Source organism: Peromyscus maniculatus, chromosome 5 (assembly GCF_049852395.1).
Source record: "Peromyscus maniculatus bairdii isolate BWxNUB_F1_BW_parent chromosome 5, HU_Pman_BW_mat_3.1, whole genome shotgun sequence".
In the NCBI taxonomy this organism is placed as follows: domain Eukaryota; kingdom Metazoa; phylum Chordata; class Mammalia; order Rodentia; family Cricetidae; genus Peromyscus; species Peromyscus maniculatus.
Window position 1 is genome coordinate 13,519,482 of NC_134856.1, and position 71,784 is coordinate 13,591,265.

Genomic DNA, 71,784 nt, shown 5'->3' on the forward strand with positions numbered 1-71,784 from the left:
ATTTGATATCTAGACCCCATAGGGCAGGAGGAGGAAGAGACTCCTGCAAGCTGTCCTCTGACAATCACAAATGCACCCCGGCATGTGCATATCCCCAAATTTAAAAAAAAAATGTTTAAAAAGAACGAGAGAAGAAGAAACACAAACTCCCATTGACCTATGGGATCCAGAACTTAGGAGCTGAGCCCAGAAATTGGTCTTTCTACAAAGCCTGCAGGTAATTTTGAAATAATTCAGAAAGTCATGCTTTGAAAACCACTGTTCCTTACATACTACAAATTCTTCAGGGACCTCCAACAACCGAAGTGCCTTGCCCTGGACCTTATCCTGCAATCAAAGTACCTTGCACCCAAACACAGAATGAATAGGCTTCATACAGCATGGTGTGCCTGCTGTGTCCACCAGAGGAGGAAAACTTAAACACCTGGGCACACAGCTCCTACTTTTCAAACACAGGGATTTGATGGGATATTTGATTGGCGAGGTCAAAGTTTTTGCAGGTCAAGTATTAATCTATTTATGCCCCACCCCCGACAGGCTGCAGAGATGACATCAACGCCAATTACAGCCATAATAGCTGGTCAGGCCTCTGCTGTTATCCGTTCCCGGGGTGCAGGCAGGTACCTACTATGCAAGGCTGTTGGATTTTCTGCCCCTCCAGGCCAGAGATTTGAGGGTGGCCAGTTTTAATAAGCACAGGAGAATTTTCCTAAGAAGCAAGTCAATCCTGCATCCAGCTGCCCCGCCCAACCCCCAGCCAGGACTGTGGCTTCATCAAAGAGAATTAACAGTCCTCGAAGCACTACTCAGCAGAAGGCAGAAATGTGTCTGTGTCTGCCCAGCTTCCTCACAGTTCCCTTCCTACATGCTGACCATGGGTTTTGAAAAATGGCTTGGAATCACAACAGCCATGCAAGTGAGCAATGATTAAATTTGTCTCTACACTTAATGTGTCTGTGACTGGAGCGGGGAGGGGATCATGGAGCGATCAACAATCAATGGAGAGAAGGTGACCTGACACCTCAATCCTGTGTGGTCATGATCAATAACACTCTGGCTTCCTTCTCAGCCTGCTCTTCTCCACAGCGTGTTCTTGTAGAAACACCTTAAATAAATAGGCAAGGAGAACAGGCAGGGATACTTTAAATTACATCCATATCATGCAGAGGCAAAAGCGAGTTCCGCTGGGAAGAACTTGGCTCTCACAACCAAACAAGCTTTTCTTTTTAAAACCATAATTGGTTATTTACACACTCTGCAACCTCACATGGAAGCTGCCTCCTGATTACCATATGCAGTTCCGATCCGACAGAGCCTCGCTGTAAGTGCTCCAGCTCTCCTAATTTCCAATTCGACTAACGGGAGATAGCAAAGGCCAACGATTTATTTGTTTGTGATTTGAATAGATGATGCCTGCGCTGGCTCCAAGCCGGGGCTCTGTGATGTGGACACGTGTTGTCCTGAGAACGCTGCCTGACGCCCTTTCGGTTGAGGCATGGTAAACATTATAGGAGCCAAGACTTTTGTTGCTGTTACTGGGCGGTGGCATCGGTGGTGGTTTTAACTGTCTGGGTTGGGGAGGGCAGGCCCGTGCTGGAGCAAACTACACAGCAGCCATGGATGTCATGGATGCAGGTCCAGTCTGCAGCCTGGTAAGAAGCAACATCAATTATAGGCAAAGCAATTTAATCACAGACATCAGAGTGGGTTGGAGACAAAGCCTGGATGCAGGTTCCTTGTTGTCCTGGGCCTGCAGGGCACTGAAAGGAAGAGGTGCTGACTTCTCTTAGGGCCTGGGAGAAATGCCCTCGTTGATCAGAGACACTGCCCTTCCTAGTCCAGGAAAGGGTCCTAGCACATTCGGCTACCCCACCACTCTGGGGATCTCTCTGCACACTGCCACCAAACCTGGGTGATCAGCTCAACCACCCTGGCCATGACACTGTGGGTCACTCTTCCCTATCCCGATCCATGCTCAACCAGACAACCAAGCAATCTTTTCAGAATGAGCAGTAGTCTTCCTGAGCCTGTTGAAAGCTTACATTCCCTTGTGGAGTCACAAGGCCGTACAGTAGGTGGCCCATGGGGCCGCTCTCACAACTGCCCCCACCCCAACACCCCCCTCTGGTTTTTTGAGACAGTCTGTCTACATAGCCCTGGCTATCCTGGAACTCACTATATAGACCAGCAGGCTCCAGCTCACAGAAATCTGCCTACCTCTGCCTCCTGAATGCTTGGATTAAAAGCATGTTCCAACACACCTGGCCTTCTTCCCCGGCTCTTCACTATATTGTAATATGATATAATTATATATTAATATACCAATTAAATTATTATAACTCATATGTTATATTACATATTATAGAGTACTATAACATATAATGTATATGCAATATGTATCTGAGTTCCACAAAGCTTCCCATAATAAATACATTATGAATATATTACAAAATATTATGTTGTAATATACTCATGATATAGTAACATGACATATTAAATATCACATATATATATTTACCTCTCTCTGTATAGACATCTTGCACCTGCCTTAGCTTAGAAGCTACCTTTTCAGAGAAGCCCTCCCTGACTGTCTGCCCACCCAATGTTATCCACAGCCCTTCTTCCACTTCTTCTGCCATCACTATGGCTTATTTCCTCCCAGCACATATCCTTTGTGTGTACGTGTGTGTGTGTGTGTGTGTGTGTGTGTGTGTGTGTGTGTGTGTGTTCCCTCCCTGCTGTGACTGGCAACATGGCCTTCAGTGTCAACTTGGCTGAATTTAGAGTTCCCATGTGATTAATAGGTACATCTTTCTCAGTGTCTGTCAGTGCATTCCTAGAGAGGACTGGGGGGAAGGACATTCCCTGTGTGTGGACAGTGCCACCTCATGGGCTGGAGGCCATGGGGAAGGAATAAAGCGGGGAAGAGGGCAGCAGCTCGGCACGTCCCTTGCTTCTGCTTCCTGGAGGGAGATAGGAACTCCCGACAACAGGAAGGTTTGCCCTCCCACACGGGACCAATTGGCCATGGACTGATCTTTCTTCCTTTAAGTTGTTCTTGTGGTGATAGTTGAGTATGCTCTAACAAATAAAGCTTGCCTGAAGATCAGAGGGCAAAGCCAGCCACTAGTTAGCTACAGAGGCCAGGGAGTGGAGGCGCACACCTTTAATCCCACTCGGGAGGCAGAGGCAAACGGATCTCTGTGAGTTCAAGGCCACCCTGGGCTACATGAGATTAATATAGTCTAAAAGAGAAACTGAGCCAGGTGATGATGACTCACACCTTTAATCCTAGTACTTGGGAGTCACACACTTAATTCCAGCACTAGGAAGGTGGAGACAGGAAGGGATATGGCTGGGCAGAGAAAGGAATATAAGGCGGGAGGAGAGAGGGTCTCAGGGCTCTTTCAGGCTGAGGATTTCGTAGAGGTAAGAACTAGTAGCTGGCTGATGTGCGTCTCTGATCTTTTCAGCTTTCACTCCAATAACTGGCTCCGGGTTTTTATTATTAAGACCAGTTAGCATTCGTACCACGTGTCCTCTTGGGCATTTTGGTCGCAGTGACGAGAAAGCTAGTGATGACCATGGTGGCTGTGGTGAACACCTGACATCCAGGCCTCTGTTGCTGCTGTCCTGCCTGCCTCCTTGCAGCTCTGGTCTGCTGGCTTCAGTCCCATCCATGGTGGAGGCACAAGGTGGCTCGCTATGTCCCTTCTTCCTTAGGTCCTGGTCCTTTAAGGAGGCCTGGCTCTCCAGCTTCAGAGCTCTGCCACAGGGTAGCCCACAGACCTTTGTGCTCTCTCTGTCCTCTTCTGGCTCCTTCTTTCTCTTTCTGCCCATTTACTCTGCTTGGACTTGGCAGCTTCTCTGGACTCCTTTAGGTCTCGCTAGGCGGACAGTCCCACACACTCAGCATCTCTGGCTGCCCACTCATCAGAACAACTAAGAGTGGCCGTTAGGAGCGAGCGCCACTCACTTCTCTGGGGCCATCGATCGAGGCATGGCTGCTAAATCGTGATCCAGTTAAGGGGGAAGACTCGGGTCAGCAGGCCTGCAGAATTCAAACAGTTGACCTGTTTAGTGCCTCCACGGCCCCTACCAAGCGGTTTACCAAATCTGGGTCTCCGTTTCCTCATTTCCAAAATGGTGATAACAATATTTAAAAGAGGCGGACTTTGGCATTTATAAAAGGCGGCCTCTACCGTGTCGGATGAAAAGGCAAGCACACAATAGGTTTCTGCTATTCTCTCCCACTAGCAGTTATCATGTTTAGTGTCCTGTGTTTAGCTCTCTGTTTCTGACTTCTAGGCTTTATAGTCTTCTCACTTTTCTTGAGCGATCTCAACCACTTATTCATGTATCAGCAATTATCACCTGCGCATCTAGTTACACACAGGCCATGTGCAAGGAAGGAGGGGCGCAAGTGTGCCCGCCCCAGTGTGCCCCTGTGGGGATGGCAGTCCTGTGTGAAGCACACCTGGGAAAACAAACGAGTGAATCTTGAATGGTGAAATACAGGCACAGAGGGGAAGTCCCTCAGCGGCCGCTTATAAGCCCAGGGCCGCCTCCTTCCCCACAGTGACCACCCAGTGCTAGCTGGCACTGCTTCCTGCCTCAGAGAAACTGGTTTTTGTGTTCTGTGTTCTCCTTCACGGAGCTGGGGATCAAACCAAGTGCCTGGAGCATGCCACTAGAGAAGGAGACAGACGGGCACATGTGTACATAAAAACAGGACACGTGTCACGAAGGGAACGCACAGAGCAGAGACAGAAGACGGTGGGAAACAGGCAGGAGGGGGCACACTGAGGTGAGCCACCACAGATGGACCTGTGAGAGGCGGCAGCTAGCCAAGGCGAGAAAGCGGAAGGAGCTTTAGACAGGCCGGTCAAGTAAGAGGTGCCTAAGGGGTATCACGGGGTGCACCTGGCTCTCGTTCAGGGCCTCTCTGTCCAGAAAAAAAAAAAAAAGGAAAAGATGGTTTCAGTCCCTATTGGGGTGCCCCTCTAAGGAAAAACAGCCACACAAATTGTGGCTTTGTCTGTCCAGGTGCCGGGGAATCTAGAGCATCTGGGGGTAGAAACACCAGCACCCCTCTGTCACCAACACTTCAACTTGCTTGTGTCATCCTCAGGGGCCCACACCTTTGTTTTCCAAGGGCAGTATTTAAAAACAGCTGTCGTGAGGGAGTTTGAGATGTCCTGAATGCACTCACTCGAAGGCAGGAGGCCACAGAACAATGCTCTCAGCCCAGCTGAGTACCAGGTCCCCCCGAGACAGTTTTTAAACCACCCAGTTGCCACCCACCGTCTAGAATAGCGGGGACTAAGTCACCTGTGCGGATTGACTGCCTGCTCCCGGGGGCTTCCCATGCAATGTCACAGCCAAGAATTCCTATGGGGCAAACCCACCTTCACTAGCTCCAGGGCTGTTCCCGGGGCATCATCAATGCCGGTCACATGGACCTACCAAGGTCCTGCAGAGAAGCCAGCTGCTGTTCGGAGCTGTGCTGTGTCCTGCATGCTGCATTCTGGACCAAGAGTGGGATGGAGCTCCGAAACAACCTGCTCCTGGCAGAGGGTCTGGGACCGCGTGCCTGAGGCTCCAAGGGGAAGAGGAACAGTGGCCGAGCATGGGCGAGGACATGTGGCCAGAGCACCAAACAGAGAAACACCTGTTCTGGAGCTGACATCAATCCGAAATCAGAAGTGAGTGGCCTGGGGCACCTCACTGTGGCTGGCATACAGAATTCAGTCCCCACAGCCTTGGCCTACTGCCTGCCACAGAGGATTCTGGAGAAAATGAAAATTAATGGGGTGGGAAAGGAATCAGCAGTGAGTCCTACTTTTATTAATAACTGTCCTCCATCACAGGCAGGCTGAGACAGAGTGTCCACTCAAGGCCAGGGTCACCTTGGGGAAGGAGGCCGGAGCCTTTGAAGGGTCTCTGTGGGAGCCCACCCGGGGGACTAGACATAGTCTCAAACAAAAGGACTGTTGCTTTTGAGCTTCAGTGGGGGCTTTTAATTTGTGCAGTCCAGACTGGCCTTGAACTCATGATCCTCCTATTCCAGGCTCCGCACTGCTGGGGTAACAAGTATTCATCCTCAAAGACCAGCTCTGTGAGCTGAGCAAGAAGCATTCATCCCAGGGAATGGGGAGCTCCCATCCCGTCCATGCTGAGGGGCCAGTCCTGCCCTCCATGCTTTGGTTTTGCTCATCGCCTTCAGTCTCACCCCCTGCTTCCTCGTCACCAGTCACAAAGTTGCCAGAAGAGGAAAGCCACATTAGGGTTGAAGCTGCTGGAAGCCTGTGGGCAGCCATCAGCTCTGACCCCCCAGACTGACTCCAAGGCCCCAACACTCATCAAATGTTAACTCTCCACAACCACCTGCTGCCGCCATGCTCAACACCTACAAGGCAAACAACGCAGCCATATAGGCAAACACCTCTCCGAGTGCCTCTTGGCCGCCCAGGCCACTCTGCCTTCCTGTTAGCCAGCACAGCCGCCTTCCGCCTCTGCGTCGCTGGGAGATGGATAACGTGGGCAAACAGACTCTGAAGTAGCAAGCCCTGATATGCCCTACCGGGGAGCTGGGAGCTGTGGGTAGCTCAGCACAGCCTGCCACGGAAACCCTGAAACTCAGCCCATCTGGCTTAGCAGGCATGCGCAGGATGCCAGCCCCGCCGGAAGTCAGCAGGGAGATGGAGGCTTCAGGTGTTTGCTGGGCCTTTCCCATACAGCAGGGGCCAGGATGGCACTTCCATACAGGATCTCACTTACTCTGTGCGCTAAGCCTGTCTAGTGGGCATAACTCTGTGGTTAAGCCTTGGATTCCAGAGCTGGTATCGGAGTTAAAATCTTAACTCTGGCCGGGCGGCGGCGGCGGCGGCGGCGGCGGCGGCGGCGGCGGCGGCGCACGCCTTTAATCCCAGCGCTTGGGAGACAGAGGCAGGTAGATCTCTGTGAGTTTGAGGCCAGCCTGGGTCATTTGGATACCATGAGAACAGAGCCAAGGAGGCTAAGAGGCCATAAGACACAGTCCTAATGGATGTTATGCCCAAAGCCAGAATTCCAACATATTTCTCAGCCCAAACCTGACTTTCCTTGCTAGCTTGACTTGGGCTTGCTGACTTGCAAAATGGTTTGAAGAAAGAGGGAAGGGGATGAAGGGCATAAACTCTCAAGTGGGGTTGGAGGAGCACAGGAGCCCAGCCTGCGCCCCATGTGCTATAGACAGGAGCCCAGCCCCACCCCCCGTGTGCTGTAGACAGGAGCCCTATCTCCCTATCTCTCATGGGCCACTCAAGCTATAATCCAGAAACAGCAGAGCATCCTCCCAACAGATGGGGACAGATGTGATATGTGGACCACAAAGGGGAGGTTCAGCTCCAGTGTGGAGATACTAGCTTCCCCCTGGCCTAGAAGTCTATATGCCTCAAAGAAAACCTCCACTTAAAAGGACCATGGCATTGAGCTGGGTGAGCCAGACACAGATATACCAAGCTGGCTTGACTGGCACTATTGTGTGCCTAGCCAAAACTGGCTGGTTGGAAACATTTGGTCTTAACCTGCTCAGGAATCAGGGGTCTTAGGAAATCAGAACCGAGACAGTGGTGTCCTAGAGCAGCTGTCCACACTTAGTCTGGGTGCCATGGAAGGTCGGGATGCCTCCACATACATAAGAAAAAAGAATCCAAAGCTGAGAGGCAGTGTGTCGTGCAGAGCTGGGGAAATGCCTCCCCCATAGCATACTCCTCTTGTCTCCCAGGACTTCAGGGAAGAGGGAAGCACAGAAGTCCTCTATTTGTGGTGGTCCCCTTCCCTTATTAGGGGGATGCATCCCTCTCATGACTGGATCAGGTGAGTCTTGGGAGTAGATGCTAAGCAGAGGCAGAATTAGCATCAACACAAGCAGAGGTGGATTGGGTGGGATTCTTTACCAGGGACACACTAAGTAAGCCTCTCCAAAGAGACGCTCTAGGGTCGGGGTCAGACAGACCGATGATGCTCATACAGTTTCTTCACTCTCTCCTTCTAATGACTGCATGGGAGTCAGTCCAACCCTCTAGGGGAGAATAAGGTAGCTGAGGAGAGAGAGAGATGATGGTGATGGTGAGCCATGAACTTTGTGCCCTGGGTAGAGCTGTTCTGTGTGAGTTCTCCGTCTGGTCAACACCTGAGGAAGACTGCTTGACTCTCAAAGTATTTTTGGAGACAAGCCGCAGAAACCAAGCCTGGCTGGTAAAGGTTCAAAGGAGGCTGTGAGGAAAGACTACAGCAGCTCTTAGAATTTGAGAAGCCACAAGCAAAGAAAGCGAAAAGGGAAGGCCCGCCCATTTGGAAGCAAAGACTCCTCAGATTGAAAGAGAGCTGCAGCTGTCTTTCATCTTGAGAGAGTGAGCCTCATTGGCTGATCTCTGCTCACATGCCCAGCCCCTGGACAGAGGTTCAAACAGTAGGAGCATCATATTGGCCAAGATGGACACACTCTCAGGTCCTGGGATAGCACTTCATTGACAGTCCTACCCAGAGAAAGGAGTGGGCAGGTCATTGGGTGAAAACACCACTCGTGGAACACTAGAGATAGAGGAAGGACAGCACCCAGTAACCCCCATGAGAAAGGTCATCCACATTCTGCCTCAGGAAAGACAACTTTACCAAAAACAAACAAACGATTTTTGCAGGATTTTATTTTTGCAAAAGGCCAAGCAATTACCCAGTGTCCCTCTGAGTCTTGACTCAAGCAGGAAGAGCAAGGCAGGAGCCCTGCTGCTGCATGTTTGTGAAACTCTTGCCTGGGCAGTGAGCGGGGCATTTTGTGCCTAAGAGCTAAAATCAGCCTTGTAACAACCGCACCTTGTAGGTGAGGCTCAACCTTGCCGGGAGCACATGGCTCCTAGAGCCAGAATTTGCAAATTCAGGTATTACTCCACTGTGCCTCAAGGAATGTCAGGAGACAGAGGAGGGAGAAAGTCAGGAAGATGACAAGGAGGAAGAGGAGAAGGAAATGTCACCTGAAGGCTCAGAGTCCCCAGAATCATGCTTGAGAATGGGACTTTGGAGCAGAGATTGGCTCATGAAGGCTCAGACCTAACCAATGGATTAATGCACAGATTGATTCATCATGTGGTGGCATTGTGGAGAAATGGTGGACACATGGAGGCAGAACCTAATAAGGAGAGTTGGTCACTGGAGGCATGCCTCTGCAGGGCCCTTCTTGTCTCCAGGCTCTTCCTTTCTCTCTCTGTCTCGGCTTCCCAGACACAGAAGGTGAGCTCTCCTCTCTGCCGCCATCATTTCTGTCTCATCGTGGACACTGTGCAATGAGCTAGCCATTGTGGGCTGCCCTGGTTTGTCCATCTGTTTATTTATTTTGTCAACTTGACACCTGGCAGAGTTATTTGGGAAGAGGCGCCTCAGTGGAGAAAGTGCCTCCATTACATGGCCTGTAGGCAAGCCTATGGGGCATTCTCTTGATTAACGGTTGATGTTGGAGGGCCCGGCTCCCTGTGGGCAGTGCCACCCTGGGCAGGTGGTCCTGGATTGGTTAAGAAAGCAAGCTGAGCAAGCCACGGGGAAAAAGCCAGTAAGCAGTGGGTCCCCATGACTTCTGCTTCAGTTCCTACCCTGAGCTCCTGTCCTGACTCCCTCAGGGATAGGGTGTGTTAAGATGAGACAACCCGTTCTTCCCTAAGTTGTTGCTGGTCACGGTATTTTCACGGCCATAGATAGAAGAAGCCTAATTCAGACCCTGGCTGAGAGCTCTGAAGCCATGAGCCAAAAGGAATCACTCCTTCCCTTCCTGCTGGTTCACTTCTGTCACATGGTGAGAGGTGACTATCGTGAAGAGGCAGAAAATCAGGAAGGAAGCTGGGAGAGAGCACAAGGGACCGCTTGGGAAAAGAGGAAATGCAACATGGAGTGTGGACTGAACCACAGGCCTGTCCTCCTGCTACCCCCCACCACCACTACCACCACCACCACCACCACCACCACCACCACCACCACCACCACCACACTGTTAGACTCCACTCGGTCTCTATTTCCTTTCTGTATAAGATGGCAGGAACAACATCGTATAGAGGCCAAACCACAGAGATCCCTTGTCCTTGGAAATCACTATATCCCAGGTGGCTGCCCCCAGGACGCTTAGAGCAGGAAAGGGGTGGTGGGTTCACAGCTCTCTAAGTCTCTGAGAAGACAGAGTACAGTGGAACTGTCGGCTGCCTTGATTCTCCGTGAGACCTCTTCAAACTCAAGGGAGCGGCTGGGGGGTGGGTTAAGTGCTTGCTCAGCAGACACGAGGACCTTAATTCAGATCCCCAGAACCCATGCAAAAAACAGGTACAATGGTGTGTGACTGTAACCCCGGTCTGGAGTTGGAGGGGACGCCGGTAGATGGGGGGGGGAGTAGGTGGGGGGGGTAGAGGAGGCTGGCCGGCCAGCTAGTCTAGCTGAATCATGAAACCCCAGGTTCAGTGATAGACCGTGTCTCAAACATTAGGATAGAGAGCGATAGATGGAGACACCCGAATCAACCTCTGGCCTACACACACACACACACACACACACACACACACACACACACGTACATGTACACATATACACACGGGCACATACCACCCAACCACACTCAAAAAAACCCACACACAACCAAGGGACAGAGTCAGAGCACAGTGACCTTCCCATTGATTGAGTGCCTACTAAGTGCCAGGTGCAGGCAATCTTCCTGTGTCGTGTGTAACCTCAGGGTAATCCAGAGCTCTGCTCCCCACACAGCTGGCATGTGTGTGTACACACATGTGCACATGCAGGCCAGGGACACCCACTTTAGACCTCGTCTTCCCAGAGGGCACTTACATCAGGATAGACCGTGCTGGGTGGCCTGTCCCCTGCCCTGTCTGCTGGGCTCACGGTCCCTGACACCTGCAAAGCCTCCCTCGCTAAGTTGCGGCCTTGCTTAACCAAAGTTTGTAAAAGGGCACCCTGGGAGAAGAAACAGTCTTATCCAGGCAGAGCTCTGCTAAAATCCCAATAAGCCCATTGCGAGCTGGAGATTGAAGTGCGATTTTGGCATCTCTCCTCTGGTGTGGAAAGAGATTACAGAGTCATATTTCAAAAAGGCCCCACTGACACAGTATAATCTCTGGTCTTAACTTCCCCTGACCTTGAGAGAGCAGCAATAATGCAGAGGGGCTGTGGTGGCTGGGAACACAGACTTAGCTGATCACCAAGAAGCTTGGCGACCAGGAGATTCTCATCAGCCCCTGTCTGAGGTCTCATGGAGATGTTGCTGAAGACACAGCCTCATTTCCCTAAGACCTAGAGCCAGCCAGCCACAACCCTATTGCCCAGCCTGGCATTGACCTTCCCCCAGCCCCTGCCTGCTTTCAAGCCCCAAAGGACCCAGCAGGACCTCCTCTCCTCTGCACTCCATCCCTGTCTCTTTCCCAGTGACAATAATGAAGCTGAAATGTTGCCAGAAAAGGCATCGATCTGTTTATCTATCACTCGCTAATCAAAAGTTTCCTGCCTCCTGTTAGAACACCAATGATTTCCTTTGCGGAATCAAACAGGTCTGTTCCCAGACACCGCCTGTCAGCAGAGACACTTTAATTACCGTCTTTGATGCTACTTCCCTGAATACCAATCTTTCCAGAGCTACATGATGAACACACATTAGGGGAAGAATTAAATCAAAAAGCAGGGCCTGGCTAATTGCAGAGCGCCTCTGGTGGATCAGGCTTCCCTGTCCGGGGCTGGATTCTCCCTGGGTCCCAGCCTTCCAGAAGAATGGCCCCAGGAATGCCATGCAGTAGGCTGAAACTCGCTCAGCATTGTCCTCTGCATCTCTTCTAACACATTACATAATATTACATACAAAATAAACATGATAGCTACATAATAGACATGATAGCTGCATTGAGGGCTGCAAACTCAAAGTCTGGACCCTTTATCCCACTCCCAGCCAGTTAATTTGGAAAAGCCTCAACTTCCTTCCATGTAAAATGGGGGCACTAAATAGTCACATAAGGGCTGTTGTGAAAATCACATCAAATGGCATAGGCAAACTGTTATTAATAAGAATAACAAGAATAGCATGACATCTAAAAACATGTAGGTGTGTCGAGCCGTGGTAGCTCACACCTTTTATCCCAGCGCTTGGGAGGCAGAAGCAGGTAGATCTCTGAGTTTGAGACCAGCCTGGTCTACAGAGTAGGAAGTTCTAGGACAGCCAAGACTACACAGAGAAATCCTGTCTTGAAAAACCAAAAAGAAAAAGAAAAGCAAACAAAATGAAAAACAAACAAAAGTAGGTGTTATAACACCACATTCCATGATAAATATGCCAAGCATGTAACGGCTACAATTGTAAACTTCTTATAGAATAAGTAAGCAGACAGGAGCCGTGCCATCTGTGGAGAGAAGCATGAATTTCTAGGCCAGGTAGAGGAGACAACTCGGAGTCCCAGGCTGGAATCCCGTTCCCTCCCTCAGTGGACCCTGTGAGGAAAAGAAGAAAGAAACAGGGTCACTGCACACAGGCTCAGTCCCCTCCCTCACCCTCTCAGTCACAGTTGATGACCTTCACTGGGCTTTGAACTCTCAGGCTATGTGAGAAAGTCTGGGAGCCTCCCACCTTCCTGCACCTGCCTCCCGAACTTACCAGTGCTGGGGATCTGTCCTTCCCCGCTGCTAAGCTGATTGACAGGAACAAATGACTGTCAGGTGATACCGTCATGGAAAAGGATGCACGCAGAACAGTTTTTAGATTCTGTCTTTTCTAAGAAGAAAAATGATGAAATTATTTCTGTATATATTCTATAACTATGTAAGCATTCGGGCCAGTGAAACTCATATTCCTCCACCAGCATCCCCAGGTCTCCATTTTCCATGTACACACCACACACTCATTCCCATGCACACACGTGTACACAAATATATAATTCATAAATACTCATATACATACATGCATGCATGGAGACATGGAGACTCATACACACACGCACACACGCACACATAATGTTCTCCTCCCGCACTCGTTTCTTACTGTGTGGGTGAAAAGCTGTGTTTCCTCTGCTACTAGCCTTTCCTCAGCTATTGATGTGGTGTGGGGCTCCTAGCTCAAGGATGAGCTGGAAGCAAATGCCCACAAATTGCTGGTCATCCTGTCCTCAGTGCATTGAGAAGTGCCACACTGAAGGTTAAACACATCCAGCTTCATGAAATGCCTAGGTTAGCCTCACCAGTGGGTCATCTAAAGGCCCTGCAGACAGGCTCCTCTTACACATACATGGCTCCTGCCCTTCCCTCCTGTCTAGTCTACGGACCATGGCAGCCACCACTCTGGGGCAGAGGAACTCTCTCCTGTGGATGCTCTTTGCTTTCCCATCCAATAACACAGCCAGAGAGAATCTCCCCCGGGGCTGACTGGTTCACTCACCCTGCTGAAACCTCAACAATCCTGAGTGCTCTGCTCCTTCCGGTCAGAGAACGGAGTTCGACATCCTTGAATAAGAAACCTGGAAGACCCTTCTCTGGCACACTGCCAGAAGAATTAAGGCGGTTCACACAATTCAACAAATATACATACAAAAGTGATCGTGTGTGTGCCATGATGACCCAGACAAGTTCCTAACCCCAGGGAGCATGGGAGTGCCCTGTAAGGACAGACAGCTGCACAGGCAATCACAACACGGGCACCACATCTGGTAAGTGGGGCTGTGGGTCAGCTGGTAGAGTGCCAGCGGAGGATGGGTAAGGCTGTGCGTTCAATCCCCCGTACCACACAAACTAGGCTTGGTTTGAACACCTGTAATCCCAGCACTTGGGAAGTGTAGGCAGGAGGACCAACGCCTGGCTTGGGACACAGAGATGCCAAGGCAGAGATACCCGTATCAGAGCCCATGAACCACGAGGAGGAGCCATGGTTATAGATTGGGGGTCGGTGGCCAGCCCCTGCCAGCTCCGAGCAAGAGACCAACTCAATCCCACTTACATGTCACTTTGGCCACATGTGGATATTGAGAAACGACCCACAGGATGACAGTAAGGCGTCTACTACTGATGGATACACGCCTTGACGGACAACCAGCACAAAAGACAGTCTAGCCCAGTGTCTGTGCTTGGTGCCTCCTACTGGCCACAGGATGCCTTCTGCTCTCCATCTCCTGGTGTTCCCAATCCTCTCCTGTGCTCCCAATCCTCTCCTGTCCTCCCAATCCTCTCCTGTCCTCCCAATCCTCTCCCGGTGCTCCCAATCCTCTCCTGTCCTCCCAATCCTCTCCTGTCCTCCCAATCCTCTCCCAGTGCTCCCAATCCTCTCCCAGTGCTCCCAATCCTCTCCCAGTGCTCCCAATCCTCTCCCAGTGCTCCCAATCCTCTCCCAGTGCTCCCAGTCCTCTCCCAGTGCTCCCAATCCTCTCCCAATACTCCCAATCCTCTCCTGTCCTCCCAATCCTCTCCTGTGCTCCCAGTCCTCTCCTGTGCTCCCAATCCTCTCCCAGTGCTCCCAATCCTCTCCTGTCCTCCCAATCCTCTCCTGTGCTCCCAGTCCTCTCCTGTCCTCCCAATCCTCTCCTGTCCTCCCAATCCTCTCCTGTGCTCCCAATCCTCTCCTGTCCTCCCAATCCTCTCCTGTCCTCCCAATCCTCTCCTGTCCTCCCAATCCTATCCTGTCCTCCCAATCCTCTCCAAGTGCTCCCAGTCCTCTCCAGTGCTCCCAATCCTCTCCTGTGCTCCCAATCCTCTCCTGTGCTCCCAATTCTCTCCTGGTGCTCCCAGTTCTCTCCTGTGCTCCCAATCCTCTCCTGTGCTCCCAATCCTCTCCTGTCCTCCCAGTCCTCTCCCAGTGCTCCCAATCCTCTCCTGTGCTCCCAATCCTGTCCTGTGCTCCCAATCCTCTCCAGTACTCCCAATCCTCTCCTGTGCTCCCAATCCTCTCCTGTCCTCCCAATCCTCTCCTGTGCTCCCAGTCCTCTCCTGGGCTCCCAATCCTCTCCAGTGCTCCCAATCCTCTCCTGTCCTCCCAATCCTCTCCCAGTGCTCCCAATCCTCTCCTGTGCTCCCAATCCTCTCCTGTCCTCCCAATCCTCTCCTGTCCTCCCAATCCTCTCCTGGTGCTCCTAATCCTCTCCTGTCCTCCCAATCCTCTCCTGGTGCTCCCAATCCTGTCCTGTGCTCCCAATCCTCTCTTATCCTCCCAATCCTCTCCTGTCCTCCCAATCCTCTCCTGTGCTCCCAATCCTCTCCTGCGCTCCCAATCCTCTCCTGTGCTCCCAATCCTCTCCTGGTGCTCCCAATCCTGTCCTGTGCTCCCAATCCTCTCCTGTCCTCCCAGTCCTCTCCCGGTGCTCCCAATCCTCTCCTGTGCTCCCAATCCTCTCCTGTCCTCCCAATCCTCTCCTGCGCTCCCAATCCTCTCCTGTCCTCCCAATCCTCTCCTGTCCTCCCAATCCTCTCCTGTCCTCCCAATCCTCTCCTATCCTCCCAATCCTCTCCTGCGCTCCCAATCCTCTCCTGTCCTCCCAATCCTCTCCTGGTGCTCCCAATCCTCTCCTGGTGCTCCCAATCCTCTCCTGTGCTCCCAATCCTCTCCTGATGCTCCCAATCCTCTCCTGTCCTCCCAATCCTCTCCTGTCCTCCCAATCCTCTCCTGTCCTCCCAATCCTCTCCTGTCCTCCCAATCCTCTCCCAGTGCTCCCAATCCTCTCCTGGGTTCCCAATCCTCTCCTGGGTTCCCAATCCTCTCCAGTGCTCCCAATCCTCTCCTGTGCTCCCAATCCTCTCCTGGTGCTCCCAATCCTGTCCTGTGCTCCCAATCCTCTCCTGTCCTCCCAGTCCTCTCCCGGTGCTCCCAATCCTCTCCTGTGCTCCCAATCCTCTCCTGTCCTCTCAATCCTCTCCTGCGCTCCCAATCCTCTCCTGTCCTCCCAATCCTCTCCTGTCCTCCCAATCCTCTCCTGTCCTCCCAATCCTCTCCTATCCTCCCAATCCTCTCCTGTGCTCCCAATCCTCTCCTGATGCTCCCAATCCTCTCCTGTCCTCCCAATCCTCTCCTGTCCTCCCAATCCTCTCCTGTCCTCCCAATCCTCTCCTGTCCTCCCAATCCTCTCCCAGTGCTCCCAATCCTCTCCTGGGTTCCCAATCCTCTCCTGGGTTCCCAATCCTCTCCAGTGCTCCCAGTCCTCTCCAGTGCTCCCAATCCTCTCCTCATCCTCTGTGCCTTCCCCTCTCTCTGCCACTTACTCCAGGTCTGTCTTTTCTCCTTCTTTACCCCCACCTCCTCCTGCTCTTCCTCTTTCGCCCCCGCCCCAACGTCCTTTTCCTCATATCTGCCATTTCTCACTTCCACCATCACCTTCTCCTACACAAACACAGAGAGCTGGATTCCATATTCTTGTGGCTTTCTTCACTATTGCTTACCCAATTCTACCCCACTCACAGTGTGAATATGACCTTTCTGATTTCATGATCAATTAAAGCAGTAGTTCTCCCTTCCTGATGCTGCGACCCTTCAATACAGCTCTTCACGTTGTGGTGACCCCCAAGCATAAAATTATTTCATTTCTATTTCATGACTATAATTTCACTACTATTATGAATCAAAGTGTAAATATCCGATAAGCAACCCCCAAAGGGGCCATGACCCACAGGTTGAGAACTGCTGAGTTAAAAGAATAAATTTCTTTCTCTAAGCTTCACAGGAGGCTTTTCCATCCAAAGAGCCTCTCGTCCTGGCCACCATGTTGTAGGTCACTAGAGGCCCCTGTGTGTGGTGAGGAGGCTGGCCTAGACAGGGCACCTGGAGGAGAGTTGGAAGTTATCAGATCACTTTGAACACGGACCGCACTGCGATGCTGTGAATTCATAGCCCGTTCTAACACTCTGGGAGTCGAATGGCCCACAGGCCCTTGGGCCTCTCTTCCTTCTCTCTGGGGGCACGCTGTTGTCCCCCAGGCACAGGTTAGGGACCGTCTGGCCGAGGTCCCTTTGGCCTTCTCGCCGCCGCAGCCGTTTGGTCTGCCCCCAGGAGCCATGCATTGGTAGTTTGCAGTTTAGGGCGACTGTACATGTCACTGCACCAAGAACTGCACTTCCTCTGTGTTGACTCATTACCCAGGCCCTCCTTTTGGGCTTCCATCCTCTCCCTCCCCTCCTACCCTTCTTCCCCTCCCTGTCACTGAGTTTGAAAACACACTCTCAACTCTCCAGGGAGCCTATTTCCCCTGAGGAAGGCACAAAAGCATGGGAAGGAGGCCAGAGACAGTGCTGAGCTTGGATTAGGGCTCTGCCTGGATTCAGCTCACCCAACTGGAGAAGGCCTTTCTCTCCTGGGGCTATGGTCACAGGTGAGTTCATCTCCAGGTCTGCTAGAGACAACACCCTGACCCTCTACACCAGGAGGAGGTAGGCCACCCTGCCTGGGAACAAGCTGGCTTTTTAAAGAACATAGTCTCTGGCTGGGAAGACAGCTCAGTCAATAAAATGTTTGTGAGCCTAAGAACCCAAGTTTCATCCCTAGATCTCAGATTTAAAAAAAAAAAAATGGGTATGTGGCACATGCTTGTGATTCCAGTGCAAAGATGAGTAGATCCCGCAGCTTGCCAGCCAGCCAGCTTAGCCTATTTGGCAAGTTCAAGGCCAATGAGAGACCCTGCCTAAAAGAAAAAATAGATAATAACAAGGTAGACAGTACCTAAGGATGATGCCTGAAGTTGTCCTGAACATACACCTCCATCCATGCACAAACATCCGCGCACACACAAAGGAACGCAGTCTTACAGGTAGGCACATGCTGCTGAGCCTGATGACCCGAGTTCAGCCCCTGGTAACCATTTAGTGGAAGGAGGGGAGCAACCCCCACAAATTGTCTTCTGACCTCTACCTGCACATGCATTTGTACACACACACACACACACACACACACACACACACACACACACATAAACACACACACACAAATACTTTGTGAATGCGAATGGCCTCTTAGAGAAGTGGCCTAGTCTGTGTCTTTTGGCTCTCCCTCACAGCAGTAGCCCCAGGACACACAACCCACGCAGGAAGAGAACCCCTGGACAACATTCATCCCCAGGATAGTCATACCCATGGCTTCATTGCTGGTTACAGGTTGGCAGTGGTCACACTGGGAGGACGTGGCCCCGTGGACAGGGTGTCTGTCCATAGCCACACCTGTCTGGGTATGGTTTACAGGGGTGGGAGGCAAGCTGTACACATTACAGTCTCTGGTTCTCACAGGCTACGTTGGGCATGGCAGTTTTATGGCTGTTTCTCATTCTGAAGAATGGCACCCAGGGTGAGGCCCTCAAGGCCTGAGTAGATGCTGGAGGGTGGAGAAGGAGGATCATAAACAGAAGAGGATGAAGAGAGGTGTCTCAGTGCTCAAGATGCCAAGGTTCAGCTACAGGGTCTACGGTACAGCCTTCGTGAGCCGCCTGAGGCAGCCAATGCTGCTCACTGCTGCCTGCAAATGCCCCCGCTAGACAGCCCTAACCCTGAGCCAACACCTCCTCCTGTATCCTGGGATTCATAATGGGCCCTGCCATTCCTTTCTGGGTGATGAGGGAGCTCTGTCCACCTAGGCCTTCAATCGCAGCTCTCCAGAAAGACTCACAGGTCCCTGTGGAAGCCAAGGCCTCTTCATCCCTTCCTTACCCCTTCCTTTCTTCCATTCCTCTCTTCCTCTCTTTCTCTCTCTCTCCTTCCCTCCTTCCTCTCAAAGATCCCAAGACCTGTGTGCAGGAGATGCTGCATGGGCTGACTCCATCCTCACCCTTTAAGGATGCCATGAGGTTACCTTCTTCATTTGGTTTACCTGAGATGGCTCTGGCTAGAGACTCATTGTTGTGGCTTCAGCAAAGCCCCTTCAAGAGCATCAGTGGAAATGGGACACAAATGCTCTGAGCCCCGTCATACCGGATCCACTTTTCCTACTGGTGCCAGGAAATAAAGCAGACGGAAGCAGGACGTGAAAGTCAGGGCTTTCAGAGAGAGGGCTGTGGGGGCAACCATGTTCAGCTGGAACTTATGGCATAGCTTGGTTTCTTATGGGTGTACACAAACAGAGAGAGAGAGAGAGAGAGAGAGAGAGAGAGAGAGAGAGAGAGAGAGAGAGAGAGAGAGAGAGAGAGAGAGAGAGAGAGAGAACACACTGGGGATTTGAACCTAGGGCCTCATGCATGTAAGACAAGTTCCTCAGCCAATGTTCACATTATTTCTTTACTTACTGGGGCTCTGAGACCAAACCTTGCACCTTGCATATTTCATTTAAGCAAGTACCTTTTACATACAGCAAAGGGTACTACCTTTGTATTTTTAGAATTGATATGATGTTCCCTCTAAAACAATTTGTCAAAATAAAAGAGCAGGACTGAAGGAATGACTCAGTGGTTAGGAGCACCAAATGTTCTTCTGGGGGACCTGAGTTTGATTCTTACCATTCACATGGTGGTACACATCCATGTCTGTAACTTAAATTCCAGGGGATCTGATTCCCTCTTCTGGCCTCCAAGGGCACCAGAATCACACATGGTCCACAGAGATGTACAGTCAAAACACTCATACACATAAAATAAAAATGAAAAGTAAATAAAAGAAATCAGGTATGGTGGCACATACCTTTAATCCCAGTGAGGTAGAGACAGGAAGATCTCTGATTTCTAAGCCAACCTGGTCTACATAGGGAGTTTCAGGCCATCATAGGCTACCTAGTGAGACCCTGTCTCAAAAAACAAACAACTAAATTAATTAATTAATATGCCAAGTCCCACAGTAACCTAAAGTGAGAAGGATCATTAGTACCTGGCAGATGTTGGAGATATTGAGGCCTGCATAGGAGACTTGAAATGACCCAAGCAATATGATTTATGAAGTGCTTCCAAAAACTCAGAAACACTTTTTTCTGATGTCATAAATAACAGTCAATGAGAAAAAATGGTTCAATATTTTCAGACAAGACTGAAAATCCAGAGATCTCATCTTTGGAATGATTCTTCCATATTCCAGCAGAGGCCAATGATATAAATGTGGTCTATCTAATCTTGACTGCTCTGAAATATCTTCTATTCTTGGAGACTGAGTTTGAAGCTTCTAGAAGCAGCCATATGAACAGAACAGAACTGTAACTTGTCTTCCAGGTTTTAGACCTAGGTTTGCTGTGGTTCCTCAACTAGTTCTGAAGTCTTACTCGGTTACTTGCAAAGCAGGAACCCCAGTGAGCCTTCAGTAAGCTCAAATAACAGTTCCCACACTTTGTTCAGAAATGTGAATTTTAGAGATTGATGTTTTTATTATTATCCTTTTTCAATTTGTATGCATATGTGTGTGGAATGCGTGTGTGTGTGTGTGTGTGTGTGTGTGTGTGTGTGTGTGTGTGTATATGCATGTTTTCGTGTGTGTGTGTGTGTGTGTGTGTGTGTGTACATTCGTGAATGAGCATGCTTGCACACAGGTGTGCCCATGTGGGAGGCCTAAGGCTGATGTCTAGAATCATTCTTATTTGTTGAGGCAGGGTCCCTTAATCCCACCTGGAGTGGAGTACGTCATTATGGCCAGTCTTACTAGCCGCTTGCTGTGAGGATCCCGCTGTCTCCTCTTCCCCACGCTGGAATCACAGGCAGGCCACCATGCCTAAGAGGCATTGTATCAGTTTCTGGGAATGTTATTTCCTGTACAGGGGCAAGTGCTTTAACAAACCGCTGAACCATTCATTTTCCTAGCCCTAGAGAATGATCCTTTAAATAAATTATATTATATATACTAATATACATAAAACCATATATTATATATAGTAATACATACTAATCTATAATTATATCTGTTATATATAGCCGATTCACTAGAACAAATTCATATTAATATATAATAAACCAATATTGCATACTCTACATTAAATATTCATTTTATATTTGATTTATAGATATACAATAATTATATTATACATTTAGATATGAATATAAAATATAGCTATTTTATATTTTAAAATCAATAATATTTAAATAATTAAATATACAACCATCATATAATACATGTATTATATATTATAATATGTACATATGTTCTATGGTCCATTAAGTCTGGAAAACACTGGCTTTAAATACTAGCCTTCTGTCTTCTAAAGCATCTTGAGAAATTCAATGCCATCTCACAGGATGCAAGATTTTAGAGTTGTTGAAATACCTTAGTCCACAATAACCTTAAACAGAGATAAACCTGGGCAGGAGTGGCAGGAACAAGACGGAAGATTCTCACTACCACCCATGGAAACATGAAACACACAGCTAGAAACTGGGTGAAATAACTTTGCATGTGCTCTGGAGATCAGCCAAAAGCCTAGAGCAAGCCGGGCGGTGGTGGCGCACGCCTTTAATCCCAGCACTTGGGAGGCAGAGCCAGGTGAATCTCTGTGAGTTCGAGGCCAGCCTGGGCTACCAAGTGAGTCCCAGGAAAGGCGCAAAGCTACACAGAGAAACCCTGTCTCGAAAAACCAAAAAAAAAAAAAAAAAAAAAGCCTAGAGCAACCAGGCCAATGCCCAAGCAAACACAATCCGCACTAAGTGCCGGGAAATGCCATGCTGTTCTTCCTCAGCCTTGTTTTCTCCTCCTCACTGTGACATGGCATGGCGTGAGGGAAGAGGCATCTCAACTTCAGATTACCTTTCTTGAACCAAAGAAGATCCAGTGGACCTAATTTGTAATAGGTAACCGTGTCCAGGCACTTCCTGAGAGACCAGGCTCTGCCACTTCACTTGGAGCTCAGAGAGCCAAAAGTGTCACAGCTAACTAATCTGGGTCTCACTGGAGCTCAGCAAGCAGTGGTTGTGGCCACGGACATTGAAGAAGAACTCGGAGACAGAAATTACTGATGGAAGAGAACATGCTAGAAGAGCGAAGGTCCCAAGAAGAAATAGAGACGGCACAGCCGGGAACATAAAACATGTAAAAGCAGCTCCATGTATGGGATTTAGAAGAGTCAGGTAAGACACATACCCAGAATCAATGACTGTCTTATCTGCCAACCTGCTAAGCTGGTAGATTTCAAACGCCCAGTTTTCAGAAGATATACAAAACAAACAGGAAAACATGGCCCATTCACTAGAACAAAATGAATCTTTAGACTCTGCCTCTGAAGAAACAAACATCAGAGTGACTAAATGAAGATAAAGCAGCCCTTAACTATGCTCAAAATGCTGAAGGAAAATACAGACATGAGGCAAATAAAATTAGGAAAATAACATGCAAATACATGTTAATGTTAACAAAGAGATACAGATTATTTTTAAACAAAGTGACAATTTAAAAAAATATTTTATTATTTTTTTATTTGTATGGGTGTTTTGCTACATGTGTGTAGCTACATGTTTTGCTACATGTATGTGCACCACTTGCCTGTGAAGGCCAGAAGAAGGTGTTGGATCCCCTGGAAGCGGAGTTACAGATGATTATGAGCCACTATGTGGGTGCTGGAAATTGGGCCTGGGTCCTCTGGAAGAGCAGCCAGTGCCCTAGATAACTACTCATCTATCTCTCCAGCTCACAAATAATTTTTAAATGAACAAAAATTGCAGCCAAAAAGTAAAGTGAATTGAAACATTCACTGGAAGAATTCAACAGCTGACTCAGGCAGAAGAAATAACAGAACTGGAGAGAAAACATTTAAATTATCAGGTTTGAGGGGGGAAATAAGGTAAACAGAATCCAGTGGACTTACAGATAATAGTGAACAAACTATGCGTCATGAGGGTTCTAGAGACAGGAGAGAGAGGAAAAGGGGCAGAGATGTGATCTGAAAGAATGATGTCCAATTTTCCTCAAATTTGAAGGAAAATATGAATCTAAATATCCAAAAATCTTAGCGGATGTCCAAGTGGGTTGCACATTATCCCAGAATTAGGACTCTTGAGAGTCTTTTTCTCTAAGAGTAAACTTGGATCTAGGGACATGTTGAACTTGGGTGAACAATTAGCTGCAAGTGTTTATCTTGGAACTATAGATAGTTGTGTCCAATAACAGAGAATCTGCTTAGCTGAAGTGTTTCTGTAAGAGAATACTATGCACCTGTTAAATGACGTCAGCAGTGTTTGGAACATGATATAAAAGGACGGTTATAGCCGAGCAGTGGTGGCCCACGCCTTTAATCCCAGCACTCAGGAGGCAGAGGCAGCTGGATCTCCGTGAGTTCAAGGCCAGCTTGATCTACAAAGTGAGTTCCAGGACAGCCAGGGATACACAGAGAAACTCTGCCTCAAAAATAAAATAAAATAAAATAAAATAAAATAAAATAAAATAAAATAAAATAAAATAAAACCCACCTGCAGCCTTATTTTCATAACATAGGTGAGTGTGCATGAATAGTTGTGAACAAATTTAGAAAGCAGGACATGAACAAATTAAGAATTAACTTTCTTCTTAATAAACGAGATTAAGGATTTTCTTGATTCTTTTTGCTTCTATATAAAATTATGCCTTCTGTTATCACAGAAGATATTAGAATACATTTAAAGCTAGGCGGTGGGGGTGCACGCCTTTAGTCCCAGCGATAGGCAGAGGCAGGTGGATCTCTGTGAGTTCCAGAACAGTCAGGACTACACAGAGAAACCCTGTCTCAAAAAACCAAACAAACAACAAAACAAACAAACAAAAAACATTTTAAAATTAGCCACATTCCTGCTAAGTACCAGAGAGAGGCTTGAAGTGAGTGGCATTGTCATCCATTAAACTGCGCGGTCTCCTGCCAGCCCTTCAGAGACTAGCTGCGGCCCCTCACTCAGAGACCTGGTGAAACTTCCAGGGTGCTGTTATTTCAGGTATCTTAACAGATTGAGGGACAACGTCTAGGCTGAGGTGAAATTTCATCGTTCCGTTGGCTTCCTAGTCGCACTGTCTGCCAAGTCATCTCAGCGTTTCTGCTTCGTCACTCAGCCTCCACTCACATCTCCCTGCAGATGGAGGAGCCGCTTGCCCGTCAGCACCTCTTTCACTGGTCACAAGGGCAGAGCCAAGCATCAGGATGACCAAGCAGCTATAGAAAGCTCGACTTTCTGGGCTGATGAAATGGCTTAATGAGTAAGGGCACCTGCTACCAAACCCCATGACCCGAATTCAATCCCTGGGACCTCCATGGAATGAGAGCCCTCCTTCAAGTTACCCTGTGGTTCCACATGTGCCCTGTGGTAGACACACACACACACACACACACACACACACACACACACACACACACACACACACAGTCAATCAGTGGATGATAAAAAGAAAGCTTAGCTTTCTTTCTGAGTCTGTCAAGGTGTCTTCGTGATTTTCCCCTGATGGGGGAATGTCTTTCTATACGCTGTGAATATGTGTTGCTCTGCTTGGTTGATAAATAAAGTTTTGGCCTATGGTAAGGCAGCTTAGAGGCAGGCGGGAAATTCAAAGAGAGAGCCAGGAAGAAGGCTGGGAGAGATACCAGCAAGCCGCCCAAGGAGCAACATGTAATGGGACGCAAGTAAAGCCATGGAACATGGCGATACATAGATTAAAAGTTACGGGCTAATTGAAGATATAAGAGCTACTTAGCAAAAGATTTGAGCCATGGCCATGCAGTTTTAATTAATACAAGCCTCTGTGTGTTTACTTGGGGCTGCAGTGCCACAGGAGCTGGGCAGGGCCAGAAAAACTTTCAGCTACATTCCCCCTTAATTTACAAAATTTCATCTTGCACCATTTCCCCCAAGGGGCTTTTGGAACTCAAATACAAGCAGGAAATATAGGCCAGTCTGGTCACTTTTGCAAATCCCAGATGAAACTGAAATTCAAATGTCATGTGATGAACAGTGCTGACTCTCCTCTGCTGGCTGTTTTAGGAGACTGAGGTTTGGACACACGGTCTTCCTGATGAAGCCAGGTGCAGATGCTCTAAAGCTAGATTCACTTCTCAGGACTGCAGGCCAAGCTGGTTCCACCCCAGAGAACGTACAGAAGCCCAGCCTGTGATCTTTAACCTGTGCAAGCGTGCAAGAATGGATTTTTTGCCGGGGAAAGGTTTCAGGTAGACCCCACCTCGGCCCACTGGGCACTTCCTGCTGTTCAAACCAGAAGTCTTGAGCAGTAGCCACAGCTCAGTAGTGGTGTTTGCCTGAGAGATTGGGGGGGCGGGGGCCCGGGGTTTGATCCTCAGTGCCATGAAAACACAGAAGTAAATCTTACCACAAATCTGAGAATACTTTAAAATCAAAATGCAGGACCCCACACACACAGAGAGAGAAGGTGCTATATCAATGAAACTGTTAACTTGGGGAAGGCACAGAGCTCAGGCAATGTTCGTGGGGTTCAAGTCCTTTTCTGCCACAAACTTAAATTTTCAGGAGGCCCAGCAGCTTCCCATAGTGAAGAACCAAGCCCAGCACAGCTGACCAGGGAGGGGATTTGTCCTGGGCCCTAAAAGCCTACTGGGAAATTGTTCATCCTACAGGAAGCAGGAGTCAAGACACAGGCCTGTAGCCAACGCAGAAGCGCAGAGAGACTGGGGGAATACAGGGTCAGAACGTAGTCACACACAAAGGTAAAATCAGAGAAATAATCATGTCTGAGCAATGGACTCCACTGTGGCACAGGCAAGCTTTTCTTTTCTTTGCTATCCACCTCCATCCCCCATGCTGTCCAAACTCCTCTGAAATACACATTCCAGACAGTCTGCTTACTTACATATTAACAGAAATTTGCATTTTGGTAAGATTCTAACTACTGTGAAAGTTTTCTCAGGGCTCAAATAGTTGGATCTCCATACAGGTTGCAGAAAACAAAGTAGGTAATGAACATAAGAACATTCTAGAAGGTATAATGCAACACACGGGAACCTGTGCTGGGAATTAAGTTTCTGACCCTTATGGCCTCTTTTTTGGGACGTGATTTCCACATCTTTGTGCTAGGTGTTGGCTGCACACACTTGACAGTGAGGCTGGCCTGAAACCAAGCTGTGTGCTCGTGAACGAGGCAGCTTTGAGCCTCGTTTTCCTGTCTGTAAAGTGGGACCGTGGAGCTGCAGTGTCTGGAGGCGTGCCTAGGAAGCTCTCTGCTACATTGCTCTCCATGCTTATGCTGCTCTCCTTCACACTCTCCGCCCCCACTTCCTAACAGAAATTGTTTGCAAATGAGTGAGTAAAATGGGGTCTCTCGCCGGGCAGTGGTGGCGCACGCCTGTAATCCCAGCACTCAAGAGGCAGAAGCAGGTGGATCTCTGTGAGTTCCAGGCCAGCCTGGTCTACAGAGCTACAGAGAGACCCTGTCTTGGGAAAAAAAAAAAAAATGGAGTCTCTCAAGGAGGACTTACTCTTTGGAGAATTCAGATTGTGACCTTACTGGGGACTTTTGGTTGCGTGTGATACCACCCCAAGTCGGCCTAAGCAAGGAAGGAATATACCAGCTCACATAATTGAATATATTAGAGATGTATCTCTTTACGGCTTCAGGCATGGCTGGATCAGGGTCTCTGATGACAGCAAGTCTTAGCCCCTCTTCTTCTCAGCATCCTAGCTATTTTCTCTGCGCCAATTTGATTTTCAGGCAGGGTCTTCCTGCATGATGCTCCTGGAAGTTCTGAAAGCCAGGGACACCTCCCTACAAAGGAAGCTCCTTTCCCCACACAGTTAAGAAGTCCCAGGACCAATGGCTGTGGCCAGAGCAATGGCACTGTGACCCACGCCTGGAGACAAGTGGACTGCGTCAGCAAGGAGGACTTGTCCTCCAAGGAAAACCAGAGTTCTCTTGGCAGCTGGAGGGAAATGTTAGCTAGGCACAAACAACAGATCCTGCATCCAGTCTACCTCTTTGAAAGAAGGAACAATCAGGAATAAAGGGAGTCCCAAATGTCCTGGCAGAGGCTTGAGGACCTGTCCCCGACCTGCTGATGCTAGCCTGGAAATAGAAGGAGCTAATCAAAGCTGCCAAAAAGCTCAGGGTTATTTGAAGTTTTTTTGTTGGTGTTTGCTTGTTTATTCCTACGTAACTACGATCTTAAGACCTCTAGAAGGGAAAGTGTCCAGCTGAAGTCCATAGGAAAAGCAAACAAGAGGAGAAGACGGGGTGCTGGGCACCTGACCGAGCAGGTATTGGGAGCTAGCTCTTCCTTCTTAAACGCCTATGGAAATGTCTGAGATCTAAAACAAGACATATTTACTGGCTCTGAACTATGAGAAGAAAAACACAACACCGAAACTAATAGTGTTTAATTAAATGTCAGAATGCCTGCAGATATTCATATTTTATCAGCTTCATTGATGGCTATGCTTACTATTCCTCCCAGATCCCATTATGTTGGGAAGTAATTGTATCGGTAAATACTGCTCTCTTTGCAGGCTTCCGAAGTTCACGCAATGATCCCTGGGAAATCTTGGCAATGTGTGTGGATGCACCCATGGCCAGATCCAAAGCAAAAGGATTCCTGTAAACCTCTCAACCAGCATATAGAAAACAAGAGGTAGGTGCATGATGCTCAGAGGGGCTGTCTTTGAGAGCAAGGGTACCTGGGTCTCTCCAGATAGGCCTGCCCATGGGACACCTTGGAGCCAGGGAGGCCACAGCCACAGGCCACCATCCCCCAGCCCCTTCTTCCTAGCGCCTCCCAGACTGAGCCCCCACCCCTCTTTTAAGCCTCTATCATGGCAACTGCCCCAGGGCCAGACCCCTAATTACCAGCTTCTTCTAAGTGCCAGGGAGGGAAAAAAAAAAAAAAAAAAAAAAAAAGCCTTAGATAGCCCTGCCCCCTCCCCAGCACAGGCCCAGGAGGTCAGGCAGGTTCAAAAGGTGAAATAAATGAATCTTTACACATTCTAAGGGCCCAAACAACATTCTCTGTGGCATTAGGGCCTGAAACAGCAGCCAGCAAAAGCAGGTGTGCTGGGTGCCCTGTCAGCTAACGACACTGATAAGCCTGCCATGCCTGGTTCTGCTTCATTTCAAACAGACTGCTGCGGGAAGGGGGGGGGGGGGGGGAGCCAGAGCAGAAATAATTGCCGGAGCTTCCAGTGAGCAGAGAGAGCCTGCAGGCGGAGATCAACCGGCCTGATTTCACCCTCTCCCCTTTCTTTCTATAACCTTAAATGTTCTACTCTGATAGAAGTCATCATGTCAGCTTTCTCCCCAGCCTCTCCAGCTGCCCAGTTTCCAATTGTATCAATGGGTAAGGCTTTGGGGGGGGGGCAGGGCAGGGATTTTCATCTTGATTTCTGGTTTCCAGGCTTTAAGGACGAAGCCGACTCCCCGGATCGGAGTCAAGCATCAGAATGTGCTGTCCTGAGCATGCGTCTAGAATCAGATCCCCTCCCCACTTCTCCGCCGCCCCCCCCCCAGCTGCCTAGGAACTAGGGAGGGCTTGGATAGGTCTTGCTTTTTTTTTTTTTTTCTCTCCCTCTCCCCAAGTGATGGATAATAAAACAAATCGAGAGCAAAATAATACTTGTTACAGGACTTCTGATGAAGTGGGTAAGGGGAGTCTGATTCTTGGCCCTCCCTAGGGGATGTTGCCAGCAGGCTTTAAGCTCTTGAGTTTATTGATGACCTCAGGCCTTAGGAGCAGGGAAATCAGGTGTACAGGCCTCACATGGGCCCATCTGAACAAACACTTCTGGGCTTTGCGTTGCTTATTGTATGAGACATGGTCTCACCATACTGCCCAGGCTGGTCTTGAACTCACAATGCTCAGCCTCCAGAATGTCATGACCTTGCACTATGTAGAACAGAAACTTACCAAGCAAAGAATGGGAAGAGCTGGAAAACAGGTGTTGACTCTTTACACCCAAGCATTAATGGTAAAATGGAGCGCACATTAAATAGACACACATTCACTGTGGCGGTCAGCGGGGATGCAGGGATGTGAGGGAGATCATAAGTTGCTCTAAGGACTCGTAGTAGTTGCTCAAGAGAGTATGGTAGCAAAATGTTTAGGCAAATCAAAGGAAGGCCTGTGGAACCAACACTAACTTCTATAGGTGTCTTCATGAATCACCCATCGAAGACTCTGAGGTAAATTACCCAGAGACTTGGTCATGTTAAAAAAAAAAAAAAAAAAAAAAGTAGATGTACCATCATTCATTACACTCACCGAGGCCATCGGGCAGTAACCAAGAATGTGGACAACGATTTGGAGAAGAAGGTAAGCCAGACACAGGGCGAGACTCCTGGGCCAAAACCAGCTCTTTCTGGAGCAGTGGAAGCTGCCTGCAGTGAGACAGAGTCATGAGGAAGACCATGCAGCGGGGCTCAGGGCAAATGCAGGAAGAAATAAGCCATACACCTGCACCACCTCGGACATCGGAGGGGTGGAGAGCAGTGAGGAGCACGAGACCCCATCTAGAAATTTCTCCAGGAAAGATGGCAACGGTGGCAGAGGGGTCTCTCAGTCCTTCCTTAATCCCTTCCCATGAATGTAAGTGTGCATCAGCAGAGAGGGAGGGAGGGAGGGAAGGAGGGAGAGGGGGGAGGGAGGGAGAGGGAGGGAGGGAAGGAGAGAGAGAGAGAGAGAGAGAGAGAGAGAGAGAGAGAGAGAGAGAGAGAGAGAGAGAGAGAGAAAGAGAGAGAGAGGAAAAAGGAAATGCTAATTGTGCCAGGGACACTGACAGATGTAACAGAAAGTGTCTTCATTGGGAAATTGCCATCTGAAGTCCCCTTGTTCCTTCAGAAACCAGGAGGAGAGGCAGAGGGAGCCTGACAGGAAGTGAGGATTCGAGACTTCAAACACAAACATTATGAAAAACAAGCAACATCTGCAAACAGTAAGTACTTATTTATATTTTATGGAGTGTGTGCTTGGGATTCTGACAGGTTTTTAAACAGAGACCATATTAAGCCCATTCAAAGGCGAGAATGTCCCTTTTAAAAATGCATTACCCTGCTGCTCAGGCAGGCAGGCCGGCTGCTGGCCTCAGGTGAGCCCTGACCCCTGCCGACCTGGTCTAACAAAACACACATGCAGGTTTGCAAGGGGGCCGTTTAGTGCCTCTCTCTCAAGGTCATCGCGGGCGGGCGGGGGCTGGAGGGTTAGTATGCAGCAAGCTTCTCCCTCCGCTGACAGAGGCGCTTTGAACTTTTCCCTTCTGAACAAATAGGAAAGGGACCCCGCAAGGAAACAGTGCTGAGAATCTACTACGGCAAGAGCATTCCTCGGCTGAATAAGCTGTAAATAAACAAGTAAATAAATAAGTGGCCATCCTTGTCCTGGACGAATGAAAGACACCCCTCCTAGGCTTCTAGGGGCTTTGTGCATTTGCTGCGTGTGAGAAACTTTAAAATAAAAACAACAGAATAAACCTTCTCTCTCTTTCCCCTTCCAAAGGATGAACCCTTTATTTTTGACAACAGATACGAGATGGCTGGCAGGTACCGTGGGCTCTGTTCCATGAAATATTTAGTAAGGCAATAACGACTCCCCGGACAGCCTAAGAAAAGCGCGATTATATTCAGAGAGAAAGCCATGAGCAAACAGAGGGGGGGAGGACACAAAGGAAGATAAAGGAGGGGCTTTCATCAGGACTTCCTGTCCAATAAGGCAACCAGGCTTGATCCATATGTTTTGAGAAAAATCAAAGTGTCACAACTATCCAAAATGTCAATAGCTCCGGTAAGGAATATTGTGTAACATTTTCTATTACACCGTTCAAGAATTTGCCTCCCAGCGCAATTTGGAAGAAAAAACTCTTTCATTTCAAAAACACTCAAAAGAAAAGAAAGAAGGGGGGAGGCGGGAAGAGGCGAACAAGGCGCGTTTGAGGGGAGTGTAACCTGATCGCGCTCGGGGCTCCCAACCATCCTAAAAGCCGGGCTGATGAAAGTGACTCTCCTCCACACCTCTGCGGCAGCCCGCCCGTTCTCTCCTTTCTTTCCAGACACTCTGGCTTGCTAAGGCACTTCCTGGACCGCAGAGTGGGACTGAGCAGGCTTCGTGCAGCAGGCGACCGGAGGTGCAAGCCTTCAACGGTCTTAATATTGCAATGATCCACGTAATGATTTAAGGGATGCGTCGAGGAATGCTCCGCTCATCTCTCTAGGTGTTGGGTACCCAATTGCTGGGTGACACACTTTGGAAAGGTCTTGCAAGGCAGAAGAGAGAGTCTCCATGTGAGCAATTTATTGCTGCTTTGGCAAAATGTAAACAAAATCTGCCCCCGTCCCCTTTCCTCTGGGACTGGCCTCGCAGTATCTGGTCTGACAGAACTTCCTGGCCGTGGTTCTTCTGATTGCCTCTGCCACATCCTGGATATTCTGGAGGGACAGACCATGAACGAGCTGCTGCTGTCTGTGCCTTATGGAATCTTAAATAGAATGGAACAGGCCCCCAACAATCAATATTACTGACAAATTAATCTCTGCAAATAAACTGTTGTGCACATCAAGGCTGTCCCAAGTTCCCAGAATAATTGTGTTAAGGAAGTTGAGGTCTTTGCACCAGTTTTGCGGCATTATTTTTTTTTTCTTCTGGGCAGCAGCAGCAGTAGCCTCACTCGGACTGTCTGAAGGGATGAGGCACAGAGAGTCCAGTCCCCCAGGGGCCTTGCCTTCCAAGACTCTGGAATGTTAAGGCACCTACCCTTTCTGGAGGGAAGAGAGAGCAGGCAGACACTGTCTATACTGCTCAGACTCAGAAACCACCAGGAGCTCACCTTCACCATGGCTCTCAATATCAAAATTCTGATTCATTTTCCTTTGAGGAATAAAAGAGGCTCAGGATGCTTTTGTGACTTCCCCCAAATTTCAACAGCTTAGGAAAGGAGACCACAGGAAACCGCTTGTGTCCCCCACGCACCCACATTAAACCTTGGACCGTGGTATACTGTGTGATGAATACCACCCGACCAGTGGCCTCCCACTCTGGTCCTTCCCCCAGAACACCGTTTCCTGTCATCCAGCTCGGAAGGATTAACATGTGGAAAGCAGGGGGACACAATCCTGGGGCCCATTCTGTTCCCACTGACTGAGGGTCTGAGCTACTTGGGAACCTCAGAGCAAATAGGCGAGCCTCTCCCCCACCCCAGGAACAGTACATGGCAGCAGGAATCAGGAGTCACCAGAGTATAGTTGTCATTAGTATGTAAATTTTAAAAGCTCAGTCAAAAATATCAATACCTCCCACTTAATTTATTACTATATAAAGATGGATGGCGGTGAAGCATATCATTGATTTTCAGAGCTCTTAAAAAATGGCAAGGAAGAAAATAGTCAAAGACAACACAAAATGCTGTGTTTCAAAATTAATCACTGTGCTTTTTAAAACACACACAAATGCGCTGTACAGCAGCCCATACGGTTCAATCTTATTTGATTGCCTTTTCTGAAAATGAAGAAATGGAGCAGGGCATTTACGTAAAGAGCTCTCCCTTGGAATGGATTAGATAGAGCGAGTTAGCATTTTTACTATATCGACAGTAGACTGTTAGGCAGCCTCACTTCAGCCTGGCCCCTGAGAGGAAATCGAAGAGAATGCAGTCCCTTGGCAGAGCTGGGCAGGACAACCCAGCTATCAGTCCCGGGTCCTCAGCCAGCCTGGTGTTCACTGGCCAGCCTAGGCCAGGCCGGCTCCTCTTATTCTTTGATGCAGTAATGTCGCCATCGTCCTGTTTACTGACGTGTTAGGAGGAATAGTCATGATCCTGGAACCCAAACGCCGATTCGTCACCAGGCTCAAACTGTTCTGGAAAGTCTGTAACCTGGGAGTTTTATGTGTGTCTGAAATGACAAGGACATCAGGGGGCCTGATCATTCCCTGTGCTGCTAAAGGAAGGGTCACTTCCTTGCACTTGACATTTCAAGATGTTTACATTTACACAGAGGGGGAGGGGCTGGAGAGAAAAGATTCTGAGGAGGCAATAGGAGAAAGAAGATAATAAAGGTGCAGTTGGTGGAAAGAGTGCACCTCTCGGCGCTTGTTTTCTGGGCTTTGTTTGGCCTCTCAAGCATTTTGGCTCTGTGTCTTTTGAATAAACAGCCTCCTGATTAAAGCAGACTGACTGAGCCTTGGGGTGAAGCAAATGCAGCCTAGAGAGATGCTGCAGATGCTACACTTCCCAAAAAACCCAGATGCCCAAGGAGGAGGAATACTTGTACTCCATAGTAGTAAATTCAGGGTGTTTGTCTCCTCTTCCCAGAGTTCCGGGTTCTACCTCCAACCTTCCTCAAAAGACCCTGGGAATGGTGGGCGATTGCCTTGGGTTTGCTATGGTCGAGGCAGAAACTTATTCTCTTATAGAGATGCTCTACCTGGCATTAGGCTGCAAGCCACAGGCAACTCTCCACGTGCATTACACCGGAAATATGCAGCTCATAGATGCACCCTGTCCTGAGAACCCCAGTCTCCATCGGGGCTGCTTTCCAGAGTCCCTGCCAGGAGACTGATTACTCTGATTTATCCAACCTCTTCCACTGTGGTGAGCAGTAGCCTGCTTTCCCTCCTTGCTTTGTTTACGAAAATACGCATCAACTTACTAGATGTCTTCTTGCTATAATTGGATTTAATTCATTATCTCCCCTTTCAATAAAATCACAGGAAAACACGGGGATGTAAATGTGCAGGCTAATTGCTTATGGAAATTCAGGGGCCGTAGTTGGTATAAATTTACCCCTCACGAGAAAGACACAGTTGTGTTATTATCATAGCATTTTACAACAATATGTAATTATAGAGAGAAGCAGGTATAATTAACAAGCCTTTCCACAAAGCAGGTAACATTGCTGGTTAAATATTTACAGCTACACAAACAGCCAGTAATAATGAGTTTTCTCAGCCACACATTACAGAGCATCCACCAAATATCCCACCAAGTGGTCATTATCACTCCAGCAAGCACGGCTTTGCCTTCTTGCCTGCAAGGATGCTTCTGCAGAGTCGGCAGGACAGGAATCCAGGCTGACGTGCCTTGCTGCCTTGCAATAGTAACGAAAACAAGTGTGGAAGCATTCTCCTTCTGCAGAGAGCCGCAATTAAAGCTGCATATTTAGAGATTCAGAGATGACATCAGCCAAGTGTCCTGCACTTGGGAGGCGACAAAACGTGCGTCTCCTTTCTTGCCTTCTTCCTTTCTTTTTCTTTCCTTTCCTTTCTTCCCCACTTTGCCATCCAAAGGAAACCCACAGCAAACTTCCCAAATACCGAAAGCTGCCCGCAGCACAAGCAACCACCAAACAACCCACCAAGGGTCACCCAGATCTGCAGCTGTTGCACAAAATAAAATCAATGCAGCCCACTCTGGGCAAACACCCTCTGCGGCTCTTTATTACCAAATGATATGAACTTTGACCCAACCTGAACAAAATTTAATATTTTCTCCCAAATATTTAAAAAATTCATTCTGGGGCTCGTGCGGAGTCAGAGAGTCTGCGAGCTGTAATTTGACATCTGAATTATTCTGAGGTTAATACGGAAAGCTATTCACAAGCTTATTTGGAGATGTGTCAATCAAGATATCACTTGTGCAGAGAAGATGGACTTGGGCTTAGGAGAGCAGATAGCTTTCAGGGAAGCACAGAATAAAAGGAAGGCGGGCTCTGATGAATGTGTTACGTCTTCATTCCCCACAATGACATTTTTCTTTTCCTGAAAGAGCCAAGAGAGCCTGTCTCAGGGACGTGCCTTTTTCCACACCTGCAAAAACATCTTAACGTTTATTAAAAATGATAACCATAAACAATAAACATGGTGTCAATACTCGCCTCTGTTAATTTCAACACTGATTAAGATTTTAAGCAACGCTTCTAAATTAGACTGTCAGGCTGCCGTCCTCAAGGCTGGGTCAGGGTTCTGATCCGGAGCAGGGTTGCTGGAGCAAGCAGTCTTTTCCTGGTTTGACTGTGAGCCGGGCTGGCGCTGCCGATAGTCCTTTCATTCATGTCTGCAGAGTTGAGGGTGATTCAATTAGCCCTGATTGTCCGTGAGCTGCAGCCCAAAATAAAATGGCTGGCTCTGATAGCCTCTCTCTTACATATTTCCCAGCTGACAAATAACAATGTTAATTACCCATTGTTATGATCCGAAAAGACATTCGCATTTTAATTATGCAAATTCGGAGCCATTTTGTTCAGATAAGCAAAAACTAAGCTGGCTAGTTTGTCCAAGGGTGGCTGCATCCCTGTTTGGATTCTCCCCATTAACTGGACTATAGTATGTGTGATCTGTCATGCAAGAGTGGACTTCACCTTCGGGCATGTCAGGAGTAACTTCTTTCTCAAAAGACAAAGAACAAGACATCGTCTTTGACATTCTGTTTCTCTGAGCATCATTCATGGAAAGCTGTGATGGCCAGTTTGCTTGGCTATGGCTGCTATCTTGGGGGTGTCTATGATAAATGACTGGGCGGTCAGCAAACACTGGTACTCATACCTGGGAGAGCCAGAGACTCGCCAAACATAAATCACAGCATGCATCTCCCACAGATTCCCCAAATATGTTGGAAGCATTTTCTGCTACTGAAGCTCTATTTAGAAAAACCCTATAAACTGAAAAAAATAAAATCAAAATTATCTTCCAAAGCTTGGAGTAGAGAATTGGCATGTGGGGGAGAGCCTTGGGGACACGGTCTCTTCATTGTTTGCCTTTGCACATGACAGTCTGGCCGGTCTTCCAGGGATTACTGTGTCTCTGTCTTCCATCTTGATGTGGAAACACTGGGATTATAGACATGGGCTACTCTATCTGGCTTTATGTGGGAACTGTCTCCTCTTCATTGCTAATTGATGCCCACTATGGGCAGCACCACTTCCTAGGCTGGACCCCAAAGTGTTTAAGAATGAAAAAAGTTCACTGGGTATAAGCGGCAAACAGGCGGCACAGGTGCATTCACGTCTCTCTGCTCTTGACCATGGTCATGATGTGACAGCTGTTTGAGCTCTGGCCTTGACTTCCCTGAAGTGATGGACTGTGACATGGCATTGTAGCCAAGTAAACCTTCTCCCCTGCGTTGCTATCACAAGGTGTTATCACAGCAACAGAACTGAAATGAGGACATGTTGCTACAAAGAAATTGTTTAATTACATATGTGTGGCCACATTGTATGTGTTAGGGAGTGCCTATCAAGACCCATGATACCATAGGTGCTGATGCATTTACAATGCATTGATAATGAGAACGGACAAACTCACTTCCACAAAGATGGTTTAACATACAAATCAGGTCTTGTTTCTCTGTTCTTTAAAACCCCTCACTAGCCAGGTGGTGGTGGCACACGCCTTTAATCCCAGCACTCAGGAGGCAGAGCCAGGCAGATCTCTGTGAGTTCAAGGCCAGCCTGGTCTACAGAGTGAGATCTAGGACAGGCACCAAAACTACACAGAGAAACCCTGTCTCAAAAAAAAAAAAAACTTCAGAAGCTGCCAGAAGGAATTCAGGGTCTTTATCTACCTCTGGCTCTGGATTCTGCTGCTGGCTCCTTCTGTGGCTCTGTCAGCCACGGAGTTCTGTGCACCAGTCAGTTGGAAGTGCCGGTGGTTCTCAGCTGTGTCATGACCTCTTAACCTTCATGTCTTGGCCTATGCTGTTCCTTCTACCTGGATCTACCCTTCCCTCGCCTCTCAGCTCACCCCCCTGACTTCTTCTATTTAAGTTCTCCAGGAAGCCAACCTGAGACCCTTGGGCTGGAATCGGGGGGCCCACTGAATTATGGGCCATTTGTTCATACATCCACTGTACCACTCAGTCACGAGATCCAATAATAAGCAAGCTCCCTGCTCAGACCACACCTCCTACCTCCCCACCCCACCCGCGCTTCAGAGGCTTCTGTATGATATTTGCATTTTTATAGACGACAAAACACTGTGCACCCCAATGCTCCAGGTCACACAGGAAAGCATCCCCCAGCAGCTGGGCTCTTTCACCAAAACGGCCACCTGTGTGCTAGACCCATCTTCTCCCTTCCTGCCTGTCCCAGGGGAGATGGGTTGGCTCGGCCATAGAGTTACTCGTTAGGTCAGGCATTTGCTCAGGGATCACGAGCCCTTCAGTACAGAATTACCTTGTGTCCAAAGCCATCAGCACTGGGAACAGCCTGCCAAATATTTGCTGAGAGCCCCTAACCTTTACCTTCCCTCCCACAGCCCCACAGGGATGCCAGATGAGCTGGGCGGCGGCAGGTGAGTGGCAGGTCAAGGCGCCTCCCCTCCTTCTCCCCCCCCCCCCCACAAGTCTCTCTGGTGTGAAGGCTTGGCTGCAAGGCCCACGCCTTACCTAGTCACTCTTCATATTAAGGAGGACGCCTGTGATGCTTTCCATGTTGACTCTGCTAACCCCATTAATGCTCTGACGTCATCACTTTAATTTGGGCTCCTGAAGCAAACTGCTGCCATTGGAGCCCCGGCGGGAGGATATTGCTCATACTGAAGATCAGGATGAAGAAACAGCAGCCCAACTTTCAACAGCACTGCCAGAGAGGGCTGCCCCCAGCAGAGAGTTCCAGGAACACCAGCCCGAGACTGAGCATTTGGAAAGAGACCCAGGGATGGCGGGGGGGGGGGGGGGGGGGGGGGGCTGCAGCCTCTCCTCAACCCCACTGACAAGATAATCACTCAAATAGTCCGGAAGACTTGCACAAGGCTGTCAGCAACGTCGCATCCTCCCGACAGGCAAAGCCCAGGACGCTGGGCACAGGGTCAATGTTAACCAAGTGGCAATGGGCTGCATGAGGAGCTGAGCAGAGCCTCAGAAAGTTGCCAGCCCTCTGCCCGGCCTGCCTGTAATTTGAGTATGGAAAGAAAGAAAAGAGTCTTCTCCCGTGGTGGGCATGGGGCAGGGGAACTCGGAAAGACAGAGACAATACCTGTATGCCTGTCAAATGAATGTCAGAGCCCCAGCAAACAGCCCTGTGACCCCTATTGAGCTGGGGACAGGTTTGCTGGACATAAAATGTGTATCCAGTGAAATGTGATATCAGTTAAGTTTGAATTTCAAAGAAACAATATTGTCATGACTGGATAGTATTCTATTGCATGGGTCTACCAAACTTGGTTTATTGATTTATCTGCTGTTGGGCAGGCACATGAGTTGTTTTAATCCATTGACCTCTATGTATTGAACTGGGGTGAACATGAGTGTGCATGGCTTTGTTTAGAACACTGTGTTCAATAATATCTCTGAATATATACCCAAGAGTGGAGCTGATGGGCCTCATGGTATTTCCATGCTCAATTTCCCAAGGAGTTACCAAGTTGGTCTCTGCAGGGGCCATCTCATTTGATCTTCTTATAAAAGGTCCCAACCCCTTGAGGGTTTGCAGATCTTAGAAAGTGATGTTAAGAGACAAATAGAAAATATATAAATAAGGCTGTAAAGTAATGTGACCAAGGCACAGATAATGGACAGTAACAGACAAAGAGGCATCAGAGATGGTACCCGGGCTTCCTCGATGGTGAATGGTGCCATTCACTGCCATGGGTAGTCTGTTTGTGAGCTAACCATGAGCTGAGTTTGGGGCATGTTGATATTTGTGGAATGCTCACCCACCCTATCTGGAGCTCTGATCTCCAAGTCACCTCCATTGCCTCATCTGTCCCCACCAGTCTGTGGGATGCTATTTATGGAGATCAGTTACTTCCCCAGGTCTCACAGATGGACATGTGCTGTGGGATGTTCTGTATGTTAAATGTGTTGCTCTGATTGGTTAATAAATAAAACACTGATTGGCCAGTAGCCAGGCTTGAAGTGTAGGCAGGACAAGGAGAAAGGAGAATTCTGGGAAATGGCAGGCTGAGGAGAGAGATGCTACCAGCCGCCATGAGGAGAAGCATGATGTAAGATATCGGTAAGCCACAAGCCACGTGGCAAGGTATAGATTTATAGAAATGGGTTAATTTAAAATAGAAGAACAGTTAGCAAGAAGCCTGCCATGGCTATACAGTTTATAAATAATATAAGTCTCTGTGTGTTTACTTGGTTGGGTCTGAGCGATTGTGGTGCTGGAGGAAAGAGAGATTTGTCCTGACCATGAGCCAGGTAGGACTGGAGAAAACTCTAGCTACAGACATGTGGCACATCTAGGATTTGAACACAGACCTCGGGGACAGTGGCCCCATGGCACCCTAATCTGACAGTGACCTTCAGGAAAGCATTTCTTATCTCCACACCAGGGGGATGCTGCATATGGACATCATTCTTTGCCTTAAGGGGCACTGCAGCTTTCATTTCTATTGTCCACACACTTATGAATTATTTAAAGACCTACTAGAACAAGTGGTCTTAGTTAGGTTTCTATTGCTGTGAAGAAATGCCATGACTGGGGCAGCTCTTATAAAGGGAACATTTAATTGGGGTGGATTACAGTTTCAGAGGTTTAGTCCATTGTTGTCACGGCGGGAAGCAAGGCAGCGTGCAGGCAGACATGGCGCTGGAGAAAGAGCTGAGCGTTCTACGTCTTTGATCCACAGGCAACAGGAAGTGAACTGTCTCACTGGGTGTAGCTTGAGCATAGGAGACCTCAAAGCCCACCCCCAGGGTGACACGCACATACTTTCTCCAATAAGGCCACACCTACTCCAACAAGGCCACACCTCCCATTAGTGCCACTCCCTTTGGGGGCCATTTTCTTTCCAACCACCAAACAAATGTTCATTTTTATAATCAGAAAAGGGTAGATGCTAGAAGGAAGGAAGAAACGAACGAAGGAAGGTAGGCAGGCAGGAATAAAATAACCAGCCAAATGGGAAGACCCAGGGGCCATGGACTCTGTGAGATGAGAAAGACCTGCCCCCACAGGAGATATCAGCCAGCTGTCGATCAGCCAGGGATGCAGGTGGGGAGCAGACAAGATGAAATGATGTCATACCCCAACTCATGGCTGGTGAGTGACAGGCGACTCAGCTCCTTACAGCCATGGCAGGAGCCCTGTCCTCACCTCCCAGAAGCTGGAGACAGCCTCTTTGGGAGACACTGAGGGCAGCGCTGGAGCTTTTTGCCGCAGCATCCCTGCTGAAGGTGCAGTTGTGTGTCCGTGTTCAAGTAAGCAGAGGCAGCTTGAGGACATCGTTGGGGATGGGAAGGATCCAGGGTCCCCTGGGGTCTTGCTTCCCAGCTGGGCAGGCAGGAGGTGCCCCTATGGACAAATGGGGCCCAGACTTCCCAGGGGTGCTTTAGGAGAACCCCATTGAGTAGTGCACCCATTTTTAGTGAGCACAACTGAAGTCTCTTCAGGGAGTGGAAAGTGCTGGAACATATGGGCAGTTACAACACTACCAGGAGAGAGGAACTTGCACTAGAGAGACAGCTGGACCACCCCCAGAGAGCACACAAGAAAGGACTGGTCAAGGGGAACCCACCTATTCTAGTAGAAGGTAGCAACCAAACTGCCACTGACTCCCAAGTAGAGATCGCCATCGGTAGAATGAAGAGACACAAGGCAGATGAGGCATGATTCCATGTGACAGAGCCAGCATTGTGTGGCACTAGGCTCTGTCCACCCTGCAGGGTTGTGGGGGGCAGTTGAGAGCTGGCAGGAAAGACCCAAGTCCTCCGCTTCAGAGAAACAGAAGGCACAAAGCCTTGGTCTCGTGTGCTGCAGTGTGAATTACCCCACAGTGCAGCATCACACTAGTCAGGGACCCCCCAAAACTGACCACAAAGCCATAGGCCACCTCTATCTCTGAGGGTCTGATGTCCCAGGTTGGATCAGCCTTGCCTCAGGCTCCATGTTGTCAGCAAGAATGGTGTCCACCTCTCGAGGAACCACTGCCAAAGTCCGCCAGATGACTGAGGGTCACTCACAGGCTTTCTCCACCTGCAGTGGCTGTTCTGAGCTCCTGGCCTTGAATGGGGCAGCTGGCCATGAGTCAGTAGCTCTCAAAGCAAGGAAAGAGAAACAGGCCAAGGAAAGCTGTGGTCTAATGACAGAAGTGACATTCTGTCCATTACTGTATTCTGGGCTGGTACACATTACTATAGATACACCTAATGCCTCTAACTGTACACTTAAAAATGGCTAAAGAGGTTGTGGTAGCTTGAATGTAATTGTTCCCCATATGCTCATAGGGAATGTCACTATTAGGAAGTGTGGCTTTGGCCGGGCGTGGTGGCGCACGCCTTTAATCCCAGCACTTGGGAGGCAGAGGCAGGCGGATCTTTGTGGGTTCGAGGCCAGCCTGGGCTACCAAGTGAGTTCCAGGAAAGGCGCAAAGCTACACAGAGAAACCCTGTCTCAAAAAACCAAAAAAAAAAAAAAAAAAAAAAAAGTGTGGCTTTGTTGGAGTGGCCTCAAGGAAGTGTGTCACTGTGGGGGTGGGCTTTAAGGCCTCCAATATTCAAGATATATCCAATGTCTCAGTGCACTTCCTGTTGCCTGTGGGTCAAGATGTAGGACTCTCAGCTACCTCTCCAGCACCATGTCTGCCTGCATGCTGCCATGTCCCACCATGATGATAGTGGACTAAACCTCTGAACCTGTAAGCGAGCCACTCCAGTTAAATGTTTTTCTTTATTGGAGTTGCCATGGTCATGGTGTCTCTTCACAGCAATAGAAACCCTAACTAAGACAGAGGTCAATTTTTTCTTATACATATTTTGTTATACACTTTTCAATGATTCCCTAGAGGCCCTGGAGGAATAATTCTAAGGCATCAAAAACCTATGGGCAGAGGCCCTGTGATCTTAGTGGCCACCCACAACAGACATCTATTGAGCACCTGCTGTGTGCTGGGAAGTGTTCTGGACTTCTGGACAGAACAGCGATACTCATTCCTGCCCCAGGGAACCGAATCACAGAGGATGATATGACATTGAGAATAAGACAGTGACCAGAAGAGGGCTCGGAAGTGCCGGGAGAGGAAGGAGGCTGTAGTGTTCAGTGTGGTGAGTACAGTACGCCTCATCCTCCATCAGAGTGCTGAACTAAATTTCAGAATGGAGAGCAAGGTTTATACAGTAATGAGATACGGGAAGGAATGCTTGAAGAAGGCAAGCACATCCTAAAAGAGGCAAGGCTAGCAAAGAAAGTCTGCAGCCGAGTGAAGGCAGGTGCAAAGGGCCTGGGGTGGACGAGAGGGACCAAAGAGGCCCATGGGGTAGGCCCATGTTCTCAGTATGCCTAGAGAGGAGAAGAAACAGGAGACTGGGCAGGTCATGCAAGGCCCACCCAACCAGCTCTCAGCTGAGATCCCAGATCTGTTGCCCTATCAAGAAGAGACCATGAGGAGAAAGGCAGAGGAAGGCGTCGGGAGCCTCAGCCAAAGGCTGCTGTGGTTACTGATCCTGAAGGTGTGAGACAGACATCAAGGTTCCAGGGAAGATGTACTCGGCGTGGGGGGGGGGGGGGAGTAGAGAAATGACTGGCTGGGGAGTGTATTGGAGGGATAAGGTAATATAATTTGTAAATACATGGGCAATGGAGAGAAAGAAATGGAGGCCCCCTTGAGGTGGTCTTCAGCTACTGTTCAGCCCCATCATCACTTCCTCCAGGAAGTCCCCTGGGACTGTCTCCCCAGGGATTTGCCAGGACCTGCCTCTCTGGAGCCTGGGTGTTCTCTGCGGGTCTTAGCTTGAGGTGATTACATGGGGGACCCTGCCTGTTTGCTCAGTGTTTGAGTCTCGCACTGGCCCACAGGCACCTGGGGACAGGGAACATGTCTGGTATGTATGTCCTTGTCAGCCCAGTGCCCTCTTGTGCCTGAGGTACCACCAGTGGTCAGACCCTGGGTTGAATGACCCCTGTGTCCCTGAGAGCGACAAGAAGGGAGCCTCTGGCCAGGCAGCTGGCAGGTCTTGGCTAAGGAAGGCACATCTTAGATCCCACGGAGACTGAGTCCCTCTGCTGGGAAGATACTTTCTCTCTCCTTCGACAGAGTAAGCCTCTCATGCTGGCTCCTCTAAGGCCGGGTGTATCTCCAGGCATGCCAGGGCCCTTGTCCGGCCACCTTGTTCCTCCATGTCCTGCCCTGGGCTTGGCCTCAACACAGGTACATTGTTTTTCTTGCTCTGTACAGAGGTTGGGGAGGGCTGGGAAGCTGGAGGCCCTGGCAGGGTTGAGGGCCCGTGCCTCTCATAATGGAGGTCAAACAAAATGAAAACCCACCTCCCCTGCCCCATCATCTGAATTCCTACATTGGCTATGACATGGCTAAGGGGGAAATATTGGATTTATTTTTATGAGTTAGTCATAACCCTAAGGCCCTTAAGAGGGACTGTGTGAAGTGAATCCATCAGAAGGTTGAGAAGGTCACAGCTAACTTGTAAAAATAAATCCAATATTTTTCACTCTGTCTTATTAGATTTATTTGATGCAGACATCCAAGAGGGTTTTTTTTCTCTTCTCTTTCTCTCTCTCTCTTTTTTTAATGGTCATTTTTAGTGCTATTTAGAGTCTAACCTTCCCAGCCTCAACCAAACACCCTGGCCATCATGATCATCTGGCCCCAAGGCATTTTCTTGGATTTTTGTTCATTTTATTTATTTTTTAATTTTTTGAAACAAGTATCCAGGGGGCCTCATATCTCCTGTCCAGTGTTTTCCCTCTACTGGAGTCAGCACCAGTATGGATGGTCTGAGGCCAAGTGTGGAAGTTGGAAATAGGTGAGAACATTAATGGGTGGTACTGTTGACAGAGTCAAAAGGTCAAGCCAGGTCTGTAATCCTAACATGCAGGAAGCAGAAGAATAAGGATTCAGAGTTCCTGGCTAGCCTGGACTACATAGAGAGACCCTGCCTCAAAACAAATCACTTTTTTAAATCTGGAAAACAAACAAACAAACACCATGGTGTGGGACCAAATGTCTCTCTAGTCAACACCCAGGAAGCAAAGGATGATTCCTGGACTCTGCCTCAAGTTCTTCAGATCCAAGCTCCCAGTCAGCATCTCTTGACGAGAATGAGCATGGGCTACACAAGAGACTGAGGAGGAAACTGCCAGGAGATGACGGAAGTCCTTCCCTGCTCTGGAGAGGCTTACTCAAGTCAGCTTCCTGGTCTCTCCTTCCTGGCGGTCTGCGCTTGCAAGGTCTCTCTTAACTGTACCTGGTGTATGCCCTTCTGTGGGAGATTGCTCAGGCCTCCATAGTAAATATCACAGACAAGTGGCTTAAACAGAAGAGAAGTGTTTTCTGACGATCCTGCAGGTGGTAGGCCCAAGATTAAGGTGTCATCAGGGTTGGCTTCTGAGGCTGCATTAGTCAACTTCTGCCACTTTGAAATACATGAGGTAATCAATGTCAAAAGTGGACAGCTGTGCAGGGCTGTGGTGGTTTACACCTTTCATCCAGCACTTGGGAGGCAAGAGGCAGGGGGATCTCTATGAGTTTGAGGTCCACAAAGCAAGTTCCAGGACAGTCAATACTACACAGAGAAATCCTGTCTCAAAAAAAAAGAGTGAACAGCCTTGTCTAGCAGCTGGGGACATTTACCCATGGACTCCTGGCCCTCTTGCTTTCGAGTAAGACTGTATATTGTGGCAGAGAGAGAATTAGTTCCTGGTCAGCAATGCAGTTACCCCACACCCAGAAGGCCAGGGGGTGGGGTGGGGATTCCCATATTCCCTTCAAGGGCTTGTCCTCAGTGATCTAAAATCTTCCACTATGTCCTGTCCCTTCACAGTTCCCTCGCCTCCTCATATTGTCATGGAAAGGGTACAAGGCCTTCAGCACATGGGCCTTTGGGGGACATAGGCGATCTAAACTACAGCAAAGGTCTCTTTCCTCACTTGCAGATGGCCATCTTCCCAGAGTGTACCCACTGCTCTCTTGGTGTCTAAATGCCTCCTCCTTAGTACAGGCATTAGTGACACTGGACAGGTACCACCTAAAGGCCTCTAGCTCTTCCTTTGGTATAGATGCCATCTCCAGGCACAGTTACACCAGCACTTGGGGGTAGCGCTTCAACACGTGAATTTGAAGGGCGCAGTTAACCCCTCAGGTTAGACATCAAGCCTTTTGCTAGAAGGAGGGCCTTCCTCAAATGTCTCTCCTGACACTCCAGAGCTCCCATGCTGCTTGGTGGGGAAGGAGGTCTGCAAAGGTTTGCCACCTTCCCCTTCCCAACAATAGTGTGACACACACAAGGGAGCTGTCTGGGAGGGGTGTACTTGGCAAGTGCCCGGCATTCTCCACTCACAGCTGCCTTTCACATGCTCATCATGTGACCATCTCTCAGGCCACCTTTCCTTTCCACTTTGAGCAGGAAAAGAAAGAATGAGGTGGGTGGTGATTTTAACCTACCATCACTCCTGGTGATCCCTATGTCTTGCTGTTTGGACCTCTCTAAAATTTCAAATCACGTGTGCTTTCAAAAAGCTATTAGTCTGCCTGCACTGTCCAGAGCTGCTCTCTAGGGTATGACAGATACCTAATGTGGCCAAGCCGATCCCACTGAGTTATGTGTGTCCCTTCTCACCTGGAGGGAATGAGGACAACTCAGACAGCTCACAACTGTCCTGCTTGTCAATCCCAGCTCTGTCCCCCCAGAAGGTGCAATGAGGTTGCAGGACACAGCCACGTGAGAAACTTCTGTGAGAAGTTCGTGTTGGGTGGGACCCAGTGCTTCAAAGTCTTACCCTTTGCCAGCATCCCTTGCTCTTAGAACTAGGTGTTTTCGTGACCCAAGGAAGCTGCTCTCACACATGAAGGCACTGGAAGACATCAAGCTGGATGTGGTGGCACATGCCCACGTCCCAGCTCCCAAGAGGCTGAGGTGAGGATTCAGCAGCTCAAAGCCAGCCTGGGCTATGTGATGAGACTTTGTCTCAAAAAAGAAAAAATAAATAAATAAAAGCTCTCTCCCGAGACTTAATGGACATTTTTCAGGGAAGAGGCCTCAGGAATGGCAGGTTTATTTTACCCATTATCTTTCCATATCTTATAACAAGGACACATACACACAGAGAGAGGGAAAAGGAAAGAGAGGAAGAGTGTGCGTTTTCAATAGATACATGCAAAACCACTGTTTCAAAGGAGAAATACCAAATAAAAGCCAAAGTTTGGGTTTTCTAATTTGGACCTTTTTGGAGACTAGTAAACTAGCAAGTTAGGAAAGTATCTAGAAGGGGACTTCGGTCACCCAGCAAGCAGTCCAAGGCCAAGCTGCCGCGGTCACCCGGCACTCTGAGGCCAGGCTATTGCAGAGTTTTACACCTTTAAAAGTGCCCCCGTGCTGAGCTGAAGCAAGACACAGACCAGAAGGGGAAGGACATGAGTCCGAGGTCAACGGCATTTGCGGCAACTGGAGATGCAGTTGCAACTCAGAATGGGTGGAATTTTTGAGAGGTAATGTCTTCGAAGCCCCTTTGAGGGACATGTTGGTGGAATGTGCTGTCTCTAGAAGGTCTGATTCACTGTGTTGTGGTGACATCAAGGATGGAATAGACGAGGATGTTTAAACAAACAAACAGTAATGCTTTGGAAGGAAGTGACTTGTGTGGGTTTGTCATGAAGTCCCAGTAGATGTCTGAGGCAGATCCATATCTATGGGACAGGATCAAGCAGCCGGTGTGGAAGGGCCAGGAAGAAGAGAAGCCGGGAGAGCTACACAGGTGAGCAGGGAGTGTGGAGTCAGGAATGTCCTGAGGACGTAGTCACAGCCTCGGCAGGGCCGACCCTGCTCCGTGATGCCATCAAAGGAACACTAACTAATTACCTGGCCGCCAAGTCCGTTCTCATCCCGGGTAAAACGGAGACAGACAGAGAGAGACTTGGAGAAGCAACGGCTTCCACCGCTCGGAGCTTCAATTTAGCTTTCCTTTGAACGTGCCGCCGCCGCCGCCGCCGCCGCCATGATGCGCACCCAACAGGTGCAATTTAACTCAGGAAACTCAGCTTCCAATAATTCCCCGCTAGCTTTCCGCCTGTGAAAGAGTAAATAACGCAAGCGCTACAAACGCTGGGAGCAACATCTCCAATAACAGCTCTATGCTTATGAGAACTTCCCCAATTTTCTTCGGCTTCCACCGCCTCTCTCCCGACTTGGGTCTGTATCAGATTTTTTTCCCCCTTTATTGAACATCTGCCTTGGGAGCCACTGTCACAAAAAGTAATAAACACATCAATCCAAAAGAAAAAGAGGATTGCGCAGTCCAAACTACTTACCCAATCAAATTGGCAGCCAGGGGGATGAGATGGAGGGGTGAGAGCCGAGAGAGACCCGTTTCCTGGAGAATTTTCTAATAATGGTACCTCCCCACCGAGGAAGAGGGCCCACGCTGCACTCAGTTCCCAATAAGTTAATTACAGCTTCTATCACTAATTACAGATTTCAACCTTTGTTGTGATTCCCAGCCCTGGGATTAATTTGTAAATCTTTTACTCAGCCAAACCCTGACAGTTCCTGTTTCGTCTCTGCATCCTCCAAAATAGAAGAAACGGGGGAAAATCTGTCTTGGATCAAAAATCATTTTTTTTTTCCTTAAAAAATAAGCCCAGACAATAATAATGCCTTCCCAATTTATTACCCATGGAGTCTGCAAGCATGTATCAAAGACAGAGATCATTTTGTTCACTGTCCCTGATGGTCCCCACCCCCAAAGAACAACAACTAAAAATTATGCCTGAAAGGAAAAACAAAGCAATTTATGTTTCCCAGTGATCTTCCCAGAAACAGCCCAGGATTGCTTGTATAGTGAGCACACAAAATCAAATCTTTCCCTGCTGCTAAAAAAAAAAAAAAAAAAAAAAAAAAATCCTATTACAAATTACATTTAACTCAGGTGTGTATAGTTTGCCAGTTTTTATCCAATTGTAAATTAGACCAGGGTTGCCTGTTGGGAGGGAAAAGTAGCTTTTGAAACATGTCTTATTGACTGGGTGTAAATTACCTGCAGCAGATTTGTGAAGCAAATTCGAAGCAAGCGTGCCTCCCGGCAACACTGTATTGATTGGGCATTGATATTCAGCTGATTTTAAGGTGAAAAATAAATATTGTTTTAGCAGCAAATTAATTAACAAAATCATTACGCACATGGTAAGAATATTGTGTTGTTTAATACAGGGATTTAAGCTTTGAAAAAAAAACAATTATCTGAGAAATGTTCGGTTTCGCATGTAGATTAATTACCTTTATTACTAGGAGTCTCTGTGAGAATTCACAGAAAGCAGTATGATGTCTGTGGGCACCTGTTCAGTTTTCTTCAGGCTCTGGAAATGAGGGCTTCTCTCCTAACTGAAAGAAACAACTGCTCAGAGCTGGCCAGGATTAAGCTGTGCTGTTTTTATCAGAGTCCTTGAGGGACAGTTGGAAGCAGAGTGGGGTGGGGGGAACCTATCTGCCAAACCAGTTGTGGCTTCATGCCATCCATCATGTGACCTTGCCCAAGATGGTTTCACTGTTCCCATTCTCTTTCTTGACAGATCAGCTCACTTCGAGACCATGGTGTGGTGGTAAATGTTTAGAAATCAGCTCTGGAAAGAGTACTGTATTGAAGCAGGTGCCAACCGCCTTGGTGTAAATACTCCTTAAATAAATAAATAAATAAATAAATAAATAAATAAATAAATAAATAAATAAATAAATAAATAAATAAATAAATTTAAGAAAAAAAAAGCTGGGTGGTGGTGGCGCACAACTTTAATCCCAGCACTCAGGAAGCAGAGAAAGGATCTGTGTGAGTTCAAAGCCAGCCTGGTCTACAAAGTGAATTCCAGGACTGTTATACAGAGAAACCCTGTCTCAAAACAAACAAACAAATAAGTAAATAAGTATAAAGTAAATACTCCTACCATATCTTATCTCAAGCTCCCAGCTTGACTTTCCGGATTGCACTGAGAAAAGAGAAGCCTTGAGCCACCTCAGCCCAGCTCCACCTGACCTTGACCCTTTCACAGTTTCAGAATCCCACAAGTCTAAGAATTAAAATGTAAAGGCACATAGACAGGAAGAGACCCATACCTGTCTTTCTGTTAACTCAGAAGTCATTCCAGAACCTTCCAGGATAGTAAGGCTGTTTATTTTGTTTAAAAAAAAAAATTTTTTTTTTGTTTTTTTGTTTTTTGTTTTTCAAGACAGGGTTTCTCTGTGTAGCTTTGCGCCTTTCCTGGAACTCACTTGGTAGCCCAGGCAGGCCTCGAACTCACAGAGATCTGCCTGCCTCTGCCTCCCAAGTGTTGGGATTAAAGGCGTGCGCCACCACCGCCCGGCTTAAAAATTTTTTTTTAAGAATTATTTCCTTTCTGTGTAGGAGTGTTTTGACTGCATGTGTACTACGCTCACTGAATCCCCTGGAACTGGAATTATGAACAGTTCTGAGCTGTCACGTGGGTGCTGGGAATCAAACCCTGGCCTTTGCAGAAACAGGTGCTCTTAAGTACGGAGCCACCTCTCCAGCCTGGTTAGTGGGGTTTTAATGGTGGATAGCATTTTTATTTTCCCATTAATAATGGGCCCAGAATGTCCAGCTGTTTCTTAGTTTGATCTTTCTTTGAGGTGAGGGCTGGCAAGGCAGCAGATAGCATGAGGAGATGTCTGTACTGGTTTCCAGAAAGCCTCTCTTGAACTGACAGAAAAGGAAGCCTTCATCCTTGGTGTAAAAGCAGTGTGTGCATTGAAAAAAAAAAAGGAAAATTCAGGAAATCAAAGTGGGTGAAAATGTTTGCCTCTCAATAATCACCTCCTCCCAGATGAGGATATCACTCTGCTACTGTCTATCTCCCCTCTCTTACACACACTTTTACACACATATATGTACATAGGGCTGTTATGTTGAGCGTGTGCATCTATGTGTTTGTGTAGATTTTTGTGGGGTTAAACTCAGGGCATTTGGCATGCTAGGCAAGCACTCTACCACTGATATATATATATATATATATATATATATATATATATATATATATATATATATATATATAGCCCTCTATTATTTTTATAGAAAAAAATAGATCAGGCAAGGTTTTGTGATTCTTAAACAATAAAAATAATATCATGCCATCTAATACACCTGCATTAATCTTGAGGACTGCATAACCATGCATTAATCAATCTATGCTTTATTTGGGACCTCTAGTTTGTTTGGGGTAAATGGAAGACAACTGCATCATATACTCACTTTTATCTATAGCCAGTTGTTGCTGGTAAATCATTATAAGAACTGTAGTTGCAGATTCTGCTAATATACTTAGCTTAAAAAAAAAAAAAAGAAGAAACGAAACAAAAAAAAAAAAACAAACCCTCATCATCAAAGCCTGTTGTTAGTGTCTATGTGCTGACTGAACAACACTACGTGTTTGTTTGTTTGTTTGTTTTCCTGTAAGGCAATAAAAACCCGTGCAGATTTGGGTGTAGTCTTGTAGGACAAACACCACTGCTCCTCACAGTATGATCTGTGGGTACAGGGGAGGGTCCAGAGGACCCAATCATGTTCCCTCACCCAGGAAGTAAGGGGAGGGACTCACAGGATCCCCTAAAAGTGACCCTGTTCAGATGGAGCTAAAAGATGTGCAGATGGAGCCTCAGGCACGTAAGGAGCCCTTGTAGGTCAGAGGCCAGGAGATTTGGAGGCCACAGAAAACATTCTCACCATATGGACTTTTCTCCAAGAAACGGCAGCTGGAGGCAGTGTCTGATTTGCTTTTTCAATACCGTCCAAGGGGCCATTGACTCCCAAAGCTGAAGTGAGCAGTGTGAGAAAGAAGCAGCCGAGATAAGGGGAGAGTGAGTGGAGAGAAAACGCCACCGATTGATTAAAAACTCATACGAACAGCAGGGTGGAGACTGCAGAAAATCAATTTAATGAGGGAAAGAGACAAATTCAAGACATTTTCCATTATACACATGGGAAGCTTTGATAGATACTGATTTATAGTATCAGAGAAAAACAATCCAAGGCACATCTGAAAAACTTAAAGGTTGCCACTAATGGAACAAAAATGGGAAATGTACTAATTATTTTTAATGAAAGCGAGGCAATCAACATGAGTCATACAACAAAAGGGAATTAAGGAGAATCAAATAAGCCTAAAGTACAAACGAACAGAAAAACCACACATTACCGGCACCATCTAAAAACAGATCAAACCCTTAAATCAAAAGCCTTGCAGATAGGTAGACACTATTCTCAGACTGGGCCAAAAGATAGTCCAGGTGTGCCGGTACTGACTTATGACCCCAGCATCTGGAAGGTTGAAATAGGAGGACCGTGAGTTCAGGCCAGCCTGGGCTACATAGCTGGATGCTGTGTCAGATTATTAAAAACAAATTATTGCCATTTAAATAGCCCCACCACATAAGTATTCCAAGTGTTAAATACTGAGTTATGTAAGGTTGATTTATACATGGTGTTTTCTATTCCCTCTCGAGGAGGAACATATTCTTTAAAACTCACCACAGAATATTTACATAAAGTATTTTCTTTTAGTCCCAAGGCTGGCCTTAACAACTTTGAAAAGTATCAAACAGCCTCCAGAGAACAGCTTTAAAGTTGAGACTAGAGTCCAATTATCTCCCCCAAGTTTGCAGAATCCTCTAGAAAGTTTTGGGAGAAAAAAAATCTAAGAGTAAGAGACAGTCTGTAGTTACATTAGAGACCTTAAAATCCTTCAATAAACGGCCCCCAAGCTGTAAAGCATTTCTGGAAATGGAGAAAATGGAAGTGAAAGCAGTCCCAAAGTGGTCCTGCCTTACCCTCCTCAGACATGGAGGAACCCCGAGAGGAATAAGAAGATGCCTCGATATTAGAAAAGAAGGGATCCGCAGGTGCGGACCATGGGGACCAACAGTGCTCAACCCCTTCTCGGTGACCTTCAGTCTGGTTCTGTCTGCTGACACAGCAGAAAGACACCTGGAGAGCCCATGGCATCTGCCCTGCTCAAAGGAGCTTTCTGTGACCCTGGGGCACTGACCCCCTTGCCTTGAAGACGGTGAATTGCTTAATATCAGGAAAGTTCTAAATTGGGGGCCGGTATAATATTCTACAAAGTGAAATATCAGCTGATAAAGACCCACAGGAAAGTTCTCTCTAAACATCTTTCCAAAGTGAGTGTTTGCCACAGCCCCCTCTATTCTGGGAGCTCACCACCACCATACTCAGGGCTTATAAACCACAGACTTACTGATCTGGAGGATGGAGAGCTCGGGGCATTGGCAGATTTAATGTGGCCTTCTTTCTTAGTTCCCATGCCACAAAAGAGATAGGCAGCTATCTGGAACATGCTAATCCCATTCAGGAGGGCTCCATCTTCTTGATTTCATCATGTCCCCAAGTCACTTTGGGATGGTGCTGTGTTTTAGCCCGTGGTTTTTAGAGGGACTCATTCAGGCTATAGAACCCGCATATCTAAAGGACTGAGTTCCCCTCATTTTTGCTTTTGAAGTGGGAGGAAGCAAGTGTGACCAGAAGCCAAGCCACATCTACACCTTGAAAGGGAGACCCTCACAGTTTTCCAACTTCTCTGCCCCTCCCCACTTTTTCTTGCTGTTGTCTCTCCAGGAAAAAAAAAAAAAATTGGTGTCTGGTATATTGTTTGAACTGTTTTTCAAATTCCAATTGAGTAAAAATCCTACCAAGTGCTTTGAGATATAAACGACATCACACAAATCCATTTTACTGGTAGCTATTACACCCACTTAGCAGAAGACCAAGGCACAGAGGAGGAAACCAAGGCACAGAGGAGAAAACCAAGGCACAGAGGTCAGGTGTCTTTCCCAGGGTCTTGGAGTAGCAGAAGCTGCCGACTTCTGTCCGGCCTTCCTGCTCCCTCAGCAATACTGTGAAACCTTAACTGATTCATCAACAAACTTCATGAGGAAAGTGCTTTGGCCAGCTTCACAAGTGCTCAGAAGGTTCTAAAACAATGAATGTGGCTAGTTGGAGCAGCTATTACCCGTGAACTTTGCCATTGAGAGCCTGCCCTGATCTGTGACTGGTTTTTCTCTCTAATTAAATGGGAGAAGAGTGTGTGTGTGTGAGGGGGGATTCCTTGGCTCTGTCTAGCCCCTTTCCCTTCAGTCAGCCTCGGAGCCCACTCCTGGGAAATGAGGTGAGAGGGATGTCACCCTGGCAGCCTATCACTCAAGCAGAGGCAGCCAATGACTTCACCGAAGAAGGGCGCAGATGCAAATGAGGTACCAAGACCTTTCCCATGTGATTTGCTCATGGCTGAGGACAAGGCTCTCTGAACTCCGGAGTTCGTTGGCTTTTTTTTTGTCCCAGGCTTGGCACAAAGATTTACGACCCAAGTGTGACCACACTCGCCATCCATCACGATTAGTTACAATAAAATCTCTCTTCGTGTTTTTAAAAGCCCTTCGCGTTACATTCCATTATGCAGTTAACATCTCGCAGATGGTCAGGCCATTGTTCACCCGGGGAACCATTTTTTGATGTCTGAAAACCAAAGCAGGCAATCAGCACTTGACCTTCCCTGAGACCCTAGAGACCCAAGCCCGGAGCAGAAGAGAGAGAACAAAGAAGGGGCGGGGTGGGGGGGGGAACGGGACCCTGATTTGTCCACAAGAACTTGGCGGTTGAGCCAAAAGCTGTGGACAGAGAGGATGGGCTCAGGTGATCAGCCTCTTCCTCGAGGGAAGCTAACCCAGATGCTCTCCTGTACCTAGCATACCTGGCCTGTCTCCTGTAAGCATCTGAATTAACTGCACATGAATGCAAGCCTGAGCCATGGCACTCCCAGGGAGTCCTGTTCCCAGCCTTCACGCAGCCTCTGATCCACAGTCCTGCTGGGGAAAGATGAAAAGACAATTATGGACAGCACTAGGCCGGTGAGCATCTCCTCCCACTGCCCACCCAACCCTGGGCTCCACTAGCTGGGTATGGGGACTGACATGGTCGGCTAGGCTCCGCACCCTGCTAAGTCTGGGGTTCGTTATTTGTGGGGGGTATTCTGTGCGCTCCCCATGGGCAAAGTATGGAGCATCGCCCCTTGACACTTGGCCATGTGATTTTGTTTAGCCAACAGCATGTGGCAAGATGCCATGCTTTATGTACCCTCCCAGGATTCTGCTGGGTTTCACTTTGCATCTGATACTTGGGAGAGAGGTTTCTCCCTTGGGGCAGGTCCTGAAATTGAAGACTCCCAAGCAAGTCACAGTGACCCACAGCTGGCGTTGGTGGCCTTGGTAAACTGTGCTGCAAGCTGTGTCTAACTGTGCCTAGTAAGGGCTGAAGAGTTGAGTCAGAGAAGAGGGCTGACTAGGTCTTCCTGACTGATGCTTCCATGCTCTGGACCTTCTCCATGGACAGCATCTTGGTTCCCATGGGCCTCTGTCCTGGCTGCAGTCTCCAGCTGACAATGGTACCCTTCCAGCAGTGGCTATCTGGCTGTGTCCTGCTGGTCTTCACCCACAGCTGGACTGTATGTCCACTGTGAAAACAGATTGCTGCAGCTGGCTCTCTGTAGTTGTCCCCCAAAGAGTCTTATTAAAAGCTGGGTCCCCAGGGCTACGTTGATCCCAGGAGTAGCCTTGGGAAGAACAACTGGATTATGGAGGCTAAAAGCTGTTCACGGATGCATCCATCAGAGTTCTTGACTGAGTGGACCATTGAGAGGCGCTGAGAACTCTGGGAGGTGGGGCCTGCTGGGAGGAAGTGGTACTCCAGGTATTCTTTTGAAGATTAACCTTGTTCCCACCATCATCCCACCAGGAGCTGAGCAGCCTGGAACAGTGGAGCTGGACAGCATGGACTGAAATTGTGAGTCAAGATAAACCCTCCTCCTTCAAATTGACTTACGTCAGCTCTTCTGCCATAGCAACAGACCGCTGACTAGCCCCGATGAAGACACTCCATGCTCACGCTGCCTCTAAGCTGTCTCACAGTTTCTGCCAGAAACCCAAACACTAGCCCTGGGTGACCAGCTCTTCACGTCGCTTCTCTGTACCTTCCTTTTTCTCTCTGCCACGTTATGCCCACCTGCCACCTGGGCCTTCATTCTCCTCCTCTGTCTCGAGCCAGAGTTACACCTAGAATGTTCTCCCACAGATCTGACCTACCCCAGAAGCAGTACAAAGGCTGCTTCCTCAGAGAGGCCTTCACGGTCCACCTACCTTCTGGCCGCCGCCCTCCATTTCAGTGCATGGGGGCTCTGGCCACCATGGATGATTATCTTCTCTGTTAGGATACTTCCTGTCTGTGCCCTCCTCACAAAATGAGTGACAGCTGCTTTCCTTTCATGTGTCCCCAGGGCCTGGTACAGGAGTGCTTGATAGACATTTGTCAAAAAAAACCTGCCTTTATACACGAATGCATTTGAGTCAACCTTCTTACTTTACGGTTGAAGGGACTGATTCCCAAGGAGTTTGTGCCTGGCCAGGTCCTGAAGGTAGCTAGTGGCTAGGCCTGGAGGGGAACTTGGGTCTGCTGACCCCATTCCAGTGCTTTTCTCGACTACAGCACACCTCTTTATTCCACCTCCAGATAGTCTGTCTCCTTTCCTTCCTCGTGCCTCTGTTTAACATCCAATAATATCAGAAACTCTTCCCGATGTCTACTACACAGCCCCTTGATACAGCTTATGACCCCTTTAACTCAACCTTTGGCCTATGAAATTCCGGCCGCATTTCCATTCCCTGCTTATAAAAGGATGGTAATGATAACAGCCAGCATTTAAAGGGGATGGAGAAGTAGCTCAGTGGTTAGGTCTTGCAGAAGCCCAGAATTTGTTCCCCAGTCCCCTTGTTTGGATGGCTCACAACGGCCTTCAACTCCAGCTCCAGGGGTTTCTGATGCTCTCACACATCACCCATGTGCACATTCTCTCTCTCTTACACACACACACACACACACACACACACACACACACACACACACACACACACATGCGCGCACCAGCAATCACTGAGTACTTGTGTGTCTGACTCTATTAATCTCCCTGGCCACTCAGCAGGCAGGCGCTGTCACCTCCTTCATCTTTTCTAGAACAACTGAAGGCCCAGAGTGGCTGCTGGCTAAGTCATTACCCATGTGTGTCACCGTCACCAAAATACCTCACTGAGGCAACTTAGGGGTGGAAGGGCCTAGTTTGGTCCCTGGTTTCCAGTATTTTCGGTCCACCGACCGTGGCGGGAGATCTGATCAGTTTACCCTGGCAGAAGAGAACCTTCGAAGGCCTGTCCCTGGGCCCTATCTCCTGAAGGCTCCACGGCTTCCTCAGGTAGCGCTGCCGTCGGGAAACAAGAGCTCAGAACATGAGCCTGTGTGGGCGTTTCAGATTCAAGCACCACAGTGACTCGCTTACCCCAGGCTGCAGAGTGCTCGTTGGCAGTGGCGGTCCAGCTGGGAAACGGGGCCAGGCAGCATGGCTCTGGACCCTGGACACCTTCTGTGTGGTCCTAACCCGATCAGTAGTCTGGTGGAATCCCCCACCAATAGCACACACTTACTCGACCAGAAATAGCACCATCCGCCGGTGTCTTGCAAGGAAACAGCTCCATTAACAAAACCAAATAGTACCAGTCTCTCATTTTAACGAGGTTCCTATGGAGTTAGGGAGAGAAGCACCATCTCATTTAACAGACGAGCAAACAGGCCTTGGAGAATGAAGGAAGAGGATGTGGCAATTCAGACAGTTCGATTTAAAGACACTCGTCCAGATTTTTGAGACCTCTGGGTATGATGCAAACTAGCAGTTATAAACACACACGATGGCACCTAGTGGGTCATCAGATGACAGCTACCACTGCAAGGTGGATCCACCACTGGGCACAACGGTTCTCTGGACAGAGCTGCTGGGTCCAGCTATTAAGCAGATGTGGATTTCAGGGACTCCTGAGGAAAGTATCGATCCACTAACGACCTGCCTAAATCACTTGAAAGCCGTCTGCAAACAAAACGCCCTTGAGAAATCATCAGTTGTCACCGCTCTTTCACCTCGGTGGCCAGCGGCTTCAGACAGCAAACTTCATTCCCTAATGTGCATCGCCGCCCGCCCCCCCCCCACACACTTCCTCAGCCTCTCAGTGTGCTGGTTAACAGCTCGGGGACAGGATGGTAGCCTTCCCAGGCCTTCCACTGCCCAGCTAAAAAGGAATGAAGCTCTGTGCTGACCCCCAAGAGCTTCAAACCCGATTCATTTTCTCTAGGTCCTAATAAATGAGGAGGAGGCAGAGTGTCTCCCTGCTCACTTTTCAATCGTGTGATCCATCTTGGAGATGTGGTGGTGCGGCTGGGAGTGTGGCTGACCATTTCAGCACTGAGCTCATCAGACCCTTCATCTCCATCCCTCCCTGTCCCTCTCCTTTCCTCGACGGCACAGCCACCAGCTAAATCCCAGGACCCCAAACTAGAAGGCTTTGCTTGGAAAATACTAGAGTTCTCCTCCTCATCTTTATCCATGGCAAATCCATTTCAGCACTGGCTATGCCCAGCCTGCAGTCTGGAAGCTGGTGGGGAGAAAGGATCCCCCAAACAGGTCAAATGATCCCCTGAAGTGAACAGGAAGGCAAAGTCTAATGTTGGGGGAAACTTACCAAGGAACAGACTTTCTCAGGCGTCCAAAGCCAAATCTTTGTTTTTCTGGAAGGTAGGACTTAGTACCGAGAAGGGCAGATTCCAAGAAGGTCCTGGAAGCTAGTTCAGAACTGGAGGCAGGACCTGCCATAGACCAGAGCTGGGTGACAGGAAATTGCTGGTAGCTTGAAGGGTAGCTTGACAGGTGTAGATACGGAAGCAGAGGGCCCAGCCTCCGAGTGAGCATGTGTCCTGTTGAAGTGATCCAGTCCTGGCTTCAGAGGCCCGGGAGGAGCCATGTACTTCCAGCCACTGGAAGGCAGGGGCTTGGGGACAAGAGCCATTCTGACTTCTCCCAAAGGCTCAGGCTCTGCCGGTCCCCACGATCTAAAGGGTGACACACTGCCCCAGAGTTTGGAGCTCCCTTTGTATTTCACTCTCTGGAGGACCTTGAGCCAGTCAGAGGGCTTTCAAGGAGCTCAGCCTCCTTCCTCAAAAGTGGAGCTACTGGACAGTTGATGTTCTAGATCCTTCTAGCTCTGAATTCCAGTTTCTGTTCCAAGTTTCCAGAGGAAATGTCCTCTGAGATGGAAGATTGGTGGCACCTTTCCATTCCCCTGGTGCCCTGTGCTGAGGCATTCTCTGATGACAAAGTATAGTGTGCTTCCCACCACATTTCCTCTTCCTTCTCAGCCTTGAGTTCAGAGTCGAATTTTCACAGGCCTTGGATTTCCTGGGCAGTGCTCAATGAACTCTTGCAGGAAGGTCCTGGCAGGCACTCTGATGCCCCTGGCTGCCATCTCCAGGCAACTATGTAGGAGACAACCCATGCTACAAGCTGAGGGTGGAAGGACCCCCAGGGAAGCAGGGCACAGCATTTCTGAACTCTTGGCAGCTCCATGGGTGGCCTTTGGGACAAAGTCTACTTTGGGAAGTGCCACTTGGTACTCATCCTAAAGTGAGTTACCCACCCCACCCCCGCTGCTCCCCCCATCCCCAGCACACACACCGGGAAATGGAGTCATCCAGAATTCCAAGCTACACATCAGACACTTGGGCAAGCTGGCTAATGGCTGGTCTCTGGAGACCAGGGCTCATCTATGCAGACATTGTTACATTGGCAGCTGACTCTTAGAAAATTTGCCCTCATGAAGAGTCAACAGTGAGGCCTTTGGACTGGGGACAAGGACAGAAGGGCCTTCAGGAGGCGGCCTCCTCTCTGACAAGATCATCTAGTTTCTGCTTCAGCCAAGCGGGAGGAGGAGGTGGGGCAGGCAGAGGATGGAGGGAGCCCGAGTCCCATACGTGCCCCGAGGAGCCACCAGTATACTCTCCAGCTACAGCCACCTCCTAGGAAGGTCCTGTTGTAGAATATTATTTTAAGATGTGTTACATTTGTTTATGCTCTGGAACATTTGTTTCATGATGTAAAGATGTGCTGCATCTTTCTATGTTGCATTTGTTTAACTCTGTGAAGTTGTGCTACTTTGCCTGTCTAAAACACCTGATTGGTCTAATAAAGAGATGAACAGCCAATAGCAAGGCAGGAGAAAGGATAGGCAGAGAGAATAAATAGAAGGAGAAATCTGGAAGGAGAAAAAGAAAGATCAAGGAGTGAGAGAAGAAGGGGCCAGCCACCTAGCCACACAGCCATCCACGGAGTAAGAGTGAAAGTAAGAATTCAGAAGTAAGAAAAGGAAACAGCCCAGAGGCAAAAGGTAGACAGGACAATTTAAAGTTAAGAAAAGCTGGCTAGAAATAAGCCAAGCTAAGGACAGGCATTTATAATTAAGAATCAGTCTCCATGTGTGATTTATTTGGGATCTGGGTGGCGGGCCCCCCAAAAGAGTCAAAAGAGTAAAAAACAACCAGCAACAAGATCCAGCAGAGTTATAGAGCTGGATGCTACACTTCCTGCCACCCCCTTTTCATCAGCCACAGATCTGCATCCTGAACCCCTAATGAGGACAGGAAACAGCTGCTCCCTCATCCATGTCCCGGAGGCACTGCTGAAGAGCTGTGGTGCCTCTGGCTGTCACTCAGAGCTACCAGATGCCTTCTCTGAAGATGGAGGTGGTGTGGCAGGGCACGGCTGGGCAGATGTCCCCCACCTTACCCCTGCAGTGCCACGAATACCGCTGGACATTAGGGCCAATGTCAGTCCTACTGAAGGCCTAGGCTTTATGTTCAAGGCTTTATGGGTTCTCTAGGAGCTTTGTGATTGTACCATTTAAAGAGGAGTGCCCACTTCAAACCCAGCACCCAGACAACAATGTTAGAGGCAGGCACCCACGACTTGGAAAGTAGCTGAGGGTGAGGCGTCCTTTTGTGAGATGTTACTGTGCTCGGTTTTAGGGGTGCTTCCCTCAAACACTTTCGGTACTGAACTCTGGTCTTGTGTCATTGGTGATGTAGTCCTTCGTGAGGACTCATCTCTATGCATACCTGGCAAGTGCTCCTGGGAGGTCTTGCTCTTGCTAGTATAAATGAGTGCTTGGCTGGGAGAGGGGTCATAAGGAGGGGCTCCGGGAAAGGGTCAGGCGGTCCATGAAGGACCTGGGGAAGAGACCAAATCCTCTGCGCCACAATGTAACAACTCTGCCTTTTTTTTTCCTTGGATTTTTGAGACAGGGTTTCTTTGTGTAGCTTTGGAGCCTGTCTTGGAACTCACTCTGTAGACCTGGTTGGCCTCGAACTCACAGAGATTCGCCTGTCTCTGCCTCCCAAGTGCCGCCTGGCCAACTCTACCTCTTTTATAGTAGAGTGAAAGTGAATTAGCCATGGGGATGGTGGGGAACTGTGGGGACAGTGGCAACTATGGCTTCATATGCACTTGGCAAAGAAAAGACCAAACAACCAACCAACCAACCAACCAACCAACCAAAAACCAAACCAAACAGCTGAGGAGAAACTGGGGCCAAACACCATTTGCCTCCGCAGCAGCAGCAGCACGGGTGGTATTTAAAGCAGCCAGACAAACGTAACAAGCTGACAGACAAGTGCTGGGTGCATGCAGACATGTCAGAACCCCGTGTGCCTCAGGGGGAACAGCATTCTGCTGGACCCCCAGCAAACACAGGATGGTCATGTGACCCGGCAAGTCTAAGTCCAGCTAGACACACAAAAGAACTGGAAGCAGAGACTCCAGTGCTTGCCCGCCCGTGCTCTAGAGCACCGTTCTTGACTGCAGCCCGGAAGTTACCAAGTGTTCATCAACAGATAACAGGATGAACAAAGCGTAACGCGTACACACCATAGAATACCAGCCAGCCTCTAAAAGGAGTAACGTCTGATACATGCTACTCGGGTGCATCTGAAGACACAATGCTAAGTGAACTGTGTCAGACACAGAGGGACAAATTCTGAATGAGTCACCTCAAACTCTTAGAGACAAAGGGCAGAGCCATGGTCTCCAGGGGCTGGGTGGGGGCGGCAGCAAGGAAGTCATTGTTTTATGAGTACCAAGTTTCTGCCTTACTAAGGACGTAGAAAGTTCTGGAGCTATACAGTGGTAATGGTTGCGCAGCTTTTGTGGATATATTTAATTCCACTGAATCTGTATACTTTAAGAAAAGCAAAGAGGGGGTTTCCTGGAGAGGGCTCCGCAGGCAAAGGTGCTTGCGCCAAGCCTGAGGACCAGTCCACACCCCGGAACCCATACCGTGGAAGAAGGGAAGAGACTTCCACAAGTTGTCCCTGACACCCATGCCTGTGCCGTGGCATGTCCCGCCCCCCCACCAAACAAACAGAGATAAACTTAAACGTTTTAAAGGAAAGAAGATATTTTGTAGTTGAAAACCTGGCTTCCTTTCTTTTTCCTCTAGGAATTCGGTTATAGCCAGGGCTCAGGTTAGAACAGAGTGCATGCACGTTGGGAATGGGCTAGCCTGTGCTGCAGAATAAGCATCCACAGAATTTCTGACTCCAGCTTCATGTTTACCAGAGTGTGTTTACAGGGCTCATCTGACTCCTTCAGGAACTCCTGTGGACAGGACAGCATTTGTCAGAGGGAACACAGTTCCTGAGGTCTCGCACCAGCACCCCAACATTTTGGTCTGGAGAAGACACACAGCATCTATGTTCTCAAGAATCCTTGGCCCAGCTCACAACACATGCCTACCTTGTGCTCAGAAGACAGAGAACTGTAAGTCCTGGTGGACAACAGCTTTGGTTCCTGCAGGCTCTCGTCACTTCTTGCCCCCTAAGAAACACCCCAGTCACCTCACATGATGGCTGAGACAAGCAAACTCTAGGGATCCACCTGTAACCCAGGACGGATGAATGTCCTGAAGCCAGCAAGCCTCTTGCCTGCCCCACTGAGAGAGGGAACTCTCTCTAGCAGCTTTGTCTCTGGCATCTTAAGCAGATGCTGGTTAGGACAACATATTTACAGCTCCCAAGGACGATACTTACTGGGTCTTGCCAGTGTGTCCAGCAGCCTCGTCTTTATGTGTGTGTGTGTGTGTGTGTGTGTGTGTGTGTGTGTGTGTGTGTGTGTGTGTGTGTACACATATCTATAAAATTGTGTGTGTATATATATAATTTTATATATAAAATTTCCCTCCTATTTATCCCTTCATGCCTTGCATTTCCTTCTCTCAGCTCCTTCCACTGTTTCCCCCAAGGAGCTTTATTTGTTTTAAGAATGCTTCTGAGCATTCTCTACTCATCCAGCAAGCACATACTGAATGTTTCCTGTGTGCCACATGATGATCTAGATCGCAGAGACAGCAAACAGGACAGACAGAAGTCGCTGCCTATGCAGAACTGTCACAGTTAGCGACATGTGCAGATGTGCTGGAGTGGAGTGTAGAGTGGGACTTCCCAGACGATGGGTCTGCGTGACAGGCTCCACCCCCTCTGCACACTGCCAGCCTGCTCTGGTCAAAGCTTCATGGCACCCTGCTGCCTGTCCACAGACATCATTCTCGATCGCTGTTCTCAAATGCTCATCCATGCTCTCTGAGAAAATGCAGGAGTTCAGTGCAAACCCTCAACTCCCATAAAAAGTAGGGTTAACATGTTTTTTGGATGGATTCTTGGGCCAGAGACTTGGTCCAGCAGTTAAGAGCACTGGCTACTTTTCCAGAGGACGCGGGTTTAATACCCAGCACCCAGATGACTGCTCACAATTGTCTATAGTCTTCAGTTCCAGGGGCATCCAACACTCTCACACAGACATACATACAGGCAAAACACCAATAAACATAAATATTAAAAAAAACCAAATAATTTAAAAAAAAAAGAAAATTGGTTTAAAAAAAAGATGGATTCTTAAGTGGATTTGAGAGGCTTGGTTTGCCTTTGGTGTTCAGGCAATGGGATTAGTGGTGGGTGTAGAACTGATTCCTCACCTCACTCCTAAAAGTGTCTGATAAATTAGAGACTTGAAGGTAAAAAATATAAAACAAAAAAAAAATCCAAAGAAAACAAGGAGGTTTTTTTCTCCACACACAAAAAAAACAATTTATGTGGAGAGCTTGTAAGATAGACATGAGAAGCAATAATAGAAATATTAAGAAATCTGACATTGAAAATTACATGCTTGTACATAATAATGTTTATGATAAAAATAATGCAAGCAGCATTGGAAGACAGTATTTAACAGAGGACTGATGTGCAAATATGTAAAAAGCTCCCACAAATCAATGAAAATGAACTTTTTAAATGACAAAGGATATAATCAAGCAATTCACAAAAGCAGAAATTGAAATGGTCCTAAAATATGCTTGAAGATGGTCTTTCTTAGCATGTCTCTCTTGCTTCGGGTGTAGATCCTGTAACACAGTGAGGGGTCTAGCCATCTTCCCTGTGACCTATAAGCCCAGCCCTTCTCTGGATGTCACAGTGGAGGACTCAGGACAATTGCAATCAACAGGTTTATTTGGGGAGGTGAAGTGCTGCCTGACCAGCCAGGAGTGTGGGATGCTGACACAGAGATAGATGTGAGACAAGGGGCAGCTTTGGGATGGATCCTTGGCTGAGAAGCCGATTTGGGTCATTGCTATGGAGAACGGTCTAGCAGGGCCAAGACTGAAGGCAGCAGACTGTTGATGTCCTAGAGAAAGCCAAACAGAGCACAAGGAAGCATCGGCACGTGAAGGAGGGGCAGGATCCTGAGGAGACACCAACCGCAGGGACCGGAGGAAGGTGATGCCTATGTTGAGCTGAGACCCACCTCAAGCAACACTCTGAGTGACAGCCACTGGCTGACTGTGACAAATCCTATCCAGCCATCCAGCCTGAGGCCCAGTGAAGAGATGACCATCCACCTACAGCCTCTCATTAACACCCAGAATGTATAACTACTCAGAGAGATATCCATACCACAGATTATCATTCGGTAGCCCAGGGTAGACAGGATTTGTGATTTTCTTGCCTTGGCCTTTCCAGTGCTGGGAACATAGGTGTGCACCACCATGCCTGGCGATTTTTCAGTTTTGAAGAAAGAGCCTTCTCTGAGTAGTACGGTTCCCTGTGTGTTTTCCTGTGTAGGAGACACTACTATAAAAAGAAATCTAGAAGTGTATAGAGTACCGTTTGGGAAGGTATTAGACTCCCAAGTAAATCCAAATGAGCTATCGGATGCCCTATAAAACAAATCTTTCAACATTTACAGGCTTCCTACTGGAAGTCCAGTCGCTGGACCCCAGCAGACCACCCATGATGTGGTACCCTGCTGGAGGCAGTGGTGGCACACGCTGGTTTCCTCTGCAGCCTGGTCACGCTGTGAGTCAGTAATCCTGGCACCTGCTCCAGAATCCCTCCTCCACCCTGACTCGACCACTGCTTAGGAAGAGTGGGTCCACAACAGGAAGAAAACAGAGCAGGCTGAGAGGACCTCTTGCAAGGAAATAGGTCAAGATACTGCCAATTTCCAAATTTAAAATTGCGTTTGAAAATTGTCGCTTTAATACAGGACGGTGCTCCGGCCTGTGGGGTGTGGATGTGAAGCTCAAAGGTCCCGAGAGGTGGCTTCCTTAGGCAGCCCCCAGTTTACCCTGGAGGTTGAGCAATAAATGGAAACAAAAAATAATTGACCAGTTTTGCAGTTAGCTGAACCCAGCCGCAGTCCCTAAATAGCTTTCGCCTTCCTGGAGCTTGTGGTCCTCGTAAAGCTACAAGATGCGTTTCAAAGCTATGAATTTGCTAAATAGAACTTCATTTCCTCTTCTTATTAGAGGTAATTAAATTTATTAGACGTCAGTAAAAGCCTTGTAAACAGAAAATATGAATGCTTATAAAAAGTCTGCCCTTTCTTTTCAACCCAATAATTAAGATGCAAGGAGGGAGCGGCTAATATCGGCTTGTAATTTACGAGGTGCCATTCAACCCTGAATCCGAGACAGACTGTGGAGGTATTAAACACCGAAATGAAAATAATACCCACTGAAACGCATTATTTATTAAGTACATAACCGCTCAGAAATAAACACATCGCAGAAGGACTTGGTGTGTCTGGTGGAAACAGTGTGCATACATCACCTCCTGCCGTGGATAGATTACCCATTGAGTCGGATTCTTAAATCAAAGTCGTGTTTGCTTAAAAGCAAACTGCCAGGGGCAGTTAGCAAGTCCCGAACTTACTCCACATTCGCCTTGATAGCGGCTCTCAAAGACACTGGGACTGTTTTTAACCTTCTCAAAAGAAGGGAGCTCCCCCAGCAAGCATCTGAAAAGCAGAAACAAGAGGAGTCTAAAAAGAACAGTAACAATTAAAAAATTGTGACAAAACCCCATCCCCTGCATCCCAGGCCAGTACCCTGGTGACTTGACTGAAGGAGGAGACCAGGAGGACGTCGATGACAGCACATTTAACATTGTCGCCAGCAGCCCAGCGGAAACATGGCCTTGAAACCCTAGAAGAAACGATTCTGTGGAAACCAGAAGCTGCATTTCATCGTCTCAGAGATTCCTTTGTTTTGTTTTTCTCCTTTGGTCTGGTTTTTTGTTTGTTTGTTTTGGGGTTTTGTTTTTTGTTTGTTTGGTTTGGGGTTGTTTGTTTGTTTGTTTTTCGAGACAGGGTTTCTTTGTAGACCAGGCTGGTCTCGAACTCACAGAGATCCACCTGCCTCTGTCTCCTGAGTGCTGGGATTAAAGGGGTGGGCCCAACCACTGCTGGCTGAGATGCCTTTGGCTTTTAAGGTATGTCGTTACCCACTGCATCACAACAGGGAAAATAAAACAGAACCACCGAAAGTGGCTGGCACAAGAGAGGTGCCCTGACATCAGAGATTTCAGAACTGGAAACAACAACAACCGCTCTAGAAGCCACAAGACACAATCCAAAGTCACTTGAGTCACCAGTTAGGGCCAATCTGAAAACTCTTACTTTGGTTTGGGCATATGAATGATGTTTCAACAGAGCTGCTTCTGCAAACGTTATTTGGGGAGTTAATGTTGAACTCTAAATTTCAGTTTTATAGAGGGCAGTGGAGGAGGGGCTCGGTCCGAGGTGCGGGTCCGAGGTGCGACCTTAGAGAGCAGCGAGTAGGGATTGGAGCACAGTCTTGCAGTACGGGAGCACCCGAAACAGGAAGCCAGAGTGAGTGGAGTTAGGGGAGGCAGAGAGGACTGTGGAAGGTGAAGTCAGAGAGGCCAGAGCACAAGTAACCATTTCCTCTGGTCTTATATGAAGTGGAAAAGTACTTTTTGACTTGGGAGCAAGTTGGTTCATCCACTTCACTCTAAAACCAACCTCGGTAGCTTCTGAAATGGTTAAGCCTCTCCTGAGGCTGGAGAGATAGCTCAGCAGTTAAGAGCACTTAACTGCTAAGAGCTCTTGCAAAAGACCTAGGTTCGATTCCCAGCACCCACAAAATGGCTCACAACCATTGTTAACCTTGGTCCTAAGGGCTCCAACAGGCACACACATGGTAGACATACATGCATTGGAGCGAACCAGCCTCCCTTCACATGTCTGCTAACCCCTTGTATGGTCCTCGTAGACGAAGCCCTTCCTCCAGGTCCATCCTTCCCTGGCTCTGAGGGCACTGGAGGCAAATGAAGCCTCCCAGCTGGTAAGACATGGACTTTTGAACTGACACTTTGCTTTTTATCTGGGACCAAAAATAATCTCCCCTTATATAAAAACACACAGACAGAAGCTGTTCTCCCCATTGAACTACCCTACCACCCAGCACTAAAAAACAAACAACAACAATAACAATAAAACCCAACAAAACAAACAAAAACAACAACAACAACAGAACAGTACCCAGCATCAAAAAGCCAGATTATTGTCCATAGAAACAGTCAACACTCCTGGGCAATCACCATGGATCTTGCTGAGTTTTGTGATTTTCCCTTCAAGCAACTCTGTGCTGTTGGTGCTGTGAGCAGCCCTGTTTTGTAGAAAGGAAACAGAGGTACTGAGAGACTGATCAACTTGCCCACAGCCTACTGCGGCCCATGAGCTTATAGGAGGGCCCTGGAGTGTGGGTGTGCTGCACCCCACATGCAGCAACCTCACCAGTGTGCGGCAGGGTGCTCTCCAGGACACTGTGTCCAGTCTTATAGGATGTAGCTGAGGTCAAGTGTCTGCCTAGTGTGCACAAGGCTGGGTATGATCCATCCCCGGCAGTGCAAAAAATAATAATAATAATAATTTTTTAAAAAAAGAAATAGTCTACCTACTTGTGAGAGCAGCTGTGCCATTGGCTTCTCCTCAGCAACACAGAAGGCCCCACGTGTGTGCACCCCACCAGATGCAGATGTACTGTCATCACTGGGCTAAAATGATAACCACCACTGTAGGTGTGCGGTAACATCTCAGACAGTTTATTTATTTTTAATTTTTATTTTTATGTGGATGGGTGTTTTGCCTGCACGTATGTCTGTGCACCACATGTGTGTCTGGTGCCCACGGAAGCCAGAAGGGGGCATCCGATCCCCCTGGAACCGGAGTTACAGACAGTTGGGGGCTACCGTCTGGATGCTGGGAATTCAACCCAGGTACTCGGGAAGAGCAGCCAGTGCTCTTAACCATGGAGCCGTCTCTCAATATAGTTTGACTCTGTGCTGATGGCTGACATGTGTGATGCTCTCCTCCTGCTTAGGGCCTCCTGCTGATCCTCTTTGGCAGAATGTCTGGGTAGTTGCTCACCCAGTGCAGAGCAGATGGTGTGAAGCAGACGCCACCGTGCCTATCTGTGCTTAAAAGATACATGGGACTGGGGCTCTGCCCTTTGCCAGTGCGGCTGTCTCCACGGCATTATAGAACTGCCCAATGGTTCTTCCCCCATGGCACTGTGACTCTACTGCTGTGCCACTGTAGATCTGTGCCCTCCACCATGTTCCTAAGCTCCACTCCATGCTCCCCGAGATCTCTGTGTGTGACATGGGGATGGCGTCCTGTGCTATCTGTCTCCTCTGTGTATGTGTTCGCCTAGCACAGGCAACCTAATTCTCCAGTGAAATATTCCCAGCGTGGCCCCACTGTCCTAGTGGCCCGTGACGCAGGCCAGTGGGGTCTGAAGTCAGTCTCGGTGATCTAAGCCCAGCACCCCCAGGAGCAGCGACACTGGGCTTCCCCACCCCTCTCTCGGCCTCTCCTGGTTAAAGCAGTTTATCTTTGGTAGTTTCATCTCTGGAAGGTTTGCTGGGTCTGGGTCCATATACTGAACACCACGTGACATGGCTGAGCCTCTACCCCACAGCAGGGCTCTGCACGTTCCTTCCTGGGTGCTTCCTCAGCCCCTTTCATTCTAGATCCAACCAAGAGCTGCCGGAGACCTCTCTGCCCTGACTAGTGGCTCACTCCCCAGGGCTCTCCTCTCAGTACCTCCTAAGGCAACTGTTCGTAATGATGCCAACCAACCACATACCCCCCTGCCCCATTGGCTCTCAGCCTTATATGCCAAGGGTCTGCCATAATCATGGCCACCTTACCTGGCCCTATACCAGAGCCACGGGCCAATGTGGATATGGGACAAAGCAGGTGCTATGGGAACCAAAGGTAAGGGGTGTGTTTCAGGGGTGGACCAAGGAATTGGGGCGATTTCCACAGCCCGTGGGCCACAGACAGAAAGTCAAGAGGAAGCCAGGGCTCGGGGGCTTTTTAAAGCAGGGAATGACCAGGTTTGTTTGGTACCATCAGCTAATAAGCTGACAAGTATTTATTGAGCACCGGTTACCTATCAGATAAAGGCCCACCGGAAGGAAATGTTAATTCTATTGAATGACTTTGGGGATATGAGATAAGGCATTAGTGTGGAATGGGGCCAAACAGATGCAAACACTTGGCTCTGTAGGCTTGCCCTCTAGTATTTGATAATTTAATATGAAGGTCACATCTGACCTGCCATGTGTTCGGAAACACTGACAACAAAGGAAAGTGATCAACACGGCGACTTCCTGCCGTGGAGAGAGGCATTGTAGAACGCAGATGGGGTAACCTCGGCAAGTCTGGGGTGCCATGGAAACTGAAGAACAATGCACAGGGCACCCGGATACCAAGAACAGGGCAGCAGGGAGTGAGGCTGGCTTTACAGTGCTCATTCCATCCAAGGGAGAAATTAGCAAGTGGTGTGCTCTTCCCCGGGGAAGACATTTCTCCCAATCCCAGCATTCCTTAGTTGACTGCAGTTCTTTGAGCAGGATTGAGGCTTCCTGGGCTTCCCACATCCATCTTAACTTGTTTATTGTTCAGCTCATGTTTAGGCAGTCATGTTGGTGAGGCTATATGCGTATACTGTACTTACATATTTATAAATACCTATATACACATACATATGTATATGTGCATATGTGTATGCATATAAACAACAATTAATAGAAAGAAGAGGCCAAGCATTTGAAAGAGAGAAAGGGGAAAGGAGGGGTTTGGAAGGAGGGGGAAACGATGTAACTATATTATCATCTCAAAAAATAGAAGAAAGGAGGAAGAGGAAGGGGAGGAGAAGAAGAGGAGAAGAGGAGGAGGACATAGAAGAAACAGTGGTGGGGCTTCTGAGTAGCAAGGCTAGCCCAGAGTTAGAAGCAGATGTCCATCACATGTAGTGAGCCATGGCTGTAATCCCAGGACTCAGGAAGCCCAGGCAGGAGGATCCTGAGTTCAAAGCTCGCCAGGGCTACAGAGCAAGCCCCTGTCTCAAAAGAATAAAACAAAACAAATAAACACCCAACAGAACCCTCTTCCAAAATAACACAGAAAGTAGCAATTATGTGTTACTGACTTTTATAACAACACACAGTCAACCCTGGATGCCACAGAGCACTGCTCCATGCACTCTAGAACATTCCAGAATGAGCTAACCACCTCTCCCATGGAAGCGTTATAATCACTTAAGCTCTGACACCCAGGAGGCTGGGAAGGCCAGGCCTGCTTGTCTGCAGGAACAACGCCCCCCACCCCCACCTCGACTCCCGTGGGGTCGAGCTATGTGGTGCAGAAAGCCAGGGTGGCTCTCTGCCCTCTTGGCGTGACCTCTGCTTGTGACTCTCTTCCTAGCTCAGTTCACTTTCATTCACATGCATCCTTCTGTCTGCTCTGCTCCTTGACTGTTCTTCATTGCCAAGCCCCATTTCTTGGTGTATTTTGATACAGCTACTATGAATATATCATCGTAATTTACATGCACCGAACAGTTCCTACGAGCTGGGCATAATGCTAATCACTTAACACACAGTTCACAAGTGACCCAACAATCCACTGAGCTGGTCTTTGGTCAGTGCTGTTTGTTCTAGACCTGTACTGAACATGTGGGGATCTGTGGGTCCCACCCACTCAGCTCTGCTCCAACAGTGAGAAAGCAGTCACAGACGATGTGGAGACACACGGTGCAGCTGTGTCTTAATAAAGTTTTATTTGATCAGCGCACTCCTGAGCTGGATTTAACTGAGCTGTGCTCTTCTGACTCCTTCTGCAGATCTCACTCTTGTCTCTTTTGCTTGCTCCACCATCCATCATTTTGTGGTCCTAGGGGTCAAATCCAGGGCTCTGCACATGCTGGGCAAGCTCTCTACCAGTGAGCCACATCTTCTCTTCTTCATTTTTTAAATTAATATTTTGAGACAGGGTCTCTCTTGCAAAGTTTCCGAGGCTGGCCTGGAACTCACTCTGTAGCCTAGGCAGGCCTTACATGCTGTCCTTCCCACACCTACCTGCCTGCTGAGTAACCAGGAGAGCGGACCTGGATCATCAGCCTCAGCTCTGTCATCCTAATGATCCATCTGGCTTCTCTGAATTTTATATCCTGAGTCATGAACACACATCTCAATGGCTCACTCAGGCAGTGAAATCTTACCCAAGTCCCCTGGGCATTTGTGGCTAAGGAAAACGCGATTAACGACGTACAAATTGTTTTCCAGCCTGACAAAACTGCTTCTTTCTGAGCCAGAATTGGGAGGAAAAAGAGGCCATTCTAGTAAGGGACCCAGAATCACTGTCTTCAACAGTACACGGGTTTGTGTGGGAGGTTGAGCTCAAAAGTGTTGTCCCCCAGTTCCACTAAACACCAGAAACTTGAAACCCGATTTACATCATTCATCTTAAATAAGCCAGTTTCTCCCATCTGGGCTTCACTTGCCCCCTCTGTAAAATGGGTACGATGAATAAATACTTATGCCTGGGATATATGCCCTTACGAATAGGGTGAGGATCCTCTTCTGCCCAAATGCCCCTTCTCCTTCTCAGGCCCTGTGTCAAAAGGCCAAAGGCGGGCAGCAGACCCGCTGTTTGAGAAGGCTGGGCCACAGGGCTCCAGCTGTGCTTGTGGTTTAGGAAGGACCAACAGGTGTCTGCACGATGGATCCACGATAGTAAAGCAGAAAGGCCTGTCAGCGCCCGCCCGCCCGCCCGCCCGCCCGCAGGGCTGGCAATGTGCTGCTCCTGAGGCTGCCCCGACTGCTTGCTTCCTTACCCTCTCCCAAAGACCCTTCAGCTCCACAGGCAAGCTGGACGAGAGTGTCCTTGACACAGCCACAAGAGTCCCAGGCCACCGGACACAGGCTTTCACTGGCTGTGTACACTGTCTCTCCCATGCTGGCCTCTGCGGGGCTTCCTGCTTCAGGGCTTCCTGCTTCAGGGCTTCCTGCTTCAGGGCTTCCTCCCCTGCCTTTCACTGGAGGCCCGCGGCAGGAGCACTGCTCACTTCTGCACACAGCTCACTCCATGGGGACAGAGAAATGGGAGAAAGCTCTGGGAAAAAAAAAAAAAAAAAAGAAGAACCCCACCCAGGCTAACCCTCTGGAACTCTACCAGGGGCCACATGGCTTTGAAACCCATCCCCAGTGTTTTCTGTTCAAATGAAAGCAAGCTTCTCACGGAGGCCTGGAGACAGCAAATGGGGCCGGAGTCATACACAGTTAGTTTCAAACTTAGGTTGCTGCTCACGGGGAGAAATCAATGTACAGTATATTAAAAACAATCACTGCGGCCCTTAAATGATCCGATAGTTTAGCTTTGAATGCATTTGAGCTAATGGGGGCTTTAATGGCTTCTGACAGATCATTGCATTG

General features: G+C 48.4%; 1 long non-coding RNA gene across 3 annotated transcripts; it reads left to right on the top strand.

Annotated features, from left to right (window-relative positions):
* Positions 1-28,061: 28,061 nt before the first annotated feature.
* LOC121829341 (uncharacterized) lies at positions 28,062-56,980 on the top strand. 3 transcript variants are annotated; one of them, XR_013051161.1, is made up of 4 exons: positions 28,062-28,177; positions 29,675-29,768; positions 30,329-30,372; positions 30,879-33,506. It is a non-coding gene; the product is annotated as an uncharacterized LOC121829341 (long non-coding RNA). The 3 variants fall into 3 exon arrangements; XR_006072105.2 differs by lacking the exons at positions 28,062-28,177; positions 30,329-30,372; positions 30,879-33,506 and adding exons at positions 53,478-53,639; positions 54,523-56,980 and having other exon boundaries at positions 29,563-29,768; XR_013051160.1 differs by lacking the exon at positions 28,062-28,177 and having other exon boundaries at positions 29,563-29,768.
* The last annotated feature ends 14,804 nt before the right edge of the window (positions 56,981-71,784 follow it).